We start from the raw sequence: 70,667 nt of genomic DNA, 5'->3' as shown, positions 1-70,667 counted from the left end.
ACGATGATGGAGTTGACAGTTTGATATTCACTCCCATCATATCTCCTCCTATAAATGCAAATAGCCCGTCAGGCTTCTCGCAGCCCTGCCTGCTTCTCCGGCTGACACGGTCCTGCTGGGAGCACACGGAGCATCCGCACCTCGGGAGTCTGGAAAGCAGCACTGCTGAGACTCTAATCAAGGGGAGAGGTCAGCGACAGGAGCCCTCCACAACCTCACGCGCTACCCGAAACCCCTGCATCGGGGCCAGGGGGTAGCGGCAGGGCAGGCGTGACCAGAGCCAGGTGTCCTGGCGGACAAGTGCTGGCTTTGGTGCTGCTGGAGGGGGATGTCACAGACCCACCCGGTTGTGGGTCCCCAGGGCCCCACCCTCGAGCGCTCACTGTGGTCTTGGCACACACCAGTGAGGACTGGAGCAGGGAAAAAAAAGGATATCCTGGCTGCCAGACTGCAGGCTTGCGCTCTCGACAGTGCCCGTGACTTTATTTAGGAGGGATGTGGCAGAGGTGAGCCCACCTGCAACCGTGCGGCAGCTCCTCTCGCCTTCGCTGGCGTGACCCTGCCCAGAGCAGCTCCGCTGCCTGTTGCAGCACACTCAGCAAGGCAAGGTTCAGTTAAATGTCAGCTGCGATTTGGTATTTTATCTCTAAGTGGGGGTGGGTGACCCTTCTGGCTGCGGCCGGTACACGTTCCTGGCCCCGCGGAGGCAGGCGCAGGTGGCTGGGGGAGGAGGCACCAGGCCGCGCACTGATTTTTGGCAGGAACAACATTTTATTTTTTGCCATTTGCTGTTTCTTTGCCGCCCTTGAGTCATTGTTAAATTTGTCAAGAGTGATTTACAACTGTGTCAACAAGTGGGATGCGAGCTGCTGGTCCACACCGCGGGGAGGAGGGGGAATAGCTCCTGAGACACAATACAAATCGGAAGGCTTGAAGAGAAAAGCGCAGCTACTCTCTTAAGCCACGGGCTGTCCTCGTCAGGTGTTGCTGTAACTGGTCTGCATTTCCCAGGGTCCGACATCACCCCTGGACATTTCTCTTGACATTCAAATGCAGCCGAGTCTGTTTGGCAGGGCTGGAATTCAGACTATGGTTCATGGGGGTTCAGTATCTTCAGCTTGTTTCTAAAGCGTGCCAGGAAGCGACACGCTTGTTTCCCCAGAGGTGTCGTGGTCGTTCCCTTGCAGGGAAGGCTCTTCACCTCAAACCCCATAGTCGCTGACTTTTGCCGTTTGGTCCCTGGCGCAGGGCAGGGCTGTCGCCGGTACTAGACCCGGCCACAACCACCTTAGTAGCCTTTGGTTTCTCCATGTCTCTCCTGAACTGGAGGCGGGGACCCAAACTGGGCTCTATTTCTGAGATGCCAGAGCTGGTCACCGACCACAGCGTCACCCACCATGGAGCAAGCGCTCTGCCTTGCAGCGGATGGAGCTGGATCAACGCACGAAGGAGATGACCGAGCTTCTGCGTCACCCCGATCAATTCAAACACTCTCTCCTTCGCAAAGCCAAGGCAAGGAAAGACACAATTCACTTCTATTTAACATCACACGTCCGTGCCTGCAGAGCCCTTCTGCTCCACTGGAAGTGTCGTGAAGCCCTTCAGCTGGGACCAGGCGCTGCCTTCTCACGGCAACGGGCCCCGCTCCTCAAATCCTGTGCTGCAGAGGATGTGGCAACTCCTGCTTGCAAATCCCTTCTGTAACGTTTTTGTCTGAGGTCAGGTGGGGAAGGACACATCGTCACTCCCTGGAGACCTTCCTAAGCATTATTGGGGATGCATGACATTTTCCTTCTGCTTTATCACTGGAGCAATCTGGACAGATAGCAGTTGTCTGTTGGAGCAAAACACCACTGCCGCCACATAGTTGCATGTAGCTGATGTTTATTTCTCAATGAAGTAACTACTGACAGACCTATAATCATCCATAAAAAGCAGCAATGGAAGCAACCACATACTCTAGCAATGCACCCCATTGCAGTGAAATGTATCCATCAAAACAGCCATTCCCTCTCCTTTATCTTCAATCAGTAAATAAAATTGCCATGTATTTGTACTGCAGGGTCTCAGGCCCAGCTGCGTCATCTTAGTATCCAAATGGCCTGGGGAACCTGTTGTGACAGGTCTAAGGTGATGGAAAAATCCTTTTTCTATTTCCCTGTAAAATTTCCCTGTGATGGGGGGGTTCTGCTCCTCATTAGGGGGTATTCACATGTGAGTCAACTGTGGTTGAGCTAATTTAAATGTATCATCCTTATAATAAAATCCGCTGTTAAAAGAAAAAAAAAATACCTTAATGAGAAATCCTCAGAAGGGCTGGAGTGCTCGTCCTCACAGCTCTGCAGAAGAAACTTGCAGTGGAGCACGGGTGTCTGCAAGGCAAAGGAAGATGTTGGCTACAGCCGGGGGCTGCTGCACTGGGGAGGGGTTTGAAGCAGCAGGGAGAGCCTGCTTGCAGAGGAGGATCCCACTGCCATGCCCCCCTTTCACATGTGAAAGGGCTTATAAATAACCTGATTCCCACGGCTCAACAAATAGGATGCACTGGGGTTGCTCTGCAAAGGGCAATATCTGAGCAGGAGTTCCCTGTTCATCTCCCTTCCCTCGGCATTCTGCTCCTCCTGCTGCAAAGGCAGCCTGTTGCTGTTATTATTGTTATTGATGTTATTATTATTACATAGCACTTTTTAATTGCCTGGTAAATTTGCGATAACTTGGAAAAAAAAAAAACCCACACCACAAAGGAAAACATGTAATTTGAAATGCTAAAGAGAGCAAAGACAGGGAAAATGCAGAACATCTAGTAAGATTATTGAAGAGGTGATGAGGACATTCTTAACCTTAATTATTCCAAATCAACTCATTTTGTAGAGTGTGTAGGTTTATGAATCAGATGAAATGTAAATTGATTCATAATTTCTTTAATTTTCTGCTCTTTGGATAATTTAAATCCATATTAACATAACCTATACGAGCCAGTTACTAAGAGACAGAAGAAAATCAGCACGGGCGAAGCTGGAAGACTGGCATTTGAACACGCTTGAGCCCATCTGCTGCGTGGAGCTTGTGATCGGGACTCGTCAGCGCGGGGGTGTCCCCGGCCCCCCCGGTCCCCGGCTGCCGCTGCCTCCCCTGGGACCCCCGGACGGGGGGCACATTCAGAGCTTGCTCCTGCTGCTCCATGGTAATAAAAGCAACTCAAGAACAGGAGAAAAGTTAATATTATCCGTCACAGAGATGGAGATCGGCTGCCCGGTCCCCTCCGGGCAGCATCAACTTGCTTTTTTTGCAAGTATTTTTCCTTCCAGTGCCGTTCATTTTTGTGATGTTCCCCTCATCATTTGCTCTCTCAAAATTATCTTTCTGGTGCCTGTTTTCTGCTACACAAATTCGCACATTAAGGGAAATGTACGAGTCAATCGTGTTGTGCAGCGCTGGAAAAAAAGAGTCTTGCTGTAAGTCCCGGTACATAGGGGCTGCACTGGCCTTCCGAATTCTTCTCAGAAAATATTTCCCCCTGCATGTCCCTGCTGGCAGGTTTTGCATGCTGTGGTTAGAAAGCCTTGAAGGGCAGTTCAGGGGGAGAGGCCCCGTGCTCTGCTGCGGGCGTCCCCTGCCCGTGGGTGACGCGGAGCGAGCCCGTGTCCCCCGGGTCCCCGCTCCCCGCCGTGGCAGGCTGCACAGGGGATGTGCCCGCTCCGAAGCACTGTGTGAAGGGAACACCGGCATTTGCCATTTCTGGTTTTAAAGAGAAAGCTTTCTTTTAGGAAATAAGCAAATACAAGAATTTCCAGCTACGGGGAAAAAAAAAAAAAATCAGGATTATTGGCCTGCAACAATAAGGATGTTTATAAGCAAAATTGCTTTCTTGCTCTTTTTATTTGTAGCAGTCCTGTGCTGTAGGTGTTTCCTTTGCTGTGCAGCTGGAGGCTGAGGAGGGATGTGGACGAGGTTTGGGGACAGTACGTTTGTGCCCTTCCTCAGCGCAAGGCTCCAGCAAGCTGCGCTGCGGCTGGGCGGGCTGACCTTGCTTGCGAGTCCTCCTGGGCAGGGACAAACGGCTTCCTTCGGGGACTGCTCTTATTTCAGGCTGGACGGAAACCAAATGTAAAAAGCCCACGAGGCAGCTGGCCGTGTGGGAAGCTGGCTCTGAGCGCTCTTGCTCGGCGACGGGAACACTTAATTTCCATCCTCACTTGTCCTGCACATTGTCCCCGCTGAGTCAGCCGTCCTGATGTGCCTTGGGCAGCTCGGGCTCCTCTGCCATTGCCGGCACTGGCCATGGCCGGCGCATGGGGCTCGGCAGGGATGCATGTGGCCACCTGCACAAGTCACACGCAGCCCTTCGCTTGGCCACCGTGCTGGGTCCTGCAGCCGGCGGCGGGCATGGGGAGAGATGGGGAGGCAGCAGCAAAGTCGCTCCCATCCTGGGCAGGTGTTGGCAAAGCAAAACACAACCCAAGCAGAAATATTTCAAAGTGGCATTTACTGTTTGCGCTTCCAGCTGCACTCTCGTTGCTGTTCCCAGCAGGCAGGGATTATTATTTCCTTACAAGAGTGCCAAGGCAGGGGATGCACGTGTCCCATGTGGGAAATGCAGTTTGTGGCGGGAGACCTGTGTGAGTACATTCTTGCTGGTGTATTAAACATGCTGAGTAAAACAGTGTTCATGATAATATTAATCCAATATAGCAAAATCAATAGCGGAATTCAGTTCAGGAGGGAGGGATTTCACGTCTGCCTCTCGCAAGTGCAAACACACATTATGTCATCAGCAGAGCGGTAAATCAGCATTTCTGAGACCAGCTGCCCAATTACCAAGGCAGTTAGATGACGGGAACTGTAAATTGGATGTATGCAAATACATAGCATGAGACAGTAAAGTAAACACCTCCAAGAATTACTGAGAAATCTCTGGACCGAGTTGCCAACCGGGCGGCTAGCCAGGTGTGAAGGCTCACGGGGCACGGAGCAGAAAATGTGTCTGGATGCCCTCGGTGCTCATGCACCTTTCGCAGGGCCCTGCCAGGCCAGGTTAGAGACCTGCAAGCTCCCCAGGACTTGCAAGACCCCATGGCCTCACCACTACGGGTGGCAGGAGCACTGAGTGCCTGGCACTGCTTGGGCTGTCTCGCAGAATGCGTCTTCTCCTGCTTGAGTGTTGCTTTACATCTCCTTCAGGGTCCTTATGTGTCATGGGCCTCTGGATTTCCACAAAGCTAGGAGCTGCAAGATGTGGCCAGGTCCTGAAGGTGAGGCAGCCATCACGTATTTCCACGTCCTTGCACTGAAGAGCATCTTCCCTGAGCACACACTGTGCTAAGAAATTATGTCAATTTTGTCTTTTCAACAACTTCACAAAAAATGAACATTTTTAATTGCTTTCCTCCATGTACAATTTCTTTCCTCTATCTTACTTACAGAGATAAGGTAAAGCTGTGATTCAGAGTGAAGCTGAAGAATTTGAAGCGACGCTGATGGGAGAACTCAGAGTAGGTTTGTGCCCACAGACACGACGAGGAAAAGCAATTAGTTCTGTGCTGGAGCACGCTGTGAGAGCGTGCCTGGAGCACACCTTCTCCTGTGCCTTTTTTTTTAAAGGACTTCTCCTCAACTTCTTTCTCTAGTTTTGGTTCCTTTATATCAATTACCTTTACTCCCAGGTTCTCCTCCTTCTCCATGCGCTGCTTCCTTTCTCTGAGGGTCTGTCCATCCACCACCCCCAGCTTGGGACAGCCCTTCTCCTGCACTGCTCTGCATACTTGCAGATCACGATGTAAATCTGCTCATTTGAGCACCTGCATGAGGCCAAACGCGGGGGTTTCCTGGCTCATCTGCAGAGGACACCAACAATTCGTGGGTGACCCGACTCCAAGTGACGCTGAGCCCACCAGGTCTCTTGGTAATCCGCTAGACAGGCAACTGCTCTTACAAGCAAAGTGCTCATTGCATTTTCAGCTTGAAAATTGCTGAATTTTCAGTGTTGGACATTGTGTCTTCATCAGCTACTGCAAAGACCTGTTTAAATATTGTACATCATCTCCCTGCACAAGTGCTTAAAGACTGTGGTCAAGTTTCTTCTTTACTCAGCTTTTCAATAAGCTAAACCAATCGAGTTCCTTAAATCAGAGAGAGTTGAGGAGCTAATTACCTTGGAGGCAGGGCTCAGGACCCAAAGCAACCTGACCATGGCTCGGCAGAACCGACTTCTAGCCGGGCTTCCTCAGCAAAACAGCACTCACGCACCCGGGCTGTCTGCTATTGCTTGTCGGTCTGCCCGTCAGCCCCGTCCTCCTCATCTCAACCTGTTACAACCCTACTTGTCAGAGGGACGTGGTGCCACAGAGATGCACGCTGGAAGCCATCGCGGTGCAGGGACCTGGCAGTTGTATCCCTCCCGGTTGTAGCGGCAGGGAGGTGTCTTTGCACCCCAGCTTCGGTGGTTAGCCCTGGGTTTATTGTGTGCCTCTCACAGCGCTGACAAACCAAGGGCACCCTGCCAAGGGAGGTATCGATCGTGAATTAATAGCAGCTAGCCTGAGATGAGCACATCGTGGAGCACGATGAGCTGCCGGCCTTGGCTACCGAGAGCTCCGTGACAGAAAGATGAAGCCTCCCCAGCTTACCCCGGGGGGTCCCCGTGCCGAGGCCGGTAGCAGTCAGCAGCGGTGAGCAGAGCATGGCTCTGGGGTGAACCTCCTCCCCATTGCACCCCACGGCACCCACCAGGCTCTCAGCCCAACCAGAAGGACCCTGGATTTTGCTGCTGTCATGGCCCAAGAGCAGGGCTAGGTGCTCCAGCGGGACCGACAGCAGTGGGGAGGAGGAGATGCTTCACTCACCCTGCTGCACCAAGGATGCCTGTGGTTTGGTTGCAGTGGTGCAGCCTCGTCTCCGTTTGGCCTCTGGCCTGTAAATGGGTGAGGAAAGCTTCAGGGAAGTGGCGGGGATGAGGAGGAACCGCCTTGCTGCCTTCCCTTTGTGCTGCCCAAACCGCAATAGCTGAGGCAGCACAGAGGAGCAGCCTGGCTCAGAGCTCCTGCTTGCCCAGAGGGATGCTCACCTGCACACTTCTGCCACAGCACACGTGGGGCTGCAGCCAGCAAGAGCCTCTCTGCCATTTATCCATCTATCCAGCGGTCCCAATGGGATATTTCCAAGCTTAGCCTGGCGTTGTGACGCTGCAAAAATCTCCTGCCAAAGCGGAGAGTGGGTTAAAAATAACCCTGCATCCACAGGACTGAGACTCAAAACTGCTCCCAGGCAAAACACAGCCGTGCTACTGAGCGATGGAGCAGGAGACAGTGTGTGCCGGAGGCCAGGCGAGGTTTTGGAAGGGTTTTTTTAATTTGGCATCGTCAGTCCCTGGTGTCCAGATTCCAGCCCCTGACCCGGGGCTGGCAGGCTCTGTTCCTGCCGCAGGACATAGGTGCGTACCCATGGACGGAGCGGGCAGCGCTGGCTCGGCTGCTTGGGCAACACGTGCAAACAGAGCAGCACGGGTGTCCAGGGCAAGCTGCTGCTTCTGCTACTCCAGCCTCTGTTTCAATTTGTGTTTGTTTTAATTTTAACTATCCAAATCTATTTTAATTGTCAGCTGGTCAAGGTCAACCCACCACAGCCGGTTTCCAGTGAGAGCTGCCGTGCCTGGTCTGGTCCCTGCAAGCTGCTGGGGGACATGGGTGTGATGTGGGACAAGGCAACGGGCGCTGCAGTGCCAGGGGGAAAGGGCAGCTGCTAGCAGAGCCCGGTGTCGGCAGGACAAACGATGCTGCACTTCCGTCCCATTGCTGGAAATGTAAATATTTCGTTATGCATTTATTATAATTTAGTCTCAAGCCAGCCAAGTGCATAATGAGTTATATCAGCACCGGCACAGGGAAATGCAATTCCTGCCTGTTGCTGGCTGCTCACCCACCCCCGGTGTCCTCAGGTGCCAAGACTGCCCTTGACAAGGACATCTTGTTGCCCGGTCACCTCTTTAAGGACAGGGCCATTGGCTATCAGGGGCTGGCAGGGCTAGCACAGGGGTGTATGAGAAATTCTAGCTGTCCCTCAGGGCTTTGCTGCAAAACCAGCATCCCCCCGTGCCCATGCCTTGCTCCCCATGGCCAGCGCTGCTCCGAAAGCTCTCCAGAAGACATTTACTTCTCCTCTTTCCTCGTTGCGGGAAAAAAACCTTGGGAGTGGGATGGTATCTCAGACAGGGATGCTGCTCTTCATGCTGGGCTGCTCCAGAGCACGGGTTCTGCACCTGCCTCTGTGGTGCTGGGCTGGCAGGTCTCTCCCAGCGTCGTTTCATGCAGTGGTGAAGCCAGAGCCGCTGCCTGGCTGGTGCTGGTGTGCAGGAGCGGGGTGACACTCCCCACAGCTCCACGCTGCCCCTTGGATTTGGAGCATCCTCCACAAATCTAGTTTGGGGGCTGTCCTGCTCTCTTGCTTGGCTCATAGGCTTGGATTATTTTAATCCAGGCTTGATAATGCGATTAATTCTGATCTCTGATTCATGATGTCTGCTTTCTGAACCATAAGTGCTTTAATATTTCATTATTTGTTGCTTTCAGGGTTACATAGTTTATTCCACAAACAAGAGGCTGGAGTAGTCATTAGTGTGTGAAATCAGAAACGCATGCATCAGTAACTATGGCAACTCGGGAGAGAGTACCAGTTTCAAGTAAAATCAAGAATTAAGCTTACATGAAAAATGCTGAAGTAAGAAAGATCCTGTCTGCTGAGGGCTTAGTGCATATTTAAGAAAAAGTAAAGAAAGGTCTTAAATACTCAAGTAAACTGAGCCCACCCAAACCTGGGAGCGCAGGCGGTCCTGCAATCCAGCCACACTGGTGCATCCCCACAAGAGGGCAAACCTGCTGACATATGAAAAATAAATCCGTGTACCAGCCAAGACCCCAGCCTCATCCAAAGTCCCCTCGTGCTGCCCCTGCACCCCTCTGCTGATTCTGTGGCGTAGCTCAGGGAGCAGCGGGGCTCGAGCAGAGGGAACCTGCCGGGGGATGCTTGGAGCAGCATCCCTAAGTGATGCCGTAAAACCAGCACTGCCAGTTTGGGCCCCCTCACGATGTCAGGTGTCAGGTGCCAGTGCAGCTGCTTTCCATACAGTTTGTGGTTACAGCGGTTTGCCGCACTGTGTGAAGGCATCACAGAGCTCCCCCTAAATAATTCAGGCTATCCTTCTGACAGCTTCAGTACGTAAGGACTTTTCCTCACTGTGATGAAGAAAGTCTTTGCGTTATGCTCCCGAAAGCTTATTGCCTCCTCAATATTTCACTTACCCTTTATATAATTGAGAAAACATAAACAAAATAACAGCACTGGGGAGAAGTTCTTAGATGCTGTCCCCTCTGCAGAGCGATTACACCTACATAGTTGGACACATTAGACATATGATGGGTTGGTATTAATCTGCGAGCTATCAGGCACCAAACCTGGATGCTGCTTCACAGACAGCATCTGCTTGCACCAAGCAGGGATTTTAATTCTGCACTGAACAAGGCACTATAAATACCTCAGCAGCCCAGCAAAATGCAGGAATTAAAGGAAATGAAGTTTTTCAGAAGAGGCTTCTTTTTCAGAGCCTGATTTTGTGATGCTGATACCGCTACCTGTGATGATGTTTGCCCTATTCCCAGTTGCTTTTCCAGTGTAATCAGCCTCGAAGCGTTCAAATGGAAATCTGTCCCACTGCTTTCTGCTTTGCACTGATTTGAGAGCGGGAAGGAAAGAGCCACCAGCTGGGGGGGCCATGGGGAGATCAGAGGTGGTGTTTGGAGAGAGGGAGCTGAGCGGCGAAGGATGCAACGCCAGCAGCAGACGTGTCTTATGTCTTCCTTAAACACACCTATAGATGAAACAGAGAGCAGTTAAGAAGTGACCCTGCACGTTACAAGTGCACCAGAGATAATGCAGGTCGGTCCTGGCTGCAGCGGAGGACACGTCCACCAGCTTGTCTCTCTGATCCTGAAGACACCAGCTCCGCACGCAAGGGACTCTGCCAGCCAAAGCTTGTTGAGGAACACACGCTCCACCGTGCAGGGCAGTTAGTGTGGGGTTGCCCAGGCTGGACCAGCAAGCTCCTATGATAGCACGTGTACCGGCTTTGCAGCAACACGGATGTGGTCAGACCGCACGGTCTCCGTCTTCTGAAGCACCTGGAGCTTGTGAGCTGCCTTCTCAGTAAATGCCCCAACCACCATCGTCCTCAGATGTGTTTTCAGGTGTGGGCCCGCGGATGCTCTGGCACAATTTGCATAGTGGACATTCAGAAAGAAATCAGAGGGCTTATCAGAATGGCCTTCTGCCCCAAGAGATCAAGCTTTTAAAAGAACTCATACATTTCATCTGAAAAATCATCAGAACATTTTTTAATGTTGAAAACTATGAATTCCTTTGAACCCTTGAGATACAGACATTCCCGGCCCATTCATTGTGGTCATCTGAAAGATGGTACCATGTGCACGGGGTTGTGATTTGCAAAGGCACTTAGCATGAGCTTGAAACCCTGACCCAAATCCAAATTAAATACTTTTCTGGCAAAAGAGGTTTATTTTAGGTGAGTTTTTACCCTTACTGAGAGTACCTTGTCCTCTGCAAATTATGTGCAGGCTGGCAGTCTGTACATTTATTATACAGATAATAAAAGGAACTTTTCCAAACGGCAGGCAAATTCTTTCCCTATTTGTTTCTCTTAGACAGACATAATGCATTTCCTTTCCACCAAAATTTTGTGAGCATAAGCTGATATTCTCGAACATTGACAAATAAAAAGGGTCATAAAAACTGAAAAGGTAAACCAGCTCGGTTCATTTGCAATGATATTGCAGATGCATTCATTTTATTCACCTTGTTTGATGAGATTGAAGGCTCCTCAGGGCAGGTCGGATGAGAAGCATCTTGACTCCTGGCTTGCATGTCTTTGGTCTCACATCTGAGTTTTGTCCCAAGCAAATTTTTTGGTGGAACTAAATATGTCTGGCAGAGGGAGACAACTTCTCAGAAGCATCCCATAAATGCAGGTAAATGCTGGACGGGTGCAGGTCTCGGGCACTCGAGCCAGGGCAGCAGGATGGGGAGCAGCAGCAGGACATTGGCATCAGAAGCAGTGAAGCCAGACATCAGGAGTAATCCCCAGGGGGAAATGCTGTGGTTGGAAACGCCTCCTGATGGGACTGGTGGGAATCTTGCTGTTGCCTTTGGAAGGGCTGGGCGATGTACCGGACATCTGCTGCAGGAGCATCTACCACGGGCAGGAGCCTCCTGCCCCCTGGGCACAGCTGGAGCGGGCAGAACCACCCTGACTGCGCAAGATCTGCACTTTCTGGCATGGGGAAACCTCAAAGGTCCCTTATTTTTGTGGATTTGTACTCCTCCTCACACGTCCATGGCCCTGGGAGACATCCTTCCTCTCCTGATTCGCTCCGGCTGTGGCAGAGGTTGCCCCCACTTGCTTTGTGCCGCAGGCAGGGAGAGCCCAGTGCGGCAGGCAGGATGCTCTCCCTTGCAGGAGAAAGTGATAAAAAAATAAATCCTCTTTGGCCCCATGCCAAGCTGCCTTTGAAGGCTCCTTTCTCCTCTGCTGTGTCTCCTTTGATGTGGTTGCTTCGATTTGTGCTGCAGAGGCTCTATCAGCGCCCTTGCCCTTTTCCAGGCTGGAGGGACACAGGGTTTAGGGTAGCAGCAGTGTCGCAAAGCACAGCCCAACCTGCTCTCTGTCCTGCTGCAGCAGCCCACGAAGCAACGGATGCTGCTGGCAGTGGCTCATGAGGAATAAGCGTGGAGCTTCACGGAGCAGCTCCCAGCCCTGGGGGCGGCTGGGTCTCTGCCTCCTGCCTTCAGTGGGATCGTCCTGCTGTCTGTTTATTATTTAAAATTGTGTTCCTGCTCACTTTGAACTATCTCAGTAAGAAAACAATATAACAGAAGACTGGTACCTCTGGGGTGCCGCCAGAATTACCACCATGGGGTGATGGCTTTCCATTTCCAAGTACTTTGAGATCTGTGAGCCAATTTTCAGTCTCTAAACTGCACACATCTGTACTTCACACATGTATTAATCAAGCTGATGGGTGATACCATGGCAGGTGCCTATGTGTACTGTGAACACATTTGCTTTTATTGGTCAAACTTTTAACTAACTACATGAGAAAAAACAAAAACAAACCAAACAAACAAATAAACAAACAAACAAAAAACATGCAAGGCTTGACAGGATTCATTTTCCATTAAAGTGTACAGGCTGGAATTAATTTTCCATTAAAGGGTACAGACCGCCAGCCAGGGTGGTCTCACATGCTTTGCAAGCTGCTCTGCCCATCACTGGCATTCATCCTGCCATGGCTACTCGCTCCTTGCCAGTCCCTTGTCCCTGACTCCTGGGGAAGTCACTGTGAAAGCTGATTTTGCAGAAAAATGATCTGATTGTTCAGGCCTGTCAGGTGGAGAGGCTGTCATACAGCCGCTCTGCCTGATGGCAGCAGAAGGCACCTTTATCCCAGACGTCTTCCTTCATCATCCTCAGCTAGGGAAAGTAATTTGAAAAGTGACTGACACCTCTTAGGCAATGCTGGAAAGAAAACCCATTTGGAGATAATTCGGCTTCTGCTTCATGAGTTTGCTTAATTTTCCTGCATCCTCGCACGGTGTGTTAACATGGAGACAGAGTATTTGCTTTATACAGCTCATCAGCTCCGATTATTGACTATGCTCCTTGTGTCAGCACCCAAAGGAAGGATGTGGCAGCAGAGAACAGCCCCAAGCTACGAAACCCCACTTGTGGTCCATGCCCCATCAGCAGAGCTGCCACCTGGCTATGGGGAAAGGAACAGGCAGGGACGGAAGTGAAATAATTTGCAGGGTTTTTAACCTGCTCCCTGGTATGACTTGGGATCTCAGTGTGTCCCCTCAAAGCATGACAGTGAAGCTAGCGGAGGCAGCTTGCAAAAAGCAGGGGGCTTAGAGAAAGCACCCTGCCCACTAACTGCAGCCTATCTGAGGTGTGACTCACAGACAGTTTGGCCAGCCCTGGAGATGTTTAATGCAACACAGTGGTTATGAGTTAAAGGGGAGAAGCACCGGCCCAGGTAGCGGAGGGATGTGCAGTGCTGCTGGGAGCCGGTCCCCAGGCTGCCCGGTGGAGGACAAGCCAGTCTGTCGGTAGCATCTTTCCGACAGGGAGATGTACATCAGACCCTGAATTTCAGGAGGGTGTAGAGCTTGCAAGATTAAGGTTTAGCACCTAGGAAAACAGACGCTGGGGAGATAGTCTTTGCAAAGCCTGGAGGCTGAGCACCCCAGGCTTGCAGCTGGATTTCTGACAAGCAGACCCTGTATCCATCAGGGAGATGCTGGCGCTCGCGAGGAGAGAGAGGTGAGAGCCTGCAATGAGCACATCTAATGCGGAGTGAGAACAGACTACTCGGCAATCTCTCTGAGAACAACAGTGTGCTGGAGGCTGCCTGAAGAATAAAGCAGCTGAAATTTCACAGCTCTATTATCACGCTCTGAAAGGCAAGCAGGTCTCTGCTCTCCAAATGAGGACTGCTGGCCAGCCCTGCATGCTTTGATGGCCCAGAAAATCTCACCTGTAAGTGTAGGAGCAGCAGGAGCAGCCGAACTGGTGATCACCCTGAAGGAGAGCAGAACGATGCACTCCATAACTTACCAGAAATCAGAGAAAAGCCCTCCCTGGGAGGCAGCCTGGAGGTGAGCAAGGATGGGTTTGTGGCCAGCCTGTGGGGGCTGTGGCCTTCGCGGGGCCCCGCATGGATCCCACAGTTGTACAAACACCCCACAGTGACAGTGATAGATCCAGGGACCTGAACAGGCTCCAGAGCCTGCCATCCCTCCTTCCCTTCACAAGGAAAGCAAAGCAGCGGCCACCATGAGATGCCAGGGACCCGTCTGTCTGCATTTTCTTCATCATCATGACCTACACCCTCCAAAGGTTTTCCAGCACATCTCCAGTCCTGGCATTTAGTTGCAGGTGAAAGAAGTAACGCTGCTGCCCAGGATGACTTACTTAGTAGTGAAGCTGGATTGTTCCATGCTGGCAAAGCTTTGCAGAGCTCTGCTGTGAAACAACAGGAGAGCAGCCTCTGCCCAGCTACGGTGGGCTCCAGAGAGCTCCCAGGTGTGTCTTAGCTCCTTGTCACCTCCAGGAGGACATGAGGAGACCCACCACAGCCTGGGGGACTGGAGACTCTTTGCTAGCCCATGGGCTGATCCAGTATCTGAGCATCATAGCCCTGCTCAATCGCCCTGCACCCGCGGGGCTCGGGGAGAAAATGCCTCATCCTGACTGCTCCAGTGGTTGAGAGGTGCCTCAGGAACCCAGCCGCCCAGCTGGGAAATAGCATTTGGTAATTTCTTACTCCTTTGCATATGCAACTGCTCTCTTTCCTCTCCAAATTCAGGGGCATTTTGAAGAATTCTGATATTTTGGCTGTAAACTAAAATGAAGTTTTTTTTTCCCAAAATACTGATAGTTTTCCAAGAAGACATGTATCTCTAAGGAATCCCTGCCCTCTCCTATACCTCCAGTCTGAACCCTTTTAACCAGCGCTCTGGAGCCAGCCCTGCGCCGCCCCCGCTTCCCTCCACTTGCCTGCTTGCGCTGAGGAAGAGGAGGTGGATTTGGGCTGGATTCTGTGTTTCCACTGCCTGCTTCCCCCAGCTTTGCAGAAACACGAGTCCCTGAAAAACCCAGAAGACAGAACAGTGTAATTAAGGAAAAGAGGAGCTCCAGATGACACTAGCTCTAGAGAACGGTGCTTTCCCCTCCCTCTTGGTGCTTTCTCGTTGCATTGGTCTCTCGCCGGGGGCATGAGTCACATTGGTTCTGGTGATGGATGAAATTAGCTCCAATGTGAAACGCGAAATAAAAAGCCTTTCACTGACAAGACAGCTGCGCAGGCACGGGGCTCAGGGCAACGATCTGCTCTGCCTTTTTCTGCTCTCGCGCTTTTCACGAGCAGCTCCCTTTTAATTAGATGGGACGCAGCTCTAAGTCAACTATAAATGATATTATCAAACTAATAGAGTGTGATCATATCCTGGCTTTTATCAGTCTGGGAGCTGCTGCTGGCTGCCATGGGAACTGTGTATTTCACATAGCTCCTCAGCTCTGGTTCATATGAATCAAAAGGAGGGAAGGGAAGATGAAGAACCCCCAAATGACCTTGCTTTGCAAGGATTTGGTGAGTTGTTCTCCCCAGAGACCCATCCATTTGGACTTTGTCACCCCCTCTTTCTCAGCCAAGGCTGCTCTTCGGCGTTTCCCTTTGTGTCGCAGGAGGCTCCTGCCCCGCTGCCCATCAGCCCCTTGCTGCGGCTGGGCTGGGTGAAACCAGGGGTGATGGAGAAGGGAAGCAGGGAGAAAAGCGAGGACTCTCCTGGCGGTGCAGTGCCTCTGTGGGACATGAAAAGGAGAAGCTTCCTGAAAGTCATCTGAGCGGAGAGAGACAAGAAGGGCAAGGGAGGCATTGCCCAGGTCCTGCAATGTTCCCAAAGTGCAGGGCAGCAAGGAGGGGAGGGGAGAGGAGAGCAGGGGCTGCAGCCCGCACCCCCCTCAGCCTGCCCCAGCACAGAGGGTACAGGCCGGGCTGTATCTGCAAATACAATCTAGTGCAAAAGGAGAAAAGACAGAGAGAGAGGACCTGCTTCTGGCTGCTGTTAGTGTTTTAAGCTTGGCAGTTGATTGTGGGCTCCAGGTGCACCTGGGCTATAGTGCATCTCAGCTGGGTCCAGCCAGCCGGCTGGCTCCAGCTCAGAAAGCTGGCGATTAAACTGAGCCCAGGTGAGCTGACCCCCAGCCCGACTTCCCACACTGTGCACTACAGGGAGCAGCAATTAGCCTCATTTGCGCCTCATCAGCCCCTCCCCAGATCATCACAGCTTACAAGGTCAGAATTTGGTATGGGGGGGTAGGTGTCGGCTGGGCTGGGCTGGGCTGGGCTGGGCGGGGCTGGGCTGGGCGGGGCTGGGCGGGCAGGCAGCTGCAGGGACATGGGGTCTCGATTAGATGGGACTGGGTGAAAGTTTCTCTGCCAAGTGTGCTACCATCTTTCTGCAGCAAGAGACCAAAGTCCAGTTCAAAGCAGGGGCTGTGATGGTGCGTGGCTGTGGATGACCCAGGGGACAAGGGCTCTGAGTTCCACCAGCTGCTCAGCTGGGTCCTGCCTGCATCGCTGCTCCTGCTGCCCCGTAACGCTGCAGCTCTGGCTGCCGACGTGGCATCACCGCACCTGGCTAGCTGCTCTTCTCTTCTTCTAGAATTTGGGTTCTTCTGAAGAAAAAATACCTAAAGCAGGAGAGGTTGGTTATAATCACAAGGCTGAAAGGCTTCTTCCCCGCCTGCCTGAACCTGCTCCATGATGTTCCTTTGAAAAGATCTGTCCGTGAGCAAAGGCATTAAGCATGAAATCCCATGCCCCAGTTTAGATCTTCTCAAACCACCTCCTGCTGTATTGATTTTTCTTTTTTTGCATGGGACTAATATTTTAATCAGAGTGATGTAGGACATGATCAGAAGCAATTAAAGGCTGGCAGGCTAATTAATGTCAATCAACATGGTTTATGGCTATTGGCCTTGTCAATCAAACCTGATATTGTGTGTCAGTGAGATTGCTTTCGGTTCTCAAAGCTAATGCTCTACAGAGAGCTTTTCTTTCCTGAGATGCTCATTAAAATAGTACAAGTCCTTCAGGAGCTGGTTAAAGGACATATTTAAAAGTTCTTTAGGCACTGACAATTACAGATAGATCCTTTGCTGAATCCCACTTGGTGTTGCGGCAGGTTAAATGCCAAGCTTGCTGCGGTGCTGGGTGCACCTCACCCCTCGTGGGGCCAGCAGGCTGCTGGGAAAGCGCCCTGCGAAGGTCTGGGCTGGGGGAGATGAGTACGGCAAGCTGCTCAGCCCAGTAAAGCTGTGATTAAATGGGCACCACGACAAGGCTTAAGCAGGATGGTGGCAGGTACAGACTGGAAATCTGAAATGTCCCATTGCCCATGGGGTGGTTTGCAGAGGGATGTTTAGGAAAAACAGGAGGCAGAAGAAACCTGTTGTAAGCTTGATCCTGACAAAAGCAGAGAGTGCTTTGGAAAGGTTGGGTTTCTAAGCAGGGAGACCTGCTGCCGCGTGGCATTCCTGGCACAGCCGCTGATTCCCCCGCGAGGCCCCAGATATTAGCTAACTGCAGGCATCGGCAACCCTTCCAGCATCCCACCTGAACCCGTGGAAGAAGAACAGAGACAGCTATTAAAGGACATCCCTTCCTTTGCGAGTCCGCGTGCCCTGAGTCTGGCACTGCTCTCGCTGAAACAAAAATCAAAGTGCGTTTACAGTGCCTGCGTTGGGATGGCACAGGCATAGTTGCTACGAGCACTCGCCGCCTTTTAAACCCCACAGCGCTTGTGTTCTTTGCACATAATATTATGGATGTAATCTCCTACTTTTAAGAAAAATGAATAAAGGAAGAACTCCACCAAGCGGAGCCCCTGGCAAGTGCCTAGCAGTGGTGTGAGGCAGCTAAGACAGCATCTTGCAGGGCACAGCCAGCCATGAAAAGTGATGCTCAGAAGTCCCAACAACCCAAGCAAAGGGAGCACAGGCTGCAGGGTACCACTGGGCTGGTGGCATTGCCTTCCCAGCAGAAAACGCCTGGCCCATTGGCAGTGATGTGCTTGGGAGGTGTAAGACTCGCTGCCATCCATGCTTCATGGGCGCCGTAGTGCCAGCTCCTTCCTACTCAAAGCTGGAGAGGGCTGAAATGCTGGTCTCCATCCCACTGGCTTTTATGGGCCTCGCTGGGTCTGAGAAAGACTGGCATATTATTCAGCATCTTATCAAATATTACAGTACAGCCGGCAGGTCTCCAAGTGGTCACCGTGAAATTTATCTGTGTGATTGCTGGGGCTTGTATTATTAAACTTCGGAGCTGTATAATGTTATCCTTTCTGAGTGGCCCACAGTCCTTTGCCACAGCCTGTCTGAAGCACCACGGCAGGCTGAGCCGGGCAGCGCTGCCCAGCCCCGGCGTGCAGAGAGCTGCCGCCACGTGCCGGGAGCAGGGAGGGGAGGGATTCTTATGACACACTTATTTCCATGGTACAAAATCATTTTGTCATTATGGTGGAAGATCCTTTGCCTGGTTGTCACTTGAAGACATATTTTGTCTAAGCAAACGCTTAATTGCACCTCATTGGATGCTGGTTGTGGGACATTAGGCATCAGTAAAAGATGATTCTTAAAATATGGGCTGAATACTCTTTCCAGTGCAATGTGGTGGTTATGGTCGCAAAACAGATTTGCTTCACTGCGTTTTTATTTTTTCATTTGTTTTTCATTTGGGCAAGGTGGCTGATACCTCTGCCATAACCATGTCCCTGCTTCCCAGCCCCAGCCTTTGCCCTGCAACTTTCCTGATGCAAAATGCCCCATCCCTGAGCAGGGAGCACTGCGGACAGAGCCACACATTTTAATTCCTAGCTGACATGGGAAGAGCATGGTCCTCAGATAGAAGACGAGGCTGTGTGATGCTCAGCAAGAGCAGGGAGATGCTGGTTGCTCTAAGGACACGGATGCTGGAGGGAAGCATTAGTATTCCGGGCCACCACATCTCCCTGCCATCTGTTGCACCGAGGCAAAGGACATTGAAATAAACTTCAAAATCCCCTGCAAGGGAGAAAACTCTGGATGCTGCTTATACGACAAGCTGTTCAAGGCTTGCTCAGATCATGTTTCTCCTTTCCAAATGCAGCATTTCTGAGAGCTGTCCTGCCTCGGGGAGATGGGTTGGGTAGTTGTAAGGCTTCTAGGAGTGTGATGGTACATGCTGGAGTGCAGGCACGCTGCAGCACAGCCAGCCCAGTTTACTGCAAGCTGTCAGTCTTTGCAGAGCAGTTTGTTCCTGAGCTGGCAGCGTCACTTAAAGCTTTTGGACATTTCCTGAGATGTCTGATGGAAAGGAGGAGAGGTTTCCCCCAAAATGCCTGCAGACCGCTCAAGGCCCTTGTGCTGCCCTGTCTCCTTACAAAAGCCCTTCACCAAGGTTCCATCTCCTCCAAGTGCTGATGATGTCCCCCTCCCAGGAGGAAAATTTTATGAGGATTTATTCTTTAGCTGGTGTTTGGGACTCTCCCAAAGTAACACACTTACTGCCTATGGCCCATTCCCTTGTCTCCTAGGATGTGCAGGTAAAGATTTATGCTATCCCAGGTGTCAGCCTCACCAGAGAGATTAATGAGAGATCATTTCTTACAAAGAGGTTTATTGAGTTTTCCAAGTTCATTCACCAGCTGTGAAGTGAAACATCTGAAAACAGCGTTCGAATACTAAATTCTCCCTGGCACTAGTGCAAAAAAAAGGAAAACAGTGCCTTTTTCTGCTAGAGGTATTTGTTCTGCTGGGCAGAGCAGGCTCCATGTGCAAAGCCCTGGGAGCTGAGATGCTGGGTTATTGATGCTGCCAGCACGGCACACCCGGGGTGTGGGAGGACGTGCCTGGCATGCTCAAGGCACTGTGCTCTGCTTCTCAGCATCCTCAGCCCCGCAAGCTCCTGTGAGCAATGGGTTGTTATTTCGCGGCAGATTTGGAGAAACAAGGGAGCCCAGGAGACAAAGGCAAAGGTGATCACTCAGCTACGGCAACGTAAAGGCACTAGGAAATCGGGTTTTGGCTCCAGCACCCTGCAGAACCTCAGGTCTGCTGGCCTTATCACCCGCAGTGTTGGTCTGGTGTCATAGCAATATCTCTTCTGCTATGTTACGCTATAAGGCTGAAGGAAGAAGGTCCTTCCTTGACCTCAACCTCACCCAGTCCCCTCATTGCTCATGTCTTGTTGACCTGCTTCTCGGGACACCCTCCTACCCTCTGCCCTTCCCAAAAGCCCAGCAGGAGCCCAGCGCTGGCTCCTGCACCCTCATGCTGGGCTAGTGCAGAGGGTAGAGCCTAGACCAGCGTCACACAGCAAAATAACACGTGGTCGTGCTGTTAGAGGTGAGGCTGTCTTGCTGCAGCCAGTTTTCTTCCTTGGAACATGGGCTCCTCTGAACAGAGGTCACTGTTGCTTGGGTTGGAGGACTGAAATTGGTTGCAATTAGTAAAATGTCTTTCCGAAAACTCCTCCCATTAGTAATCAGGCAGGTGGCTGCACAGGGGCCTCTGGAAGGTGTGTCTGTATGCAAATATTTGCCATGAAGCACTGATTATCCTCCTCTCCTGTGTCGAGAGCATTCCTACCCCTACCAGTGGATCATTCTACTATTTTTTATATCCACTGCGTTTAGTGTACTATGCCCATAATGTGTTTGCATTTTCACATAGATGTTGAGGGTATGTTAGCCGGGAAGAGTCGATGGAGAAGCCCACAGCTGTAAAGCCACATTTGGGAAGATGATTTACCATTTCCCTCAATGTGTTACAGCGAGTCCCCAGTGAGCCATGGTCAGCCCGTGGGTTTTCCCTCTGGGATGCACCAGTGGGGAGGATCTGGGCATCTTCTTCACTTATTTATTTATTTACACTTTGATGTCCCTTCCTTAGGGGTGATTTTTCTGCAATCTGCAGCATTTTTCCTTCAATATCCCCCTCTTGGCAGCACTCCAGCTCCAGCAACAGGAACACCACTTCTTCACATCCCGATGAAGAATTTGCAGATATATCTTTGCAAATGCCTTTTGCACACATGAAATGCTGTAAAATCAGAGAAGCTCACATAAAAACAAACTACAGTACTAGCTCTTCCCTTTGACTGGTCTTTGTCTTCAAACAACTGTAAAAGAGGGCAATCAATATACCTTGCCAGGGTCTTTTTAATGCTTCCTGAGCCATAATGGTCATAATGTTTCTTCAGGCTGCCGTGTCAATACATTTGAGACACTAAACATGTCAAAAACACATAAAATCTTTATTAAGGTGAAATTAAATGAGCAAGCCCAAATCAGTAACTTAAATGGATATTATCCTTCAAGGATGCCAGACCTAAAAACCAGACACAGCTGAAAAATCCAAGGCATTCAAAGTTAGGATAAAATTAATGAGAAGCTCAAACTTTTGCCACAGAGCCTGGGCAGGAGGAATTTAGACAGACAGGAATTGCTGTTATGGTGCTCTGGACACTTGGCCTTTGTTTTTATTGCAGCCTTGGCCTGAGCTAAAGAAGTGCAGCGAACCTGGGACAGGCAGAAGGAAAGCAGTTATTGGTGTGAATGTTCAGCCTTCCTCTACTCAATAAATTAACCCAGACTGAACAACAGAAAACAAGCAAACAAAATATTTATTTGCATGTGGTCCAAGGTGTCAGTGCATAGGGCTGTGGGGAAGCCTGTGCTCCGGAAAGGAGCAGGGTGGGAGGAGTGATTAAACCCCAGGAAAAGGGAGCAGGTTCTGGGCTGGGAGAGCAGCCTGTCCCCAGGTACCCGCTCTTGCTGCGTGGTTTGCAGTCTCGCACTGCAGAGAGCCAGCCTGAGCACAGGGCCATCCTTGTGCTGCAATGACCCGGTGGGTGACTTTCCTCTCCTGGACGCTCCCGAGCACTTCTGGACCCTGCAAAGACACCAGTATTGTGGTCACACAGAGAATCTGGCTGCAGGAACGCAGGTTTTCGGCTCGGTGCCTGATGCCAGTCGCCCTTCTCCCAACCTTGCATAGGGGCTGCAGCATCAGATATTTTCACCTGCCAAAAGGAGACCATCAGAGGACAAGAAGGACATGTGAGAGCTGCCAGGACTCAATGAAAGAAAAGCTACAGCTCGTATCTCACTGGCCTCCCCGCTGCCCTTGGCTGTGGAGCACACAGGTCAACGCAGCGGCAAATGCATGAAGCTCCCAAGTAAAATTCAGCCCAAGATGGCAAGAAGAATGGAGGTATTTCAGGTACCCACGAGGCTGCTGGGACACAAAAGCTGGATCCCGGCTCTTCTCACAGACAGTGTCAGGCATGCAGCAGCTCAAGCCCATTGTTGCCTTCCATCCAAATGTTTGGCAGGGGGATGGGACACAGATAGATTTGCCTGGGCTCGATGCTTTGCAACAGCCTGCCATGGCTTGCTTTGCTTCACTTGTGAGCTCCTGTTCTGCAGTTCTCCAAGGCTTGGGAAGGGGATGGGTTCAGCCCAGCCCAGCCCTGCTGCCTGGGGAGCGATCACAGATCGTCTGTGGCTGTGCTGGGACAATTTGCTGCCCTTCAGGACCAGCCCGACAGGAAGGATCAGAGAAGTTTGGGTTTTGCATCTCCGGGGGGTGTCATTGCTCTGGTGGGAGCTACAGGGCAGACCTGGCTCCTCCAGGGGCTGTCGCTTGGTTTGGAAGGAGGTGTTCACCTCAGCGCTGCCCAGCGGGTCACTAACTGGTAGGACAGCGCTAGTTGGGTCCCCAAAGCACCATCAGCCTCTCTTCACCATGGGCAAGGGCTTCCTTGTGCCTGTGGCCTGTTTTCAAACAGCAGCTGGGGATGCTGCCCACATGGGTTTTCCACTAGAGGGCTGGGAATGTGCGTCCCTTCTTCTGCATTATTGTTGTGCTGCTTTCGCTTGAGCAGGTGGGAGTCTGTAGCTTGCCAGGAGGATTTCACATTTCACAAAGGAGCCTTTTGCCAACACACCATCTCAGCGGAAAGCTGAAATATTGCCTATTTAGTTTTAATTGTTTCCTTTAGCTCTTATTGCCCGCAGCAAAATATCCCCTTCCCCGAACACACAGCCAGGCTGGGAGCCAGTCGCCCTGCGCAGCCGCCGCCACCGTGCCGTCCCTCTTGCCCATCTCTCTTGCCTATCCCATGGCCCCCAGGGCTCTTGTCTCTGCTGGGCAGGGCTGGATTTTGGGGAGAAGGAGGCAGCAGCAGCTTGCATTGCCCTCAGCAAGCACCAGGCAAGGAACGGTGGCAGTGCTCCCATTGTTGGACCATCTCCGTGGTTCCGAGGTCTCTGCTGGCCGTGCTGGCTGCCCCCTCTGTCCCCAAATGCTCTCCATGCTGCCGTTCCCAGCTCACTCTCCTCTCTCCAGCTTCCCTGCCTACTGTGGAGGGGCCAGCTCGCAACACTTGCTTTCAGGATGGCTTTAAAAAGACAGGATTGTGTTGCCGAATAAGAAACATGAAGCACACAGAGCCCCAGGGGGATGTTGAACAGCAGAAGAGGAGAAAAGCATCTCCTCCCTCTCTCCAGCACAGAGCGAGCTTCAAGCATCGGAGAGCTCAGGTACCTCATGGGCGCGATGCTGTGCACAGCATCCCAGGGGAGCATCGCCTCCAGGACCTCTCCTCCTGCTCCTGCTGCTAACGCCGGGGCTCGGGCAGCCCGCACAGATGACAGCCCCATGTCAGCAGCGGACAGCAGGGCCTTGCAGCCTCGGGGAAAAGGCTGTGGGGACTCCTAAGCCTGCTGGGAGGTTATGGCACCAGGACGATAAAGCACTATTCCCTTTCCATGCAGGCTCTATCCCCCCAAGCAACCTTAGCAACAGATCAAGCTCAAGGTAATATTTACTTATTCCGATACTAAGGCATGGCTGGAGAGCTAGATATCAGGCTGAGACAGAACAAAAATACACGCAGCAACCTCTGAGAGTAACCCCTGGGTAATTTATTTTATCCCCAGGATAAAATACCGCTGTGGGTACAGCCTCACGCTGGGCGCTGCCCGGGCTGCGTGGTGCCGGAGCCGGCAGCACCGCGGTGCCAGCGCCCGCGGGGTTCCCTCCGCTCAGCTCTGGAGAAGAGCTGTAAAACAAAGGCTCATAAATTAATTACCTAGAAGAGTGGCAGGATGTTATTAGATACTTGGGAGTTAATTGTAGTGATGTTAATCGCATGTATTTTAATGTCATCAGTAGAGATGTAATATGTAATTCCATAGGTATTCCAGAATAATTTAGCAATTTAATTAATTTCTGCTAATACCTTTTAAATCACCTGCCCTCTTCCTCTCATGTTCTCTGAGGGAAAGGAGAAAGAAAATTTTCCAGTTGGCTAAATCTATTGCAAACTCACTTTTGTTGGCAAAGACATCCTTTTATTTCTCAGCATATTTATTCCCAGTAGAGAAAATCCACAGAGTCGCGCCTGGGTGACAGGGTGGCCAAGCAGGGCAGTGATCGCCTGGTCCTAAATTTGGAAGGCTGGATCAGGGCTGGGTGAAATGTTTTGGACAGATCACAATGGGCTGAAAAGATGGAGACTAAAATGGTTTTGTGGATTTAGGTCAAATTTGGTGAGCGGAGACGGTAGAAAATGAGGAACAGAAACATAAACAGCATCAGGCATTTTATTCCCGTGTCCTCAAAATGAAATGTTTGGTTTAGAAAAAGCAAAAATATCCCATTTCAGCATGTTCGAGATGCAGTTTTTCTGCTTGTCTCCCCTGTGGCTCCCCCCCAGGCAGCTGAGATGTGCCCAAACCCCAGGGGCAGCCTTTGAGCCGGAAAACGATTCACTTGCAGGGCACAGCACCTCGGGACAGCACGTGGGGGTCCAGGCGAGGTGGATATAGGAGGAGACAAGTGATTTGGGCCATGCGGGAGCTGCGCCCGTCCCTCCCCACACTGGCAGAAAAGAGACCACGAGAAGCCATTGCTCTCAAGGGGCTTTTATTGTCCAGCTGGCGCTTGCCTCCCGCTGCCCATGGTCGGCTAAGCCCCTCGGCACCGCACACACCAGCGGGGGAGACCCCGCCAGCCCTGAGCCCGGCCACCTGCCGGGGCAGCGCGTCCTTCCCGGCTCTTTTGTGGGTCATTTGTTGGTTCTTTTTTTTTTTTTTTTTTTTTTTTCTCTTTTTTAATATTTTATTTTAAAAATATAGTAGCTGTGGAAAGCAGCCCTCTTTATAAACACTCGATGCCGGAGTGAAGTGCATCGTTGCCATCCTTACGCCTAAGCTGCCCCGGGTGTCCGTGCCCGCGGGGGCCGCTCCGGCGGCTGCAGGCGGGGAGAGAGCGAGAGAGACCCTTCTAAAAATAGAAATATTGTGCTGAGTCGTTTGAAGTGAACGAAATACGTAAAACACCAGCATTTGATTAGCTTTAGCTTGTCAAATATTGCTCCCAGCAGAGTTGGCGCGGTGCGCTGGTGGGGGTGCGGTCCCCCTCCCGTCCTGGGGTCCCCGCTCCCCGCTGCAGGGCTTGCTGCTCCCATCCGCTGCAAGGACACCGGCCCCCAGGGCAGCCCAGGAGCCCCTGCGAGCTGATATAAATAGGAAACTGTAAACACAACCATTGGAGATAAGAGACATCTACAATCACAGGGTTTACTGGTTCAAACCTCCCACCCTCCCCCTCAACCCGTGCACCCCTGTCCCCACTCCATAAAAAGGTCTCCAGTAACAAAATCTTCATTCCAGGCTTGGAGTAAAGGCGAGGTGCTCGAGGAGTAAAAAGGGACATTGCAACCATAGTGGTCTTTGCTCGGGAGGGGAGAAGGTGGCGGGAAAGAGGGAGAAGGTTAGCTGGTTCAGGTCCTTTGCAAGTTAATTTGGTTTGTCTGGAGGACTCCTAGGGTTATACCTGAGATGAAGACGTCTAGGGGACACTCCATAGCTCAATTAAAACATGGTTGGTGTTTTGTGCCTGGAAGAGCCCTCGCTGCCGGGATTTGTCCGTCGCACTCGCCCCACGCAGCAAGAGAGCAGCATCCCTGCGGCGCTCGGCACGGGGCTGTCGGAACCAACGCCGGCTGGGGGTCACCCCTCAGGTGTCCAGGACCTCGCTGGTGGGCGACGGCTCGTGGGGGATGCCCTGTGCGCTGTGGATGGTCTGGTTGTGGGAGAGGGAGTTCTGCTGGAGCTCCAGGGCGATGGCGTTCTGGGGGAACTCCTTCACCTGCCTCTTGTACTCGAGGAAGGTGCACGCCTTGGTGGCGATTGCGACGATGTTTTTGCCAATAAAGATGGTGGAGACCCTGCTGTCCTGGAACAAGATCATGTTGACGGCCCGGATGAAGATGGTGACGATGTTAATGGTGACCAGGCTGAGGACGGGGTAGAGCATCATTTTTTGCGGGGCAATGTGCTCCCCTTGCATGCTGATCTCACTGAGGGACACGCAAGGCAGGATCAGGAGGAGAATGTAGCAGTAGAAGAACATGAGCCCCTCTGCCCAGATGGGCAGCCCGGTCCTGTGCGGCTCCCAGAGGTTGGCCTGGATGTCCAAGATATCCAGCAGGTCGAGGGCCACCCAGAAGAGGCGTCCCCGCAAGTCCTCTTTCTTCCGAAAGGTCCGTATGTACTCCATGCTGTCCAAGGCCACCAGCACCAGGTAGAGCCCCGGCACGCAGATGGACAGGAGCAGGGTCAGGGCTTTCCTGGCCACCGTCTCCAGGTTCTTCTTGTCCGCTTTGTAATTCTGGAAGATGAAATACAGCTTGATCTCCAGCACAAAGATGTAGAGGAACCACAGGATCATGGCGTAGCCCCGCTTGGCCGTCTTCACCTCCGCCCCCACCCACACCGCCACGTAGCGCAGCACGATGAGGAAGCAGACGTCCCCCACCAGCACGATGATGCAGACACCGATTTTGCGGGGACCCTGGTTCTGCTCCACCAGGTAGGCGTCCATGAAGGCCATGCTGGTCATGATGACAATGGTGGTCAGACAGACGTGGCGCTTGTCGGGCGGCGGCAGCACCATGGTGAGACGAGCGCCCCTCCCTTCGTGCCGGCACTAGGAGAGCAGTCCTGCCAGCGGGGGACAAGGGGACATCCGCAGCAAGCCTGGGGACCAAGGCTGCCCCAGGAAGAGGTCCCCGGAGGGGCCGCCCCCAGCTCTTGGCCCTCTGCCGGCTGTGCCTGCAGGCACCACGGCTCTGCCACCAGCACCCAGGGTTCACAGAGGTGCACGGCCTCCTCGAGGGATGTCCCTCCTCCGTGGCGGGTCCCCCATCGCCGTCAGGCTCTCCAGCGATCCTACAGCACTAATGCACCTTTGGGCTCTGAGCCCCAAATCCTGGCACAGATCTCTGGAAAGGCGGGAGGCAACCGGGCAGCAGGAGGGGAGTTCTCCTCTCCCCAGTGACACCCCACGTTCCTCCAGGGTCCACACGAAGAACCCCCTTCACACCTATCCCCACAGGGCTGTGCTGTGCTCCTTCTGCTCCCAGCTGCACAAGCATCCCTCCATCCCTGGAAAAGAGAGCAGAGAACCAGCATCAGACATTGAAAACCCGCTCTACTTTGCACGGGGAAGTGTATTGCAGCTGCTTATGTTTATGGGACCTCATTTAAATAAAAGATGGATTCTCTCCTGCTTCGGGGAGAGAAGAACAAAGAAGAAAAAGTGGGAAGCCAGATTACTGGGAGCCAGATCTGACATGTGCCTGAGCAGGTGAACACCAGGGATGAGGGCACCTGTGCCCTGGTTCCCAAAGGACGTGGCGGGTGAGACATGGTGCTCAGCAAACCTTAGCAGGACGCTTAAAACCTGCTGCCGGGACCCCCACGTTGCTCTTCTGAGCCCACTGCTAGACTCAGGCACAGCTGGGAAAACTGGCATGTTAAAATAATTTCTCGGGCAGGAATTGCTCAGAAAGAAACCAAAAAGCCCAAGGGGATTCGGGAGGACCCCTAAACGGTGCTACCCCGGCAAGGCACTCAGCACAGCCCTGCTCTCACCATGCTTTCTATCTGCCATTTAGCACTTCAATTTGTTCTTTCTTGAGGTTTTGGATAAAAATATACAGTCTTTGCTGTAACTGCTTTTAAACTTGTGCCAAGTTTTACAGGGGATTTATAGCCAAGGATGGATAATTCCAGATAAATTAGGTCTTTCAGGAGGGAATGGTGTTCTTTTTTCTTTCCCTCTGAAGTATTTATGCCTTCAAAAGACAGCGATTATTTAAAGGGCAGTGGGTGCATCACAGCACGTTAAGGTTAGGAAGCGGCTTGCTGGTAAATCATGTCCCTCTCTCCCTCTGCATTACATGTGTGGTCTGGGAAGCCGGGGAAGGCAGACGCTCCCAGCCCAAGCTGAACTCACACCTACATGAAAACACACAGAAAAACCCCACCCTGCCTCTCAGTGCCTACCCAGGGCACCGGGCAATATGAATTCACGCTGTTTACAGCAGCAGCAAACAAGCCTTTCACCACCAGCGCTGAGCAGACTGTTTTCTGCAAAAACCAGGCTCAAACGGTGGATTCTTCCCTCTTGTCCGCTCCTGAACGACTCGCAGCAGCTTGGGATGGGTTTGATAAACATGTGCATTTGTTACAGGGACCTTTCGGAGCAGAGGAACAGGATCGCGGGGCAGAGCTGAATCACAGGGCTCAAGCGCTGCTTATCTCTCAGGTTAAATCCTATATTACCCAGGGCAAGCACTTCTCTTGCCTTTTGCAAATAGTTTCCAAGCATTTGCTGCAGTGCAAGATCTTACTATTTTTGATCCGTGCAACAGCTGGTAGTTTCTCCACCTCTTGCAGCCCCAGTGCTATTTAGAAATACGGAGGTCTCTGCCTATCTGTGGAGCAGAGCTTGGCAGCTGGAGTGATGTGTGACCACCCTTCCACGGATGGGGGACACAAAACTCTCATCAGAGGACTATTTAAAAAAACAGGTAGTTTTTAAACAACCTTTACCCTGGGAAATCCTGGTTCATAATTTTTAAATGACTGTGTTTGACAGTACATTCAGAAACCACTTGAGAAACTTGCTGGATAAACAAGAAAATGAGCATGTCAGATAGCCACAAGAGCATATCTGAGGCAAATATTTGTTTAGACAAGTATTCACAAAATTTTTCTTTCTGCAGGAATTCTTATAAATAAAAGGCATCTCACCTGAACGTGATGAGCTCAGAGTGTTACAGATGCCAGCAAGCCAGACTGGAGCCTTCCTACGGGAAGCGATCTAGCAGGCTTTGCACCCTGCTCAGAGCCAGGGCTCCTATGAGCAGGTATTGCAGCGATGCTTCAGTCTTGGCTACTATGGGCCTCCTCACCAAGACAAAATTCTATCCATAACCGTATATTGTCATCTATCACTGTCCTATGCAAACAGCTCTGTTTGGAGTGAGCCAGCCCCTGCTCTTATTACTCTGGTGCCTCGGCTCTGGCTGTGGAGTTATTTCTTGGTCTTTCATCTGTTTTTCCCAGCCCTCCCAGCTGATACAAAGCACCTGTGGTTACCTGAGGACGTGCGGTCACAGCCTTTGCTACACCAGGCAGTTTGGAAGAAAATTAAAGTGTGTTCTTGACCGTGACGCCGGTGGCTCATTGCAGCGTGATTAATTGCCGCTAGCTCTGCCGTTACCGGTGTCTGCAACCCGCAGCCACCCATGGCCAGTGCCCTCCCGCATCCTCTCCCGCCTCCAGCATCCCCTGGATGGCACCGGACACCGCAGGGAGCTGCTGGCATCCCCCACACCCGCACAAACCCCATCTCCCGGGTGTGGGGAGCAAGTGGCTGCAGGCAAACCTGGAGGGTTTCTGGAGCCACTGTCAAAACACAGCCTTATTAATGCCAACAGGCGCTTCTGAACCCCGGCTCTAACTGGCAAATTAGTTTAAATTATTTAAGTGATTTGAATTCTGTCTATAAATAAAAGAGGGAGTGAACAAGGCAAAAGTATACACAACGCGCTTCCCAGGTAGTTAGGATGCCGTGCTGCTTAAAGCTTCATTTGCACTTTAATTGCTTTGATTTATTCCAGCTTTGCTGGGTGTAAATCCATAGCTCCCCTTCGCTTAGTCCTTCAGCCCTCTGAAGAGCTGCTGCTGCACAAAGCCCTTTCCCCAGCTGGCAGCGCCTGCCCTGTGTCACGGCACCGTCCCCAGCGTGGGGCAGGACATGGCGATGCGCACGGCCACCTTTTGTGGGGACCGAAAGCCGGCTGTGGCAGAGCCACCCGGGCGATGGCATCGCTCCCCGGCAGCCAGCTGCGCCTCAGGGAGCAACCCAACAGCAGCCAGGGACCTGCTCTCGGCAGAGGTCGGGGCTGGGACGCGGCTGTTAATTGCTGACGCTTTTTATGACCCACTGAATCATTTGTGAGCTCTGTGCACCATGTAAGGATGGGGTTTACAAGGAGAGCAAATTCTCCTCTGACTGAGGAACTATAAATCATGTCATCGCCATGCCATGGCGTGTTCCTGCGTCACCTTGCTGAAAATCGATGCCGGTGGGTGTCTCGTTCAGCCTCCACTGACCTACAGGCTGGGATTTCACCTGCCCCCCAAGCGCGGTCCCTGGGCACTGAGGGAGGGGGGGCACTGCCGAGGGGATGCTCACACCCTGGGGACTGGGGAAGGTGCTTCTGCGCCCTCCTGCTTGCTCCAAGGCAGTACCGGCATCTCAAGTGCATCCTGTGAAGGAAATGAGATTGCGGAAGATTTTTCCGGACCCTGCCCACTAATTGTGTCTGAAGGAGGAAACAGCCCACTTGCTAATGATTACAGATCATTTACTATGTAGGCATGGCAAAACAGGGAAAGAGCTGCAAACTGTTCCCAGAGCCTGCCCAAAATAACCAGTGCAGCAGGGCTGGCAGGCGATACCAGCTCCTGCGTACACCCGTGAATGCATCCGCTGTGCTCCCACGCTGCAAACCCCGCAGTTCCCTCGGGGGGTTCATTTCTCCCCACTTTCCCAAAAAGAAACCCAAGCAGAAAGTATCAAACCTGTTGCCTGAGTAGGAAAAAAAATAAAACCACGCTGTCGATCACATCATTTTGTGATGGAGTGGGGAACTGCTGCTTGCCCAAGGCAGAGCCCTGCGCGGGGTGGATGGCCTTTGTGTTCGCAGCCCCGTCCCCTGCGGCCACCCTGCCAGGGCTCTGCTGCCGATGCAGCTGGCTGGAGCTGCCAGAACATCTCCCCATTCACAAACACGCCAAGTTCGATGATATTTGACAGACGTGTCAAAAAAAAAAAAAAAAAAAAAAAGAGGCTTTTCAGACATTTTGGGTGTTTAAACATAGTGTTTAGAGAAGTTAAATGATTCATTTTGACTTGTACATAAAATGTTAAAATTATAATGCTATGTTCTGACACTACCAGAATGATTTACGTTTTTCCCAGCAAAAAGTGCTGTTCCTTTAGAGGAACTGCTCCTCCTCTGCCCAAGCCCACCGGCATCCTCCCTGCCCCCTGCCCTCCCACCCTGGTGCCCCTGCACCCAGCACTGGCTCTCCCAGCCGTGATTTGACCTGCCTTTGCCAGGAGAATATGACCCAACTATACCCCTGCCTTTTTTTTTTTGGTATTTCAGGCTGTTTCTCCACTTTTGCAAGACCCTCTTGGAATCTGACTGTTTCCTCCAGCATGCTCCCACCCGCCCCACCTGCAATGTGCCGTCAGTAGATGTAACCAATTCCCTCACTGGTCCTCTAGCCCAGTCACCCATGACACTGCCAGTTCCCCAAGCAGGATCTGTCCCCTGTCTGGGAAAACGGTTTGTTTGTTTGTTTCTGAAGAAGCCAGGTCATCCCTGTGCTGGGGACAAAGCACATCACCGAGGTGACCAGGCACTCAGTGTGTGGGACCGCAGGCACCGCAGGACTGACAGTGCACCTGCAACTTGCATTTGCACAAGTCATCTAATTAAAATACACCAAAACACGACCAACTCGGACCTCTGCTAGCACCTTCCTAAATAGATAGGCCAAACCAAACCGGTCAACAAGTTTCACGTCCTAGCAAAGCCCCAGAGCTTCGTTTTTCTCTGTGCTACAAATAGACATAAATGCAAACACCAGGACCAACCCAGGCCAGGAGTGTAAAATTTGGATCTGATTTCAGTAGCATGAGGCTGTACTTCTGTGCGTGAATCACTGCTAGGTCCTCATATAACCTCATGTTATTGGTATTGAGGGAAAGGAAAATATGGAACCAGTGCACAGTCCTCACACGGACACTTTGCCCCACTGCCTGCTGGAAACCCCCACAGCTGGAAGATGGAAAAGCTTCCCAGTCTTGTTCATCCTTGTCCTCGCTCTCCCAGGGATGCACAAATTTTCCTGGGAGAGCTGGTCCCAGCACCCTCACCCAGGGCCCCGAGTGCTCCCAGTTCTGCGCTGGCAGCATCAGGTGCCCAAGAAGCTCTGGCTGCCCCTCACCTCATCCACATGTGATTGAGTGGAATCAGCTAATTAACTGAAAATGGAGGCTGGTGTGTGAAGCTATAAATAGGAGAGCGCTGGGAGTTTCCTGGTGCTAAAGGCTTGCATGGGAAGGAGCTGTTGAGGGCTCTGGGGCAGAATTCCAGAAATCTGCTAGGGAAGCCAGATCTGAGCTCTGTATGCATCTACTTAAAAAAAAAAAAAGTTGGTTTCCCTGACCTGGGGCCAGACTAGAGGCAGTAGGTGAGCGACCTGTCCTCTTAGCTCCTCCCTCACCTGCATGGCACAAGGAGAAGCTGTGGGTGACAAGAGGCTGATGCATACAAACCAGAGCAAGCTCAAAAGGTAAGAGCCGGAAGGACAGGAGAGTCTGACTGCTGCAGTCCTGGGGACCCCTGCTGCTTGGTGCTGAAGGCACTGAGCGCTTTCTGCACTCAATTGTTTTGGGGGGGTGCTGTGCCAGCTCTGTAGGAGGCTCTGTGCCAGGGTGGAAGGACAACACAAACGACTGTGTGTGTCCTGCTGCCAGGGGAAAGCTCCCCACTTGTCTCTCCATTTGAGGAAAGAGCTTCAGCATCGCGTAGGTGGGGAGGCACTTTGGGAGGGCAAGCAGCTCATCCGCCAGCCCCAAGAGACAGTTCCTGCAAAGCAAGGGTCATCTTGCCCTCCCTGGGACTTGCCTTGGGCTCGTCCCGGCTGCCAGGCTGTGGTGGCAGGTTACAGCTGGGCAGCAAGCAGAGAGAAAACCATGCCCCTGCTATTCCCTCTGTGTCCTGAGCACGGGGTTGGTGGCGGTGGATGAGCCAGGCAGTGTGCAGAGTGAGATGGGCAGTCTGCTGCCATCAGTCTGGCCTCGGAGTAAGAGTGATCGTTCTGCTGTTAATTAACACAAGGCAGCCGCTGGCCACTGGAGAGCCCAGTGATGGTGATAAAAGGAGAGCGTCTGCTGGCTCCTGCTGAGCCTGGCAAAGCTGCCCTTTCCTCACCGTGTACCGAGCTGCGTGCAACGCCGCCTCCAAACCTCGCTGAGGAACTCGCCCCTTCTTGTGATGCCAGGATTCAGCTGCTATTTGAAGCAGTGTCAGAGATGGGGGATCCGGTTAATCCCTAGGGTAATTTTGCTGCCGTCTGTTCTCCCAAACCACCCTGAGATGGTGTGGCTGACATTAGACGCGTGGCTGCCTCCCTCAGGGTTTATTCCTCATCTGCTCCTCAGAGGGCACCTTCCTGAGACAGAGCCTCTCCTGTGACAACAGGTCTCATCCTCTGGTGACACCTGGCACGCTGCTGCTCACCCAGGTCCAAGGCAGCCGCCTGCCCTGCCTGGGGACATGGGGTCCCCCAGGAATGGTGCGGAGCTGCTCAGCCTGTTGCACTTGCAGCTGAGCCAGTTAACCATGAGACAAGAAGGCATCTTGGCTACTTTCCTCCCTGAGACTTGTGAGCAGGCAGCACTGCATGCATGTACCCCAGTAACAGCTGCTCCAAGAACATAATGGGCTTTTTTGCTAAGTTCAAGTGCAGCAAAGCTCACCTCAAACCTCAGCAATGCAGGGTCGGCAAACAAGAACGAACTGGCGAGTGATCTGCAAAATCAAGGGACCTTTGCCTTGCCACACACTCGGCTGATTTATTTTGGCAGGGCTGGTCCAATGTTAATTATTGATGGCAATAGCTCACCGCCAGTCATCATGAAATCTTAGCAGGACGAGAACTCCCCGTGGCACATTCTCCAGCAGACAGCTATTAACTTGTCTGGTCTTAAATCGCGGGTGAGTCATGGTAGAGGGTTGTTGGTGCCACAGAGCTGGAGATGGGCCTCAGTGGACTCTGCCCTACATTTTCTCTCTATTATTGAAGTCCAAGCCACTGTCAGATCCTTCTGGAGCATGCGTTCTGCAGGACAGTGTGCCGTGACACTCGTTAGGCTCAGGAGGATGACAGGCAGATGCGGTTGTCCCCTCTGCATAGACACCAAGCTCAGGGTCACCCTCCCAGTGCTGTGCATGGCCCGGCCTCTGGGGTGGAGGCAATGCTGGCGGCTGCTGCTCTGACCTCACTTGGGAGGTAAACATTGCACCCATCCTGATGCAGTGCAAGAAAAATAATGCCAGCCCAGGGGTCGCCAGGGAGACATTTCTCTTCCTCTGGTTTCCAGCCTTCCTTCTACCAGCCATCTAATAAATCTAATAAAATCTGTCTTGCTGGTATCTAATTCAATTCCAGCATCCAGAGGCCAGGCTTCTTATATCACTCACAGACCTAACCAGCTACACCATTGGTGTATGAGCGGGGCCAAGGGGCTGCTGCAGGCTATTCCAGAAGAGAGCAATTACCTGGGATCAGAACTTGCTCTCCCAATCAATTATATGTTTACAGGTTTTCCTTGGGTCACACCTCATCAAATTATTTAGCTGCTTGAACACCATGGCCAGAGGCAGCTGATGACTTTCTAGACTGAAGTTTGGGCACTAGAAGAGGTGCCTTGTGTTTCACCTCGGAGACAACTCTCCACAGCACCTCTGTTTATACCCTCACGCAGCACTCACGAGTTTGCAGTGTGTTCAGCCTAATGCCATCTCCAGCCAGCAGCTGGGCTTTGACTCCTGCTCTAAAGGTGAAGGACTTCCGAGGTTGCATAGAGAGTTGTGGCCAAGCCTCGTTCCCCAAATTTGCTCCAGCACCTGGAAGCACAGGGGCAGGATGGTGGCTCTGCTCCGTGGAGCATCTTCTGGTCTGTGGCTGCAGGGTCACATCTCAGCAGAGCTTGGAGGCTCAGAGCCAGGGCTGAAAATGCCCTGATCCCAGCTTCCAGGAGCGTGTCTGATGAAGGCTTTGGGATTCGTGTTTCCACAGCGCTGCCCTCCCCAAGGTGCTCCTCCTGCCTCCCAGGCGGTGACACAGCGATGCCCCAAGCCACCGGGAGCCAGACCTGAGAGGTGCTGGGAGCTGCTGCAGCCAGGAAGGGGCTGGGGTGGCTGGACTGAGCATGTGCTGGGAGATCTGATGTAACAACCTGTATATCTCAGCCAGGATGTCTAGTACCCTCTCCTTTGCATCCATCCTGCAGCGTCAGCCAGCTGGGGATGCTCCCATGCACCTTGTGCAACTCAGACCGCCAGTGGCCCAACCAAACCCTGCGGGGAGCCCCTGGGGGTGTCTGAGCTGTCAGGCAGCACCCCACCGTGCAGGAGATGCAGGCTGCTTGTTTGGCCTGGGGCCCGTTTGGATTTAGCTGTTCATTTGCATGAGCTGTTGGTTTTTCAGGCTTGCTTTGCTAACGAAAACTCTTTCCCTCTGAAAAAAACCCTCTTTGTTAAAAAAAATAAAGGAAAAAAAAAAATCAAGTCATCGATCCTCGTTGTGGATCTGTGCTCACAAGAGCTGTGAGCTGGGAAGGGGGGCGGGCAGGAGCCCCAGCCCCAGCGATGGGGATGCTCCTGGAACTCTTGCTGCCCGGGCCCAGGGGAGGAAGGTGCTCAGCATGGAGACTGCATGGAAACCGGGAGGTGCTATGGCTCCCCTGTCCGACAGCACGAGCAAGCATCCTCTGCCCCAGGAGGATGTGACAATTTGCTTGCTGGAGCTCATTGCCGCGGAGATAAAATATTTATGGCTGCTCTCACTTGCTTCCCGTTTCAAGCCACGGTGACTTATTTGTTACAAATTTACATGCATGTCTAAAGACATCTTTACATTCCTTCTAAGTACAAAAGGTTTATTTCTCCATGTAGTGTTTTGCCAGTCAGAATCAGCCACCCGATGTACTCTGTGCCTGCATTTGTCCCCAGCCTCAGAGCTCCCTTTCCTCTTGGTAATGATTATCATTATACTAAGAAAAATGGGTCATTTAGAGTGGTTTCTCCCCAAATGAAAGGCTGTGGGATACAGGATATCATTAAAATTCTAAACCTGACTTCCAACCTCAAAAGCAGGCTCTTGCTATTTGGGTATCTCTGCGGAGGGAGGGGAGGGGGGTGCACGATGAATGTGCTTTGGCCACGAAATGACTGGCTGAGTCTGCCTGGCCTGTGCTGCCAGCATCTGCACCGGCATTAAACACCCCTGGGGCTGCGGCCGTCGCTTGCCCCGGGGCTGGAGGGCAGAGGCCACCCCCCCATGCCCTCCAACGCTGTGCCATCCATGCACTCGCTTCCCAGCCACATCCTGCATGGGACAGTGTAACCAGAGCCAGTGACAGGAGCTAATTCCCACCGTAAAAAGAGCAATTTAGCTCCTGCCAGGAGGGATGTGGCTGGGTCGGGTCCCCTGGAGAAGTGGGGGCTGGCAGGCTGAAAAGCCTGCGCTGGGGCAGGGGAAGAAAGCAGGGCGAAGCGCTCGGATGCAGCGTCCCTGGAGGCAGCGCTTGCCTTGCCCTTACGCATCGCTAGGGCTGAATTAACCCCCGTGTGAGAGTGTCAGTGCTGCCCCTCCCCAGCTGGGACCTGCCACGGTGCCCCTGACCCTGGCTGCCTGCGGATGGGGGGGATGCTTGCCCAAGGTCTCTCCCCAGCTCCTCAGCCCTGGTCCAGGCTCCACAATGACTCCTCACCTCCTCATTTCTGAGGACAGGTACGCATGCCCGACCCAAGTTCAGCGCTAGCTTCGTCTGTGACAGCAGATCTCCCACCTGCCTGCTGTTCTTCGGCATGCTGCTGCCCTCGAGTTCTCCTTTCTGTCTCCTAGTATTCCCAGAAGGGGCTTCAGGGGAAACGTTTTGCTTGGAAAGGCCATGCGACTTCTGTGCAAGCCTGAAAATTGTTGTGTGCAGAGCTGTAAGGCAAAGCTAATCCATTTTGCAGCTTAGCCAGCTGCTGAAAGACGCTCTTCAGGAGCGGGGAACTGCTAACTGTTTTTCTGCCCCCTGTGAAATGGGAGGGACAAGGGATATTCAGAGGATGAGAGACTGAGACCGACCCAAAATGGCTAATCTAAAAAGAACTTTTAAGAAGCAAGCCTTGCCCCAAATTGTCAACTCTTGAAGTTGTTTCTTTCTAACTGTGCTCAGAAAGGACTGATTTCTCATTCTCTTTTTTCACACTTTAAATCAAAATGCGCACGGGAAGCTCTCACTGCTGACCACAGCCAAGCAAATGCGCGGCGGCCAACGCCACGTCTCGCGGGCGGGATGCAGGAACGGCCGCGGCAGCCCGCTGCGGTGACTGCATTAGGCAGCTGCACACCGCAACATCAACCTCCCGCTGTCCCACCCGCGAATTAACATCGTGCATCCCTTCCAGGCTTGTCCCGCCCGGGCGTGCGGCTTTCGCCGTGCCACGCCGTCCCTGGGCACCCAAAAATTGTGGCAGCTGCATGCAGGGGAGCGCGGGCGGGATGGGGACGGCCCCAGGGCAGGACAGGGAGGGCAGGTCTCCTCCTTGGGTCCATGTCTCCGTGAGGTGTGTCTGAACGACATGCTAGTTTTGGTCCAGCAGACAGGCTGAAAATCCAATATAAATCATTTCTGTTTGACCACCATTTAATTATTTTCACTTGGGTTTTTGAGCAAAATAGAAAACTGGAAAGAATGAGTAGGAGTCAACCCGAGGTGCTTTGTTCAGCCCCAGAAAGATGTCCTTTCTCTCTGGGGTTATTTTATTCTTCTCCTTCTCCACCCCTCCCCTCCGCTGCTAACTTTAGATTGACTTTAAAGCAGCAAACTGTTTGGACTTTTCAGGAACAATAAAGAAGATAAACACCATGTTGTGCAATTTGCTAGAAAACACAGTTCCAGGAGAAGAGGATACAAACCCCATTCCCAAGTAATGTCAGACAAAGGTAAGAGCAATCAAACCTCTCTCTATCCACCAATGGCCACCGAGCCACCGCGCACCTTTGCTGCTTCCCCCTGGGTGGGAGGGAAGCTCATCCCTGAGAAAGTGGCAGTAAAGTGTGGATCAGAAATCTCCCAGTTTTTCAGGGAAAACATGAGATGTGGTAAATCCCTCTTTCTGGCAAGTATTTCTCACTGAATTCCCAACTCTAAGAGGCACCAGAAAATCAGTGATTGCAGAGCAGCACACAGGCATCCCTCCTGTTTAAAATGGGCGATGATGAAGACCTAAGAAAGCAATGAGACTGGGGGGTGCTGCAGCCTGGGTCACTGCTGAGCTGGCAGAAAGCTCGCCGGGCTGCAGAGGCACAGCGGGAGCACTTGCAATCAGCTTTCAATATTTTAATTTGCATTCTGAAACCTGCGCTGATTTTTGCACGACCATTTTCCCCCCTCCCACCCTTGCTCAGCCTTACCTTTCACCACCATCACCCTCCCACAAGGCTTCCCATGGCCACAGTCCCCCCTCCTGCCTGATTTGCCTCATTAGGCACCTGTTTCCCATTAGGATTGCTGGCAGCCCACCTCCCAGTGCAGGGGGATGTGGGGGGACCCTCCACCACCAGAACTCTGGGGGTGCTTGTCTGCTTCGTGGCCCCGTGCATTACAACAACGTTTCCCCATATTTACATATTTGCATGAAACGAGCTGTCTCCCGCTCTGAGCAGTTGATTCCTGGGTAGGCAGGTAGCAGCTAACACCTGCTGCAGCAGCAGCGCGAAGCTGCCACCACGCTCAGCTCCTGCCCGCAGGGATGTCCCCACATCCCGTGCAGCCACCGCTCCCCGGGCGTAGGCAGCCTGGAGGGGCTGGGTATGAGCACCGAGGCCAAACGCTGGACAGTAAATCACAAATGTCTGTCGTCCGAGGGATGCAGCAGAACGTGCAATCGAGAGGGCAGCCCTCGCACCCCCGGTCCTTGGCTGGTGCCCGCCTGGCCCCTCTCACCCTGGTGGAGCAGGCTTGGAGTCAGGGAGCAGGGCAGCAGGCAGCAGGCAAAGATTATCTCACCACAAACCCAGCTGCTGAACGTTCCCACCCTGAAAACGAGAGGACCCAGGTCTGTGCAGCTGGGGAATGGCTTTCAGACATAAAAAACACTGCAGCTGAGCTCTTCCAGAAGAAACAGCAGCAGCTCCTTATTCTTTCCAGGCATGGAATGGCTCCAGTCACCCTGGGGGCTGATTTCAACATGATTTCTGCTATTTCAGGGTTCGGTGAACCAAGAGAGCACAAAAAGCAAATGCTGCTGTGAGCAGCCAGGCCTGGGCTGTGTTTGCGCCTGCCGTGCACTGGGAAGGCACAGCGGCCTGGGGGCCGGTGGTGCTGGGGGGCCTGCCTCCCCCACCACGGCTGGCGCGTGGGTGGTCTGCCAAAGCGAACCGTGCTCCTGGGACGGAGCCGCCCCCAGCCACACTGCCCAGCCCCTCGGCCAAACAGCACCCGCCGCCAGCACACCCCTGTAGGACCTGGGGACAGGGGGACTCTCTTTTTACTTCGTGCTGTGTCCTGCGGAGCCCTGACCCCCTGCTGACGAGTGCGTGGCTTGAGTTGTTCATCACTTAGCTCAGCTTTCTGCTTACTCAACAGTGGCCTCCTGCCAGAGGAGAGAGTGGCCTCCCGGGCTGCGCGTGGCTGGTACCGCAGCACTCGTGCTCCTTCCCTGGGGACAGCCATCAGTGCCATGAGCTCCCTCCTGCGCTGCTGCTCTCCACGATGAGTGCTGGCCCAGGGAGGGGACAGAGCTCAGAGGAGCTCTTGGCCAGAAGGGATGCGTCCCTGCTTCTGCGAGATGCTCTTTGGGCTGTTTCCCCCAGCATCTTGCTTCAGCTCAATTTTAGGGGGGCTTCTTCCCACCTTGGCCCTTCCTTGACCTCCGTCCTTTCCATACCCCTCTTCCCAGCCCCCTTTGTGTGTCACAGCCACCACCCTGCTCCTGTGGGACGTGCTAGGGCTGGTGGCTGGCCATGCTCCCCACGGTGACAGCTGGGTGTTTCTAACCATGTGATGTTCTGCTGCAGGAATGGAGTGGACCAGCTCGGGTGGGACACACTGCCCACCTCCTCTACTTCTCTGCCCCCCAGAAATGAGGGAGCTCTAGCCTGCAGGGTGAGCTGGGGAGGCTGCAGCCCCCACAGCGCTCAGCTCTGCTTCCTGACTGGGGCGGTGGGTCCTCTGACCCTCCAAATCTCCCCTGGTCCCGAGACAGCTGGATGAGGAGCATGCTGATTCGAGTATTCTTACACGACTGCTGAGCAACCTATGGCTTTTTGGATGTGTCTTTGTGTTCCCTTCTCATTGAAAGATGATTTCTTTGTGCCGTACTCCAAAATAGCTCGAGTGTACTTGTAGGAGAGACTGTGGAGAGCTGGCTTTTCTTTCCTCTGAGCTGAAATATGAGTGCCATTCTGTGCGCTCCATCCTACAGGATACCCTGTATAAGCCTCTGGCCCTGAGCAGTGGCAGGACTGGGGGAAGCATAGCTAGATTCAGGCTTGCACTAATTTGACCTCAGGTCAGCTTTAAACTGAATAGAGCACACCCAGTGCAAACCCTGAATTAGTCCAGTTTACAGGTAAATAACCACTACACACAGCTTTCCACTGAATGAATTACATGTGCATAAATATTCTCCTTCTGTAAATTTAAGCAAGGTCTAGAGACACAACTAATCATTCATCATCATACAGATCTGCCACTGTCACATTGCTGCTAAAGCTGGGGTCCCCTTCTCTGCTGAGCCAGCAGTCATCCCTCCAGTTCACACACAGTTTGGTCTACAGCCGTTGGCTGAGCTTCTTCAGTAAAAAAACAGTGCAGATAAGAGGGAAGTAAAGAATGAACATCTGACAACAGAGGTCATCTGTCCCCTTTCTGCTAGCTGACAGACATGCTACACCAAACACCAGCTCCTAGGAAGTCATCACTTATCCCATGTCTTGCTAGACAGCATCTGCTCCAGGTGAAATTATAGATGGACTGTTAGAAGTGATAGGAGATGCTAATATCCCATTACAGGTGTCATTTTTTCTGTCAACATGTAGGGAGCTTGTATCTGCAACTTCTGTTTGGTGATGGTGAGCTCCCAGAGATGAGGAGGCCCCTCGGTGTCAAGTGATACCCATTTCCATGGGCTGGAGAGAACCCATAGTGGCAGCAAGTGTTTTGGGACTCTGCAGCGAGAAACAGCGTGACTCATTTTGGACAGCGCTCACCAGGAAAAGTCCCTGGGAAAGTCATTTTTTTGGTCATTATCCACTTGAAAATTCACCTAGTTTGGAGAAGAAAAAAAAAAAGGGGGCACAATGAAACACACACCTAAACAATCCATATTCAGATGCAAGCCCTGAATCTGAGCCTTGTGCTCCATCCCCAATTTAACTGGGAATGAGCTCATCGCCTGAGAGCGCCCAGCAGCCGATGGGGTTTTGCTGGCAGCTGCTGCCTTTGGCTCTCTATACCCCTGCATACTAATGCAAAGAAAAACGGGATGGATAATTTAATTCTACCCTGCTAGAAGCAAAGCAACACACAAGCCTGCTCATCCCCTCGTCTAAGTTTAGCCCAACAGCGTATTAAAAAGCTGCTACTGGATTCTCGCCAGCCCCTACTTAGCTAAACTACCTGACTCGGCAGAATAGCAGAAAATTCTCCATTCTGTGTCATTTCTGATCCTTGGGAGAAGGACCCACATCCACCAGGACACTCGACCCCCCGGGCCTGCGGGAAGCCAGTGTAATTTGGGAAAATGGGTAGAGCGATGAAGGTTTTCTTGTGACATTGGGCACAATTCCCGTGAACACGCTCCTGCCCGGAGCTGGGCTGCTGGAGCCTCCGCTCAGGGCTCCCTCCGTCCCTCTGCTGCAAGCCCATGAACAGTAATGAATAAATCTGTCCCTGCTCACTTATAAATGGTTTATAAAAGGTTCATAAATGATTTCTGGATGTTTTACTGAACAGGTAATCAATTGTTGCAGGGCCAAACAGGTCAGCAGATTGCTCGTAGCCAGCAATTACGATGTCTGCTGATGAGCTTATAAGCATCAGTAGGACTCCACTGATGTCTGCAATGGGTTTGTAGCATCTATAAAGAGTTAATAAATAATTAATAAATGATGTGAATGCTCTTAATTAAAAGCTGTAGAAGGCCATTGAAAAATGCATTCTTGGAAAGCTATGGGCAACACAGTAAGCAAACATCTGAACCTGGGCTTGAATCCCTGTCTCCAAGGAGCAAAGCTGGCAGAGAGGTGCCAGCCCAGCCTGGCAGGCAACCTGGCTGCCCAAAGGGCAGCAAATTTCCTTTGTTCAAGGCAATCCAGCTGATTCTAGAGAAATTTTGTGCCTGCCATGGGCTGGAGCAAGGCAGACCACCCCTGAGCCCCTCTTGGAGCCTGGCGGTGGGATGCAGCAGTGCAGAAGCATCCTCTGTGTGCTGGCTGCTGCAGGGAAGGCACTGGGAAGCCAGGAAATGTGGATGCTAGGGAAACCAAGAACATTTCCCCATTTTGTGGGGCTCTGGCCTGTGCCTCCGGACATCAAAGTGCTCTTTCCTCCTTGCCAAAAGGTGATCTGGGGTGAGGTGCTGCTCCCCCAGCCTCAGCATCCCCCTCTGCCAAACGGGGAGGGTGACACACAGAAATGCAGTACGGAGGAGTTGTGCACTACAGCACCATGAGGCAATAATGTATACGGTGTTTGGCCTCCTTAGCAGAATTGCTTTATTATCATTAAATGCTGAATATTTCTGGATGATAAAAGCAATTAAGTGTAAAAAAAAAAGGTAATGATCCATTCCATATTGCTTCCAAAAGATATGAAAATCCCTCATAAAATTATCACCCTAGCACAGAATTGGACCTAAATATCTTTATAATGTAAGATAGAGAACTTTGCTTATAGTCAGAACATTTATAAGGCATTCAATTAGCCACTGGAGGGTTTCTTAGTATTCCCCTATTCTCCATGAGCACAGAGGCAATTACACGAGATTCTAACTTTTAAAATTAAAGAAAAAAGACAGGAGAATTTGGATAAAACCTGTTCTCAGTTTCACCCTGGAACGTACATGTGGAGGAAATTTCATGCAGATCAGGCTTAATTTACTGCACAATTCAGTTCAGAGCCAGAGCAAGACTCTTCCTGCACATTTGCTGGAAGATCCTTCTGCGTGGGAAGGGGACCGGTACGTGATGTGCTGCTCCGTGAGCGGTTCCTAAGGATGCTCCCACAAGCGGCTGGGGCAGAGTGCCATTCCACATCCTCCCTCTGCTCCCCCTGCAGCCCTCACCACCCCTGCAATGTCCCTGAGCCCTTGGGTGGGGGTCCCAGCCCCCCTCGCAGGGCCACTCTGGGGGTGCCCGTCATGGGGGACTCCTGTCCCCCCTGTTCTGTCCTGTGGGTGCTGGTGTGGCCATACACGCACGGCAGCGTATGTCCATACCTGCAGCCCCTCCACGCTCCTCCATGAATCATTGTGCAGCCCAGCCATGCCCAGGGACTAATTCTGGCTGGAAATAAGGTATCTATTTGTAACAGGCAGTTAATGGTGAGGGTAATTAATCACAGCAGCAGATTAGCAAGGGACATGACGGATTTCCTGATTCTGACATCTTTAAATCACAGTTTCTGCTTCCAGACCTGCTCCAGCTGAGCCAGAAGCAACGGGCTCAGCGATGCATCACCAAGTCAAACGTCCCCACAAACTGGTGCTGTGCTGGGAACCTCCATCCTCACCCACCCCACCGTGGGGGAGAGGAGAGGGCAGCCGGAGGGAGGAGAACCTCTCCCCACACTGGGGGCTTTGATCGTGTCCTCCAGATTCATGTTTTGAGAGTATTTCAGTGGATCAAGATGTCAGATCTGTAGTGCTGCCAGGAAACACCATTTTCTCTTAGTAAGGAGACAGCAGCAGGTCATTTCATCTCCTGTACCTGCTCTGCGCCTCCAGCAGAGAGGTAGGACTGCACCTTCCCAGGGTGGCAGCACCTTTCAGCCCCTCTCTGGGTGGCCCTGGCAGACCTTTCCCCCTCACCAGGACCCCAGCACAGCCCCTTCCCCTATACATCACCATGGGCGTTCGCTTCTCCAGAGCTGCTCTGCACCACGATACAGCCTCGCACAAGCACTGGCAGCTGGTCTCAAGCACTTGGGCCTCCCACGACAGATTTTTCATGAGTGGCATCATGCTCATGGCAATATTTTGAAAAGTAATCTGCAGCCATGCATTTCGCTTTGCTTTCTGGCTCCTGAGCCTGCAAGCCTCGCTCGGCTCACACGTTCTCCAGCCACCAGTGCCAGACGCCTCATGCTGCCTTCCAGCGCCAGCCAAAAGCCTTCTGCAGCCACACCACAGCCTGCTGCCTTCCTGGGCAGTGAGGATGGCAAAGCCTTTAACACAACCATAGGGGTCCCCACCCCGCGCCCCAGCCTTCCCGATGCTGCGCGGGGCCTCGAAGGACCTGGACAAGCAGCAGCATTGTGGGGAGCAGCTGTGCAGCCCTGGGGTGGTTCTGGTCCGTGGAGTGTCACAGACTGAGATGAGCATCACCCTGTGGTTGGTGAGGAACAGGACGGACCTCTCCTGACCCCATCCCGCTGCTGCGCATCCAAACCGGCCCCGTAGAGCCAGCCCTGCTGGGGGATGCTGGGCTGTGCAGAGGGAAAAGCGTGCAGGGGAAGGAAACACCACCGTAAGGTGAAGTGAAAGTTAATGGAGCTGCATAAATGAACTCCGACACTCAGGGAGGATGCACGGAAGTGTAATGCAGAAAAGTACTTTTTTTTTTTTTTTTGCTGAAGAGCAAAGCTCTCTGCTACCTTTTCCAGAGCACTTAAAAACCTGAGCACATCCCGACTCCCTCGGGCCATTCCCTCAAAACCTCCGGCATTCCCCTAACGCTCTCCCTGGGTATCAGACAAAGGGCATGCGAACTGTTCAATCCCATGCTACCGCGCATTTTGACGCCGTTGCTGTGCCAGGGCTGAGATCACTCCGGCGGGGCCAGCTGCGGCCGGCGAGGGAGGCAGGGCTGCGGGCAGCATCCCCTGCCAGCGTCCCCAGGGCCTGACGCCTGTCAGCATTCCGTTTCACCCAGCGTGACGTGTTGATCCCAGCAAATGCTGGAAGTCAGCATTAAAGCCATGCTGTGGCATTTCCCAGCTGCTGCTGCCCAAAGGAATAACGCTAACTGCACGTTAACACGGCAGGGCTGGGCGCCCACCCTGCCTTCTGTGCCCAGGCGAGAAAGAGGATTGCTAGCGTGCAGAGAGATTCCTCACAGAGAGAGTAAGTGCTGGTTCTTGGGGAACTTACATTCAGAAAAAAAATAGGTTAAAAAGAGCGTGTTTACAAATATATATTTTTTTTTAATAGGCATATCTATATGCATATATATGTATTTATATATATATGCATAACTACATGCATGTCATTATGCTAAGTCATGGTGAGACAAAGTGGATCAGCTACAGTCTTGACATTCTAAAATTAGGTTTTATGTAAAATAAGTATTTGCTTCATGTAGGGCAGTTGGTATTAAGATTCATTTTCATCCTGACTTGTGTTACTGCTTGATATGATTGGGTAAAGCCCAGGGCACATGCATATCGTTGCCATTCATAACATATACATGGATTCATGACCGTACTAGCAAGCTGAACTGCCTTGCAATCTTTTTTCCACTGCAGAAAGCTTAATAAGCATATAAGTCTTTGAGCAAAAAAGAGAACCTATGTATTTGCTCTGCAAGAAGAGCCCTTGAATGGAGTTGTAGTAGCTGGAGAAAGCATAGTACCAGCTGCCTAGCACTCGTTACCCACATGGGCTCGTTTCTAAGAGCAGGGCCCGTCGTGTCCGTGGGACTAACAGTAGGCAACAGGGCTGCAAATGTTAGTGGAGCCCATCACTTCTCTTTCCCCAGAAAAAATTCCCAGAGTGTTTATTTACTTCAGCTCTTTAACCAAATGCTTTTGGCAAAGGCACTTTACTGTTATTAAGAAAGCATAAATTGAACGCTTACAAACATCCACGTGTGAACTCCCATGCTCCTGCAGGAATAGAAATATGGTTACCATCAACAAGCAGAAATAATGGTTTTAATAATGACTTTTATGTCCCCTGGGGTTTTCCTGACAAAGTGAGGAGCGTGTCCCCGCTGCAGCTCAGGTGCAGGGCTGGGAGCAGCTACCCGAGCCCACACGTGGCTGTCACAGGGATACAGCAGACAGAAAAGCCACAGCTAGCTAAGGAGAAGGAAGATTTGGGTTTATAGAAAAACTTTCCCCATGGGAAAAGAGAGATCCTTCAAGGACAGGCTTAAAAATCTTGGGTTTCTAGGGTCAAGGCTGAGATATGACACCCTGAGGGAAAGAAACAACCTGATGCAAACAAGAAGATGGAGATGTATCCACTGAGAGAAAGAGCCTGACCAGCTGTATGGAGAAATTAGGATCATTGGCACCAGCTGAGAGACCAGGTAGTTTTAGAATAAAAGGCACACGGTGAGGGTTTGCTGTATGCCTCCCTGGAGTCGTTTTGGAGCAATGCTGCTGGGGCTGACACTGTTTAGTGAGAGGCTGCTCTCCAGGTAGAGCTTGAGGCACAGATGCTCAAACTTACTCTGCTTGAATGTGGCTGGAGCAGGCTTTTTACCTGCCAGTTATAGAAGTGATGTGAAGATATGTTGCTTTTGTTCGCTCTGTAAGTAGAAAGAGCGTTATAAAAGAGCCAGCTATAGAAACTAAGCCTGGAGTGAGTAATCACCACTGGCTTTGGTACAATTAAACAGAAAGGTATGAAAAACAGGCTGATAAATAAGGGCTTCATCCCGAGGAAGAGAAACTGGTTGAAGGCATCTCTAGCCTCCTGCATGTGGGTACTTTGGGGCTTTTTGGCAGCAGGCATGAAGCTGGCTGGGGCTGCTGAGCCACCGTGCCGCGCTGCATGGGGTGCGCACCCGCACAAACCCCCTGGCCAGGCAGGAGCAGCACTGCTGGGCTCGGCAGGGCCATAAGCACCAGCGAGGGAGCACGGCTATTTAAGCCAAAGGACGGTGCTGACACAAGAACAGATGAGGATAAATTAGCCATGGATAAACTCAGCCTGGAAGAAGGATGGAGCTTTGGGCCAGCCATGGTGCAGAAGATGCAGAGAATGGGAGTTGGGTTCTAGTCCCAGCTTCTCCAAGGAGATGGCAGGATGCGGCACCAGGGCTCTACAACCCCAAAAGTCCTTAACCCACAGACCTGCTGCCACCTGCCATGTCCCCTTCCCCCCCATCCCGCTGTTGTGGGGCTGGGGCTCCCTGCAGGACACTGCACGCTTGTCTCCCAGCTCCACTGGAATGTGTTACCCTGCTTTATTTCATACATGTTGTTGTTGTTGGGTTTTTTTTAAACATATGTGGCATTTCTCTACAACTGTCAGCACTGACCTTCGTAGCTGCCGTGGTGATGAGCACCACAGAGAAGCCTATAAATAACACGAATGTGCCACATGCTGGCCCTTTTATGGGCCCTACTCTTTTTGATTTACTTATATGCAAGATATTTTACCGGACAACCCAATTAAGCTTGACAGCTGTCTGACGATGAATTCCTGCCCAGTGACGGCTTGCAGACGCTTTATATTAAACCAGACAACGTGATGCAGAAGACCAACGGAAGCTACTGGTGGGATTTTGCATTTGTACCCGCTGATACGGCTGCAGAGTCACCTACAATCTGTAGAGCAGCAGCCCCTGAAGGATCCCCACGCTGCAGGAGACAGCAGAGCTCAGCCTGAGCAGCAGCACAGCACCGGGCTGTGAGTTTTAGGAGGAACTCAACTTTCCTCGCTGCGTGCATCCGTCAAGCATTCAGTTACATGGTCCCACTGGGTTTCTGGGATGCCACAATAACATGCATGCTGGATTGCATACATTTTGGGTACAACTCTATCTGCGCAGGTCGCTCTGCCGTGAACGTAATGCAAAAAGTGTGGTCAGCCACCCTGAGCTTTACAGCGGCTACGAACTTCATAGGAGGCTACTGCGGAACCAAAAGCCCTTGGTCAGGGGTGCCTTGGTGGCATCGGCACCCAGCCCCTCCGCCTGCAGCCGGGCTGCTCACCCAGGTTTGCACCGCATCTTCCACGACGGGGACTCCTCACACCAGCGTCCACCGTAAGTAACGTCTCACGGGACAGATTTCAGCTAGGACCTCTGAATTCTAGCAGGAACTCCTATATTGCAGAGGAGCGAGGCAGAAATGAAACAGCAGACCCGGGGCTTGCAAGGCATGTTTCTCTCAGCCCTCGATAAATCGTAGCTATTGTGAAAAAGCCTCTTCCACTCTCTGGACCCGCTTCCACCTTTTCTCCCAACCAAATTAGAGGCCACGATACACAACCCTCATCCCAGAGCTGCTTGAGCCATCATTCATCCTTCTCAGCTTGATGGCGTCTTTCTTGTGCTCTCCCTGCACATTCCTGTCCTGTCGAGCCAGGGAGAGCATCCCCAGCAGAGACGGCTGAAAAATTAGGTTATTCAGAGCGGAAATAATCAAAGTTGCTTTCTACGTTGCTCTCCAGGAAGGCAGCGCCTGGCTCCTGCCCCACCTCTTTGGGGAGGCAGGAGGTGATGCCCTCATAGCACATGGGGAACAATACAGATTCCTCACTTACAAATAAACGCAACAGCGTTTTTCCAGCTTTTCTGGCTGAAGCCCAAATCTGGATTTCAGGCCCAAATATCCGTTTTCAGATTTTTGATCTTGAAGGATTTAACAGTATTGAGGAAGGCAGGCACTTCATAAAATCACATTCATTCACTTGAAAACCCAATTTTCCAGCAATTTTTCAAACTGCGGAAGTTTGGATTGGCTACGGTTTAATGTTGAGCTGATACCTGAACCCGGGTGGCTGGCAGGTTAACGAAGAGCAATGAGTCCCAATAATGTGACCTAAACTACCCAAGCTCTATGATTATTTCCGTTCAGGTTTATAAATCCCCTGCAAATTCACATTAAGGGTGCCAGTTCTCCCCTCTCCTTCAGCATTTTCTCCCATGATGTCTGCCAGCTGCTGCATTTTCTTTACTCTTTCTCCCCTCTTCCCTGGGTGGTTTTATTTTGCTTTTGCCAAGGAAATAGAGTGCAGCACAGCTTTGCAAAGTTCTTTTGCAACTATAAATTTCCTATACTTCCCCTGCTAGACTTGGGTGCAAAGAGGGAGTTCAAAGCAACACTCCTCTCCTCCTGTGAATTTGAGATAAGATCCCTATGGGACTGTGAGGCTTCATTGCCAAACAGGAGGGCAGGGGAGAATTAATTAAGAGGTGATTTAGCCCCACCACGACCTTCATGCCGAGCCAGGGAAGCACAAGTACTGCCCAAAGTCTAAGGGCACATGATGCTACACGAGATGAAAAGTTGTTCTGGCTACTAGGTGGGATGAGTTGTGTAGCTGCAGAAAACATGGGAAGATTAGAAAAGCTAAGAAATCAAAGGAGAAACCAAAGAAAAAAAATTAAATTGATTTCTATTAGAGGAATAAGGACTGAACAAACCTGTGATTCTATTACTGTAGCTGCAGGAGGGACAGGGAGGAGGGGAGGGAAGAGGCTCCCCTTCCCTGGGTCGCTCACCGTTGTGCTGCACGCTGAAAACCACCGAAATTTAAGCTACATCAGGGGAATTCAAACAAAAGCAAACCAAAAGCTGGATATTTTGCAAAGGGATTAAAGGAAAGCTTTACAATCGGAGCCAAGGGCTCCACAGGTAAATTAATTATGTGGAAGCTGCCCAGAAGAAGGGAGTGGGGCGGCAACGAAAGCTTTGTTAGCACCACTGGTGTGCACTGCCCACAGCTTGGGAAGCCAGTGTGCGGGCAGGTTCTCCTGGAAATGCAGAAAACCAGGGAAGCTGTTGCCAGCCAGCATGTTGCTCGCAGAGATAAACTGCTGCAGGAGCTTAAAATCCAGAGAGAACGGCACAGCAGGGAGCAGGTGCCTGGACTAGATGACCTTTGAAGGTCCCTTCCAACCCAAACTATTCTATGATGCTTCTATGCAGAACTTGTCCAGCCTTAGCACGAGGGAATTGCTGCCGTGCTGCCAGCAGATCTACAGGGACTTCTTGAGCCTTTTAAATGCAAGCATACAACTCCAGAGGGTTCAACTCAAGCTGTCCTAACTTCAGTAATGCAACAACTCCTGATTTTTAATAATAAACTTCCTATCAAACTACACTTTAACCTCACAATGTAAATGATGTGCCAGGGCAAGGGATGGCTACAGAAAAGCTAACCTAAATCACCTGACTCTGCTGCTGTTGCAGAAATGAAGCCGCAGGGAAGCGAAAAGCCACCCCAGGGCAGCGGCAGCTGGCAGCCTGACCTCTCTGCTAATTGCTGTGGACAACCAGGGACCTGCAATTTGTTTGCTATCCTGCTCGGTCTTGTGTGTGGGAAGCGCGAGGGCACGTTTGCACGCTGCGTGGTTTGCAAACAGCACGGAGGGAGAAAGTTCAGCTGAAATGCTTGAGTTGGGAAAAAGCAGCCACATACAAGGATTAATAATAGCGGCTTTCTTCTTGACTGGAGTTACTAGCAAGACTGTAGAGATGTGCTTGCCTAGGCAGGTAATGCTATGGACCGTTTAATGGGGCTAGCCCAAAAATGACTAGCCAGAGCTCCCAACATGCCAGGTAGTGCAGCAGCTCCTACAACTTTCATTTTGGGGGGCTGCAGTTTTTCTCTGCCCCTCCCTGCCCTGAGACCGTGGGAGGTTTGGAGGGAGCATGTTTCCAAGGTGCTCACCTGTTTGCTCCCTCCAGCCTCACAACCTGAGGAAGAACCCCTCGGCCCTGGGGGACCCGAGGACTTGTCCCCTCCACAGATGCAGGGACCTGGATCCGCTCCCAGGTGCTTCCTCTGGGAGAAAGGAAAGGTGTGATGGCCTCGTGGGAAGGGATGAAGGTGGGTCTCGGTGGATGCTCTGCGCAGCTGGGCTCTCACACAGGTTTATCTGCAGAGCTGTCACAGTCCAAGCTTCTGCTTTACAGCCAGGTTTTTATATTCTGTGCTGATTTCCCAAGGGTCTTCATTTGGGCTCATCATCCCCACAGGAATAAATAGGACTGCAGCTGCCATCCTAGCATCTGCAGCCAGCTTTGCCGAGCAGCAGCGTGGTCTGCTGGGTAAAGCAGGGGCTGGGAGCCAGGAGCACAGGACGCCAGCCCAGCTCCTGCCAGGAGCCTCTGCTGAGGGCTCGCTCCAGCCCATCAGTGTCTTCACAGGCACTCGAGGCATGTCCCAGCCGGGCATTAGTTAACACTGGTGACCTCGTGTCCACACGATGCTCAGGGCTCAGGCAGCACCGGGGATGGTGCCTGTGGAAAGGACCACGGAGCTCTGCGGCTCCTGCAGGCAGTGGCTCCCTCCCCTTCGCAGATGGCTCTGACCTGTGAAGCTGAAAGGCCACAGCATCCGTGGCCAGGATCAAGCGAGCAGAACGTAATTAAAATAGCCGGTGTCATCCTAGATCGGGGAGGTGGCCGGAGACACCTCCTCTGCCTCAGCTCTGCGCCGGGGTAGCGCCGGGGAGAAGCCATCCTGTGGAGGGGTCTGGTGCTGGCGGCAGAGCCGAGCGCTGCTCGCTAGCGGAGCCTTCCCGATCTCCCCGAGCGCTTCTGGCCCTCGCCAAACTCTTCTTCCTAAAAACCCTGTGGAATTACAGGTCCAACAGCAGACTGTAACCGACACACCAGAGACGAGTAGCCATCTAAGACAATGTGGAAAATGTACCCATAAGAGCGGGTTAAAACCTTGTATAGGCTCAGCTGCATTTCCTTCCATGGGGATACTGTGATCTGTAACTGATGCACGCTTTGTGTTTCGACACCACCTCCCAAATATCTGTATTAATGCCAGGTATAACCTGGCAATATTAATTAATAACCTTCCTTCACTCTTTGCTCCGTGATCGCTGTGCTTGGATGTGCAACGCAGGCATTGCCCAGCACAGGGATCCAAGTCTGATTAGCAGCAGCAAAAGCTCTGCTAATATAACTATATAACGATGCCCTCCCAGCCCATCTGACCAGAGGAGTAAGATCCATAGGGAAACACGCTTGTCCCCCAGCCACTCTACCGAGCCACGTACTTAACAGCATCGGGCCTGATCTAGCAGCACATTTCCCTGCGACGTGTTCCTTCAGCTGTAATAAAGCTCCAGGGGAAAAATTAAGGCTGCAGCTTGTCAGGTGTCTTTATATGCAGTGATGGATTCTGCATCTAGTTATTAACCTCTTGCAAAAGCTCAGTGTTATCTTGTATGGAAGTAATATTAGGTTAAACAGCTGTTGATAACTTATCTCCCATTATTAGCGACTTCATTCAGGGCCAGTATTTACTCACATCCAAGAAGCGTCGCTGTATTCCCAATGGCATACTTTATGGAGTCAAATGAGAGCAGCTTTTAATAGATCCTAGGTACTTAGCAGGCCCGTGCTACCCAAGCACCTCCTAATCTTGCATACATGGCACAAGAAAACTCCCGGCGGGGACAAAGCCTGGACACGGCACACAACATGCGGAGGAAACCTAACCTGGGGAGCATCTCCTACAGCCAGAAAGGTACTGACCCAAATTCCCCACCTGCTGCCTCCTGCACCGACCGTTCATGCTGCTGCTCCTTCCCATCTCTCCTTCCTCCCTCGGAAGGTAGGTCAGCCATGAACTAGCGGGTCCCGACAGGTCCCAGCCACTGTGTGACCCTTTCTATCCCCTTCTTCATCCTCTAACGACAGCCCTTCAACCGAGGGCTCAGAAGATACATCCCCCGCCACTCCGCTCCATCACTCAGACCTAGCGTAGGTAGGTCTCTAGCAGAAAAATCAGTCTTTGCGTTCTCGCTGTGGATACTGTCAAGAGCATGTCAGTGGTTTGCTTCATGGCATTTTTCCAGGGAGTCCATCCTCTTCTTTATTACTTTTGCTGATGCTATCACAGTATTGCAAAGCCTTAGGCAGAGACTGAGACCCCGCTGTGCTGGACACAGTAGAAGCAGAGATCAGAGGGAAGAACTTGCATCCAAAAAAAAAAACTTGAGATCCCTGCAGTCTAACTTCTCCCACCAGTATTTATGGGGCACGACCCTGCACGTCAGGCCTGGGATGGGGACGAGGGGTTCTGGTTCAGATCCCAGGTGTTTCCCATCAGCACAGGAGCCTGAAGCCCCCACCCTGTGCACACACGCGGCACCGTTTGGTGGTCGTGGTGGATCAGCGGTGGCACGGGCTGTCCCTGCACGCCGCAGAGCTCCTGCTTCCCTTTCCCAAAGGCAGCGGGTGTGAAGGTGGTTTCCACAGCCTCTCGTCTTCTCCACGCCACCGCCAGTCCGCACTGCACGGAGAAATTACACCTCGGCGACTGCTGGGCTGTTTTATTACGCCGTTGCAGTTGGTGGAGTTGGTCGACCTGAACCCCTGGCCGGTCAGCAAGCGGCAGCCCTAGGAACGGCCAAGGGCCGGCGAGACCGTCGTCAATGCTCAGTCTAAGCTGCAAGTGGCAGGTACATTGTAAGTGTGTCCCCTGACTCAGTACCCAACTGCAGTGAGTTTATAGCCTTCAATATTGTTACATTAATCATAAGGAATCTCCCAGTTCCTTGGAAATACAGCCACAAGCTCCCCAGGGCTGGCTTCAGTAGTTTTATTCCTAGGTAATAGCCCTCTCCCTCATTTATAGCTATGTCTAGACACAAAGTGAGCAAGGTGCTATAAACACTTGATGTAAAAACCCTGTCTACCTCCTAACTCCTGCATTTTCACATCCCCGCCGTGCATGGGCACAAAGCCTGTGCTCAGACGCCTTCCCACGACCGCAGCTTGCTGTCCCCAGCGCCGGAGCGTGGCGGGTCCCCGGGGCAGCCTGGAGGGCACCCCGGCCCGGGAGGCTGTTTGCTCAAGTCCTGCAATCTGCCTCGAGATTATGGGCAAGTGGGAAGGAAAGGGGCAAGGTGTGCTGCAGATCTGCTCGGGAAGACGCAGTAGGAGCAGCTCTGCTCCTGATGGCATTTCTCAGCACGGTGTTTCCAGGCACCCTCTGTCCACAGAGGATGGCGTGAAAAGGAAGAAATCAAACTCACTGATAAACAAGAGGAAAGAGAGGAGCTATGTAATCCTTTTTGGGGGGATGCTAATTCATTACTGATGAAAACCAACACAATTAACAGAAGTGGGATGGAATCCTAAAACGTTCAAGGCCTCTATAGATATAAAAAAATCATTTACTAAGTTTAAATATTGTGTTTAATGTACCTCAGTTATAGCTCTCTACCTACTTTAAGTCTCGCCAGGGCACTTGAAATAACTAAAGGCCTCTGAGGCAGACAGAGGAGGCTGAGAGTGGAGGATAGATGCTGAAGCCTGGGCATGACCCAGCGTCACCGAGACTGGGCACATCACGGGGAAGGAGAATTAAATCATGATGCTATGAGAGATGACGGTGATGCTGCCCGGGACCAAGGGTGTGAGGGGAGGGGCTGATTGGCACTCTCACGCCTCGGCCACGCCGCGCCAGCTCAGGACCACAGGTCCTCATGGAAGTGTCACACAACTGTGGCATCTAAAACTTTGCCCTGGGATCTTACAGAATAGCTTGGCGGAGCCAGCTCACACGGGTGACAAATCCAGCAAGCAGAGGCAGCCGGGGGCGGACGGAGGGTGAGTCTGCGGCGACCCTGCTGCCGGCAAAGGTGATGACTTCAGCTCATGACGCTGGTTGTCGGCAATTACTTTCCAGCTCTCGTGTGTATTCATGCACTGCATGGCACTTTGGAGCCTTCAAGATGAAAGGTACTTTCACCAGCACTTCAGTGATTTGTTTCCTATTATAGGTCTGGTTTTGACGCTCCTCCACCCTCTTATCTAACTTTCTCTACAAAGCTCTTCTCACTTTTTCATCTTTCTTCTGTGGTCTCTAGCCAGGGGAAAAAAAAAAAAAAGAGGAAAACCAAAAAACATATTTATTTCCTTTTTTGAAAGCTTAAGATTAATCAGACACAGTGGTCTAGGGATAGGAGACTTTCACAAAGGTGATTCTTTAACAAAGAAGTCTGCATACTTTTCTGTAAACTCCTCTCTTCAAAATGGCTTGGTGCTTAAGGAAAAAAGGCTTTGTTTTTCCCTTTTAATGAGCCTAGTGGATGTTTTAATTAAGCTGGGTAGGAATTTTGAGTTACTTGATGTGAAAATGTGAGCCTATAAGGGCTGCCTTTGATGCTTGAGTTATGTTTTAAACACTTGACGAGTCCTGCAGAGCTGTTAATCCTTTTAGCATAGCTAATAGCTATTGCTAGAGTGCTCATGAAATCCTGTTTTGTTTATGTCTCTGCTGAGCTGGAGCCTTCCTCCCAAATGGCAACAATCCACCCTGGAGCTGTTTGCAGACCAGCAAACCCAGCAGCCCCCCAAACCACTGGGGCTGGGGAGCAGAGGACACCTGGGGACCCCAGGGCAGGTATCTGTTGGACATGAGCCACGGGGATCTCCCAGCACATCTCACCAGCACGATGCAGGACCGCCCAGCGCATCCACTGGCAGAAGCACATCGGGGCGGCATCCCGCAGCTGTGCTAGCACGAGCTCAGAGGCACGCGTGAGCTCCCTGTCCACCTCCCGAATGCGTCACCCGCATGTGGTGGCCTGGTGGGAGCTCAGGAGTGGTCCCCGTCCCTACGCTCAATAGCAGTGCGCACCGCAGCCTGTGTGTGCAATCCTCTGCCATGTCCAGAGTTGCTACCTTAAAATAAGAACTTTCCTTCTCAGATATTTTTACTTCACCTCTCTCCAGATCCAGAGAGCCACCCCTCACCTTGTGAAAAGGCTTTCCTCTGCTTTACAGCTCTGGATGTGCTTGAGGGACAGGTAGGGAGGAACAGACTTTGGGGAAATGTGAATGCCTTCCACAAAGGATGCTGCAGGGAGAGATGAAAGCCAACTCCATTTGCATTAGTTCCGTAACTCTGGATGTTTTCCCTCTCCCGTTCAGACTGGAGTTAACACACACGCACACATTTTTGCCACAGAGCTATTCCATTGCCAGCTGCTCCTCCCAGGAGTTTTGAAGAAATCCCCCGTTTACACACGACACTACTTGTCAGAGCACCGGCAGCAAACAGGGAAGGCAGCGGGAGAGCCCAGGCAGCTGTGGCTCGGCAGAGCCCTGCTGCAGCGCTGGGGCCAGCATGAGCTCCCCGCTGTCCCCCTGGGTGGGGGGCAGGTGGCGGGACCTGCACCCCCCTCCTGCCACCGCCCCTGGGCAGCGTTACGGACCCATCAGCCAAATAAAAACCAGCAAGATGATGAGCTGCACCACAGTGCCTGAGCTGTGCTTCTACACGGCCCATAGCAAAATGTCAGCGGCAACCTATCTATTTGTTAAAGCAGAAGATCAGGCACAGGAAAACGTGCTCTCTCTGGATCTATGTGCTAAATAACCGAATAAGCAGGGCTGTCTCCCGGGTCGGCGTGTGCCTGTACATGGTGCTCCTGGGGAATATCCTGCTGCTGCCGGCGAGGTGACAGAAGGAGCCGGGGCCCAGATCCTCAGCTGGGCTTCCTCTGAATTGCTCCTCAGAGTGCCTGCAGCACACAGCGGGGCGCCCGGGGACGGACGGGGACACAGGGATGCGGCACCAGGGACGTCAGCTCCAGACTGGAGCTCCAACCACGACGCAGTGTCAAGCCATGCTCGCTTCCTCAGCTCACCGCTCTGAAACCTTCCTCCAACATTTTCACAGTATTTTGTATTTATTTCCCTTATTATTTTTTAAAGGGAGCAGGGGCATACCTCCCTGGCAGCAACCCTGGCCCTGCCAAGTCTAGGGGAGTTTAAGAATAGTTATGCTCAGGCAGTCTTTGAAGCCATGGAGGTAAATGGGCTGGGGCTGCTAGTGTCTTAACCAGAGGCAATTTTTTGTAAAACTGGCTTAAACAGGCAGCCGAACCTCTGTCTTAATTCTGACGGCAAAAGCTTTGCATTGGGAACCAGGGAAAAACCTGCTTTATATTCAGCCTGGTCTACTGTAGGTTGCAGCAAAACCTGTAGAGAGCCCTAAAATTGCGGGATCTGTGTTTATTTCATCTTATGTCGGTTATGCTCAGGAGACGAGAATTTCTGGAGGAGGATTTTGCATGCAGTCATCACACTCGCATCTGTTCTTGCACCCAACAGGCACCTGGGGGACAGGGCAAGTGACACTTGCGATGTGCGGCTGTGGGGTGGACGTCCCATAGGCTGAATGCAGCCTGGCACAGCGGCAGATCAAGGAGCTACTCGGGACCCACAGGGCTCAGCAGGCTTGGGAGATGTGGAGGGGATGGTACCGGGACCGAGAATTCCGATGGGCTCAGGTAAAGGCAGCTCACAGCTAAAGAGGCATCCAGATTCCTGGCGAAACGCCCTCGTGCCAGCTGCCTGACAGGACAGTGCCGCGTCCAGAGTGAGGAGTCTGGATCTGACCCCCCGCCTCCGGCTCAGCAGCATCAGATCAGGCTCCACAGGCGACACGCCGGGCTGAGCACAACTTCACACGGGCTCCGGCAGAGCTGCAGATCAATACCCCACACCCACGGCAAGTCACAGCTCGGCTGCACAGCCTGTCCGCCCAACGGATGGTGACAGTCTGCCACCGTGCAGGAAAAAGGGGGAAAAGGCTGCGAATCGGGATCTTCTGGGCACAGGAAAGCCCCCACAAGTAAAATACAGAGCCGACAGCGCCAGTGAGGCAGGACCCCCAACAGTATTCCTGTCGTCCCATGCACTTCAGGTCTGCGGGTGAGCAGCACCTCTGCTAGCAGGGTAGGAGCGGGGAAAGTCCCGCTCAGAACACGTTCAGCATGCCCAGGGAGGGCCGAGCCAGTGTGTGGTGACCACCGGGCTGTGTCACCTCTCCCGCAGGTTGTGCCACCTCTCCCACAGTAGCTTTCTGAAGTCGACTGCAAAGGAGAAGGGTTTCCAGCGTGGAGACTTGGAGCATCCCTGCCCGCAAGGCGAGCCCCCCAGCACTCAGCCCCACTGCGAGGAGCACTGCAGGGAGTGCACATTCCCTGGGGAGGGCAGAGATCAAACACGGCTCTCGCATCCTCCGGCTGCGGCCTAGCCTGAAAGCCTCTCTGAGCGCGGGTCAGCCACCTGCCGAGGTGAGGCACCCAGCACCCCGAGCAGCAGGAGGCTCTGGGGGGTCCCCTTGGGGGATGCTCCCACCCCACGGCTCCCCACGCGGGGCTCCCGGGCTGTGGGCAGGTTTCCCGCAGCCAAGTTTGCTCCAAAAGCATCAGAGGCTTCCACCGCATTCGCCCAAGCACCTCTCTCTGCTCTCCCCCCGCGACCTGACCGCCGAGCTGGGGGGGCGCGGTGGCTGCAGCCCCCCGGCAGCCCCTCACTGCAGCCCCACGGTGCGCGGCGCTGCCCGAGCGGGACCCCGGCCCATGCTGCTCCCCGCGGGGGGCGCGGGGGCGCGGGGGCACAGCGGGGGGGGCGGGGGAGGGCGAGTGGCCGGCGGGGGAGCACAACCCGGAGCAGCCCCATCGCTGCAGCATCCGTTGGCGGAGCGGGGAGGGGGTGATGGAGGGAGACGGTGCCCGGCGGGACCGCAACGGGGGAAACTTGTGCCGCGTCCGGAGCCCGGCGTTGCGCTAACGCAAGGGGGGATGCTCGGAGCCGGAGCGCGGGGGCGGCAGTGCCGCCCGGAGCTGCCGGGGGTGCCTTACCTGCGGGGGCCGCTCCGGAGGCTGCAGTCCGCGCCGTAAATCCGGGTGCCGGGTGCGGCGCCGGGCGGGCGGGCGGGTGCCCCCCCCGCGGGGCCGCGGAGCCCCGGCCGCCCGCCGCTCAGCCCCGCGGCGCCCGCCGCCCCCGGCGCGCTGCCCGCCTCCGCGCCTCGCCGCCCGCCGCTCCGCCCCGCCGCATCGCCGCCGCTGCCGTCGGGGGCTGCGGGCCGCCCCGCCGCCGCTCGCCGCCCCGCGCCGCGCTCCGCCGCCCGCGGGAGGCGCGCTGGGGGCGGGCGGCGGGGCGGGGCGGCGGGAGGGGAGGGCGCCCCCATCGCCCCTCCGCCCCGCGCCGCCGGGGGCAGAGCGGCCGCCGCCGTGCGGCGGGCTGCGACACCCCATCTCCGAGGCTGCCAGCCTGTGTGCAGGAACCGGGAGCAGCCGTGTCCCCCGGACCCCCATTCCGGGAGCTGGGGTTTCCTCCGCCGCCATCCCGCGGCCGGGGACCCCCATCCCTGTTCCTGGCGCCCGAGAGCAAACCCGCCCCCCGGGATTCCGTGCCTGTGTCGCTGGGGGCTGGGACTGGTCCCAGACCTCGGGACAGCTGTCCCCGTCCTGGGGACCTAAGAGCAACATCAGAGTCCAGAATCCCTGTCTCGATCCTCACCCCTGGGGGCTGCAGTCAGTCCTAGAGTCCCGGAGTTCGCAGCCCCAGCCCCGGGAGCTGGTCTCAGTGCCAGGGCCCAGGACTCCCTGTCACCATCTTGGGGAGCTGTGGTCAGTCCCAGAGACCAGGACACTGTCCTTTAGCCCTTCTCTTGGCTGTGTCCTGGGGCTGGCTCAGCTGCTCTGCTGCAAAATGTGAAGGGGGCTGCCCAGTCTTTTCCTCCACCCTATAGCTTGTCCCCGCCACAGCAGAGGTCCTGCATCACCACATGGGAAGCTCAGGCCGAGCATGTGCCCTGTCTCAGTAGCACTTTTCAAGTGTTCCTCCTGCCCCTGCTATGCCCGCTTGCCTCCCCCAGCCCTGCCCAGCCACAGGTACAATGCTTCACTAGGAGCATTGCTGTGGCAGCTTTGAACTCAGCAGTACTGAGGGCACTCTGCCCTAGGTGGGCATTCCTGGCGGGCAGCAGGCGCAGGAACTGATTCCATGGGAAATCTCTGAATTCCACAGACCTTAGTTTTTGACAGCAGTGGTTGAATAGTGCTGAGTCTTGTCCTAGACATCCAGCCCCAATTTGAGTGTTTCCTGGGGTGCAGAAGCAGTGACCCAGGAGAAGTGTCTCCTTGGTTAGCTGTCTTCATGAGCGAGGACGTGCAGCACTGAAGGGTTGAGGGCAGAGGGATGCCAGCCTTCAGCTCTGCTCACACCTCTCCTACCTGCAGGCTTTCAGCACTATGCAAAGGGAGAACCATTGCACCTTCATTCTTTGCAAAGGAAATCACCGTCCCTTGGTAGCATAAATGGAGAACCCTTGTAAGATGCAGAATTGGCTGGCCCAGATCCTCCCACTGCCTCTCAAGCAGCGGGTACCCCAGAGGCAGCTGACTGGCTCAGCTTCCTGATGTGGCTACAGTTCCTCTGCACTGAGAAGCTAACTACTGGAAAAGTATCCAAATCGGAGACAACAGTTTCTTGGGGTAGAGGCTGGAGGCTGCTCTGTAGCAGGTGGCCAGGGTGGTTGAGCACGCATCCCTGGGGAGGCTGTGAGTGGCAGCAGCGGGAGGTGCCTTCACAGCCTTTTGCCTGCAGCCAAAGCCGCTCCAAATGAACCCACCCTCTGCAGTTATGGATGAGACTGTGTGGGAAGGGGGCCCTCTCGGGCAACTGAATGAAAGGAGATTAAGGCAGCAAGTGTATTTATACGGATATGAGCTTAATCCACTAACCAGATCAATCAAAACTGCAGGCGATGCTTTCCCCCTGGAGTGTCTTGCTAGTCCTGTGCTTACCCCTACATTGATGCAGGAAAAGAAGTTCCACCTGGTGTCTACAGCAGCCGTCCCCCTGTGTCTGGACCCACTTGATCTATGCAGGCCAGCCACGACTCTAATTTCCTACCACATTAATGAGCAATACTGCAGATTGGTATGAGGGACCTGTGGCCATGCCAGGTATGGCAGGAAGACCTCACTTCTGAGTTGGAGCAGAAATACAGTTGGGATGTGAAATCTTGCAAAGCAGGGCGATTTAGAGAGCTCTCTGTGTACTCCTGGTCACTTATCACACTTATGCTGAATTATGCTTCACTTACACAACCTCTAAGGTTGCTACTCCAGTGAGGCAAAGCCAGCTCTTATGCTAATGTGACTATTTGTTAGTCTAACAACTCTTACTTGCATTTACTGTGCAGCTTAATATTTTCAACACTCCTTAATTGTGGTGGGAGAGTGCTTTTATAGTGAATTATAACAGTAGAGGTTAATTTGCAGAAATGCGGCTTTCCAACAGGCCCATACCCACGGAGTTTATAGCTGGAGAGATTTGTACACCACCACCATAGCCATGGATTTATAGCCAGAAAGATTTGTAAGCCATTGCTTACCCAGTTACCTCTGCACCGGACCTTGTGTTTGCCTTGGCCGTATCTACTGGTTTCTTCAGCGTGGAGCACATTTGTGTTTCCAGGTCACCCGTGGGCCCTGCTGAAGCTCCTGAGATCGTGTCTCTCTGTGTCCCGTGCATGCAGGTCCATGCTGTCTTACCTCCCAGGTCTGCTGGGTGGCAGGAGACATTGCAGAGCAGGCAGTGTACAGGACATGAGCTCTGGGAGTTTAACTGTGAATCAAAGCGCTGGGTCATTTAAGCCAGTTCAGAACAAGGTTTAAGGACTTCAAGGGTTCCTGTTTGGAAATTTAAGTTAGTTGGTTGTCTGTGTTGTAAATCTCCTCATTTATCCTGCTGGAGCCGGATGAATAATTGAACAGAGGTTTGTGGCTAATTGATTTGCTGATCAGTGGAAAGAAATAATGAATAATTTATCAGACGAATATTATTCAACCATCCGTAAAGCTGGTCAGTTACTGAAAATAATTAGTTGCAAACACTGAATTTTTCAGCCGATGGCTTCGTCTGTTGGCAAGCGCAGCTCACACTTCTCACTCTCCAGCAGGGATCCCTGCGGATCTCTCCTGGGCTCGGTGCAGAGGCTGCTCTTTAAAACAGCTTGAGCACTTCACCACAGCTCTTCTGCTACATCCACCACTTCATGTGCCACTGGCGGGAGCTTTTTTCTGCTTCATCCTCACATTGCAAAGCTTTCCCTTCCTTCCCATGTCCTTGCAAGTACAGGCCCTCTGGGTTGCACTGAACTGTTAAGTAGGATTCAGCAAACATCCTCCATGTGGGATCAAGGTGTTTAGCAGCTTTGCTGGTGGAAGGAGAAAATGCAAGTGCATGTGTGCGTGACACCATCTGCTCCTGGATCTTTCCAAGTGGCAGCTTTGCTATGTTGGTTTAGTTCCATAAAAGTACCTGTGCATCCAGCCTCCAGGGCAGAGATGCTGCCCCTTGCCTGCACCGTTGTGCTGGTAAAGGGACAGAGCAAGGGCTGGGGTGAGCACAGCAGAGGAGGAATAGCCCACACCGGGTTCTGGACACACCATGGCAGAACCAGGCTCCGATTCCATATTTAAGTTTAAACCTTTAAGCAGACCACATAAGCCTGTGATTTTTCCTGCATCTGTGTGACTCCTGGTCCTCCCTTTGCAGGCATCCCTTGCAGCACCTAGCGCAGTGAGCAGGCAAGACCTGCGCAGCCACCTCTTCTGGGTTGCAAAAAAAGAGGAAATAAAGAGACTTTGGGGTTTCTCTAGGATTGCTATTTATTTTCCAGTTCTTGCATGTTAAGATTTCTGAGAAAACAAACGATCTCTGGAGGCTGGCTGATGTTATTTGCCTTCAAGCAGAAATCCTGCCAGATTCTCCTGCGGTTCCCATCTGACAGGGGCAGCTCCCCTCCCTTCTCCTTTTCCACCCCCAAGCAAAACGCAGGCACCCTCCCCGTTGAATTAACATCATCTTTCCCCTGCAGCATCCTCTCTGTGTGACTTCCTGGGCTCATAAGCAGTCACAAATTTGTTCTCTCCATGGCTGGGGATACCGAGCAGCGGGATCCAGGAGCTGCCTGGCGTGTGTGTGCTCCTGCACCAGGCTGCTCTCATTTGCGAATGGAAAAGGTCCTCTTCCAGCTGGGCCTGGGGCGATTCAGAAGTCTTGCTATTTTTAAGTTTAATGGAAATAGGACACTTGTCCGAGCACACGAGCTTGTTATCCCTGTTCGGGTGCAGACAGTTCCTTCACTGTGGGAATCCCACGAGTTTGTGCCAACATCCGCAAGCCTTGAGCAGTCTGAGGGAATTATTTTATGGAGATAAGAGGATGCCCAGGCTTTAGCACGGCCAGTGAACACCCCCGAAGGTGAGCTGGAGCTGCTGCTGTAGCGCCAGGGGCTGCCGCTGCCGTGGTCTGCGCTCGGCTGCTCTGCAGGAAGCTCACAGCCTGGGGCCGGGGGGCTAATTTCATTATGCGATGTTTGCAGCCGGAGTCAGGAGTTTAATTATGTCTTTCCTTTCCTTGCTGGCTCTCAGCAAAGCCACATCTGCTCTGCCCTGTGCGATGCTCGGCCATGCCTGTGAGAAAGTGGGCTTGTTTCACAGCAGGGAGGTGGGGATGGAGGCTGCAGATCTAAGGGTTTGCAGTCAAAGTCCCTGCTTTGGGTGCTTACCTCTGGCTGCTGGTCGCTGATACCAGGCTGGGAATTTGCGTGTGGTATTTATGGGACTCCAGCTGCCCCGGTGCCTCAGAGCATCCCCCCGTGCTGGGCGGCAGCTGCTCCATCGCTGTGTGCAGCCCGCGAGGGTCAAACGCAGCCCGGGACGGCAGCCCTTCCAGCCCACTCCCAGCTGGTGCCGGGGGACCAGCCAACACCCCTTCTCCTTCCCCCTGTCTCTCAGGGCTGTCTTCTGCCAGGACTCTGCACACTGCCAGGGACAGCTGACCCTGGCTGCTGGGGATCTGGGGTGCCAGGGCTGCTGCGCCACCTGAATTTTCGGTGCTTTCACTTATTCCTCCCTTCCCCTCACAGCAGATGCTCCGTGTAAATCAGCGCTGTAGATGAGCTGTGCTGCTCTACACCAGCTGGGACTTTTGGCCTTGGAAGACTTTGTTGTGGCCTCCAATAAACACCGGGAGGCATTAACCCGTGCGGAGCTGCCGGTCAGCCCACCCCACGGACCCTGGGGGGCTCCTGCAGCCGGTGCTGGGGCTGGGCGAGCCAGGATGGTCCTGAGAGGAGATGACTTGCATGTGCATATCTCTTTGCAGGGGGGAAAGGGCTGTGAGAGAGATGTCCTTGATACCCACCCTACCTTGATGCCTTTGTCTTTGCAGCCAGCTTTGGAGAGAGCCTGCCTGGAAGCAGAGGCAGTGATGCACGGGTATTTTTCACCTTCAGATTTGCTGTTGAGATTGTTTAGGTGGAGGATGGGCTTGATGGTCCAGGCTTAGTAGAAAGATGGGAGAAAGTTTGCTCAAGACAACCTAATTGATCTTAATGAGACAGGAAGGGCTTTGTGCTGCAAACACCAGTGTTTGTTTTGTGGGTTTAATGCGATTTCTGGCTGGTTTTGATTACTCTGGGGAAGTCCTCTGGCCTAATAAACACAGCCATAGGGAATTAGCACCGATAATTTCAGACGCTGCTCTCAGCCCAAAAAAGCACAGACGTCCAGGGTGGAAACAGAACTGGGGAGCTGGGGGGGTGGAGGGGTGGGTAATTGCAAATGCATTCAATTAGCTCCTGATTACCAAACAGTCTGGGCTGCTCTGGTGGATGGGTACCCAAGGAGAGGGCACACTGGGCCGTGTCCTCAAATGGGGCAACACCAAGCACCCTCGGACATCCAAGGAGGGCTGATGCTCCCAAAGAGCCTGGAAATTGTCTGTGAAAAGCCTTGTGGTTTTTTTTCTCCAGTTGGTAATGACGAAAGCAGTTGTTTTCAGGGAGAAAATTCTTTTTCAAACCATGCGCATTCAGATTGTGACTTTCCTAGAAAATGGTGTAATTCCTGCTTTCCTCTAAACTGAAAAATAGGACCACAGTGTGCTTTTGTGCTTGTTTTTTATTGGTATCGCCTTAAACAGAAGGGGAAAAAAATGACTGTGCATCTCACAGCTGCTGCTGAAAAAGTGGTTCTCCAGAGAGCAATGTTTCCACCGAGAGATTTCTTCATGCCTGCTGGCAGCTGCCTGTCCCCGTGGGCTCCCTGGGGTGCATTCCTGTCCAAACCTGCAAGGAGGCGGCCGAGCTTGTGCTGGTGATGCCCCTCGCTCCTGCAGCCATGGCTGAGAAATGTCCCTGAGATCTGGCACGCCTTGGGAAAATGAGCGCAGGGACAGTGCACCCTGGCGCTGCTGGTGCCAGGGGAAAGCAGGCACTGCCCACAGAGGGATCCCAACCATGCCAGTGAAGCGATGCCTTATTACAGCCAGGGGAAGGGGAGGCGGGGGGAAACATTTGGTGAAAACACAGCAGTTCCTTAGCACTTTCTTCCTAGACAAGGAAAACACAGAGACAAATCACCACAAGATCTCCTTTTTCCCATCAGTTGGAGGGAAAAGAAAATGCTCATTTGTCTTTTTTTTCCCCTCCTTTATACTTTTTTTCTTCCCTTTGCAAAACAGAAGTACTGAAAAAGAGTCTCCCTTCCTGAAATTCCTTCCCCCTCCTCCAAACCCTTCCCTGCATATGGCATATAGCCGGTACGTGGCTCTGCACAGCTGCAGGGACAGGGCAAAACCACCTCCCCATTGTCCCAGCCCATCCTCGCCGCTCGGCCACGCGCCAGAGCGGTGCCAGCACCCCGGGGACGGGCAGAGTCGCAGTGGCAGGGGCTGAGCAGCGCCGCGGGGCTGAGTCACCGGGAAGCCGTCCCTCTGCATCCCGGGGAACGTCACGGGAAGAGCACAGAGGGAGAGAAAGATTATTTATAGCTGCAGGAGCAATTACACGGAGCTGGTGTAGAGGAGCTGGGAGGCTGCCGGCTGTGCAGGACTGGTCGCCCCCGGGAGGCAGTGGGACGGGGGGCCGGGAGCTTGTGGGGGTTCTGGGGGGCAAGGCTGCTCCTGCCGGGCCGGGGCATGCTGGAGTGCTTGGTTGGCTGCTCTCCATGGGAAAACCAGGACCAGCCACTGTCCACCTCTGCCTTTTCTGTATCCCATAGCACTGGGTTACAGTCCCCAGCTCCCCGTCGCTCGGCTTCCTTTGGAGCCTGGAAAATCCGCCTTGCTGTGTTCTCACCCCCTTGGACTAGGGATATGTTCTGCTCTTTTTTTTTTCCCAGAACTATCTGTTGTGTTTCACATTGATTGCTGTCTATTTTCCCATTCTGGCTGTTGCTTTTTATTGCTAGTTACTCTTCTTGCTCCTCTGTAGGGAAAATACTTCCCAGTTCATTTTAAACTGATGTTAAACAATATTTACTAGAAAGAAATATTTTAAAATCACTGGCTCTGAACAGTCTTGTGGTGGCTGCTTTGGCTTGTAGCTCTTGCCAGAGGCCAGTGATACCCTGAAATACTCTCTCATACCAAAAGCTGAAAGGAGGCCATGGTCTCACTGTGCAATTCATGGTTGGAGACCCAATGGCTGGAGACCATAAGGGCGAGACAGCAGCTCCCTGCAGAAAGCCAGGCTGCTGCAAAGTTGGGTTAGATTTAATTGCAAATGCCTTGAAGGTTCCTGTTTGATTTCTGGGAGGATTTCAGATTGAGAGCTAATAGAGGCAGAGTTGAGGTACGTCTAAGACTCTTTGCAGGGCGCTTGCTGAGCCTTTCAGGGGGAGCTGGGGTGATGCCGATGGTTTTTCTCAGGGAGAAGAAGAGGTCCCAGGCGGGAGGAAGGCCAGGGGACGGGTGGCTTGCACAGCCCGTCATGACTCCAGCACCATGCACATCCCCGGCACGCAGCTGGGGAACAGCCCAGAAACGCCTTTGGAGGCAACTGATGGCCTTTCAATGAGGTTTAGAAAGAGACAAATGGTTCGGGCCCAGAGCTGCAGAGGAGCAATTTGGATAACAGGAACTTCTGTCTGATGAGACAGATCTGTCAGCTGAGGTTTATTAATCCCAAACCCCGAGTGAAGCTGTCAAGGCAATCAAGGAGCAGAGCTGCCGGCCTCGCTCCTCGCCGGCTGGCGAGGTGAAGGCACGGGAAGGCTCTGCACGCCGTCCCTCCTTTACCCTTGGCTATATGAGGTTTTTAGCCATTGGGGAAAAAAAAGAGAAAAAAAAGAGTTTGGGAAATCTCACCAAATTCTCCATTAAACGGCTGCAAGCTCAAGCATCAGAAATTGAGCAAGGCTAGTTTTATGCTTGGTGGTGTGACCTTTGTTCTGCCCCCATTTACATTATGATGCAGTGTTTAGTTAAATGATCACTTATTCCTATCTCCTGGGGCTTTTCTCTCATTCCAGTGCACATGGAGCAAAATCAAAGTTGAGGAACTGCAAATCTGACTTTTCTGAACATGTGAGTACCTCACTTACTGCCTGAGCAAAGTTTGTTTGTTTGTTCATTTCTTTAACAGAGCTTTTTGTCCATGGTATCTTAAATAAGTTGGTACTAGTTCCATTCCCACAGAATTCGTGGGATAATTAGGTCTTGGTTATAAGTGAGCAGCGTATAGCGTCATGACCTTGCATCCCCTAATGCGAGGCTTTGCGTGTCACTGTGGTACGGTTTTTCTATTAAAGCAGACAGGTTGGTAAATGCCCCAAGAGGCTCTCTTGATTCACACACTGCCCACCAGCTTCTATATTAAAAACCCATTTAAAGTTCCCCAGCAAAATGTGTGAATTAGGAAAGTTAGATTGTATTAATTCTTTCTCGAATGTCCTAAGGATAAGCAAGCCCAGGCTGCTGCTCCCTCTTTCCATACGCTGCTCAGTGCTAATGTGCGTTAATTTTCCTGAGGAGATGGAGATATCGCTGTTGAGCAGTGCTCTTACAAATAGGTTACTGGAGCTTTGTGCAGGGAAAATGGGTTTATTTTCTGTCGAGAAGGTGGTGAATTTGCATCTCAATGAATACTTTTTCCTCGAAGGACTTTTCCATTATAGGAGTAATAAATTCTTCTCATGGGTAAACTGTTCCAGCCATCTCACCTGGGGGACATGTGTGTGTCCAGCCCTCGCAGCCTCATCGCACAGGTGCTGGCAGGGAAAGCCTGGCCTGGCCAAAGCTGCTGTTAAAAGGCAAGGAGTGAAGACAAGCCATCCCTGCTCTGTGCACTGGGTTTGCTGCACGAGCAGCTGGGCTGGAGACGATTGATATAATGGGCAAAGCTGCCTGGTGTCTACCTGAGGCTGAAAATGCCACAGCAGCTGGAGGATTTTGTATTTCTCCCCAAATCCCCCAGCAGCTGGAGCCGAGGAGGAGCCGTGGGGAGGGGGATCAGGAGTTGTAGCTGCATGGGAAGACACTGCTCTGGAAGGGAGCAGATAATCACGGTGGTGATGAACTGCATGAATCATTTAGAGGGATGTAATCTTGTGCCATATGTTATGTGTCAGTATGTGGAGAACGTGTCACATCCATTAGGATAATAATTGCACAGTTCATCTTCTTTTTTGGAAAAAGAATTAAAAAACCCCAACACACATTCCCTAGGCTCAGCAGCACTTGCAGGGCAGAGATGGCCTGCCTGTAGCACCACGTTTCTGTGGCAGAGCCTGGGTACCAAGGGCAGGCACCCAGGGAAGCATCAGGCTGCCTCAAAGGAGGGGAGAGGGGAACAGCTGGGTGGGAAGGGGGCTGCGGGAAGGAAATACTGCTTCAGTAGGCCAGGAGGGCTAAAGAAAACATGAGCTTTTCTGCGGGTGTCTGCAAGGAGGCCAGGATGGGTGCCAGGCTCCGGGTGTAGGAAAGCCAAAGGCTTTTGCACACGCTCACAGTTTCTTCATTTCCAGCCAGAAACGCTCCAGCCTCTGAACTCCGTTAAGCCTTTTCTGTGATATTAAAAGCCCCCCTGCTGCTAGAGATGCCCTCCTTGCAAGGGCAATGCGGTTGCGATTGCTGCCCCGCCACTCTGCAGCTCCCTAGCGGGCTGTGCCTGAGCAGCTTGCGGGGCAGGGCGGGTGACAATGGCACGGGGCGAGTGGCTGCTGTCCCCCAGAGACCCCAGGCGCTGCGGGGCGGTGTTGGGGCTGGCGGCAGCGCGGGCAGCGTGTGCAGAAGGGGTTGCTGTGCAGGCAGCCGAACCGCCCTCCCAAGGTGCGCCTGGTGCCGCGGCTCTGGGCAGAAATTAGTTTTCATTAGCAGTTTTCCAGGCTTTTAGGCAGCCAAGCAGCCATGCCTGAAAGACTCTGGGGTGAGCTGTCATTATTGCACAAAGGTGGCTAAGCTCCCAAATCCTATTAGTGGGAAGGGAAGAGATGCTGAGAATGGCCTGAGGCAAGACAGCATCCAAACTGTGACAGGCAGGGAAGGGCAGTGTCACCTTCCACACACCTCCCCTTGCCTCCCACCAGCAAGGCTGATGGGTTTTTCTCCCTCAGTTCAGCCAGCCCATGCTGCCTGCATCCTTCCAAAACTGCCTGACCTCCGTGGTACCCACCAGCCCTGCTGGCGACTGCCTATGCAGCCCACCTCCTTCCACCATCCACTCAGGCTCCTCTGCCCACTCCCCACTCCGTGAGGGCCTTTAAACATCAAGGAGCTAAAATCCAGCCGCCTGGCTCCCCCGTCGTGCAAAACTGCAGCTGTGGCTCTCCTGCCGTCTTACATTGTCTTGGCAGGTGAAGGGTACTGTGCAAATTAGCTATATTTAGCCTTCCAGGTTTTTGCAAGACACTTGAGTCAAGCATTACATGACATTTTGATTTAAAAAAAATACCACTGCCTAACATCAATAAAGTGTAAGTTAAGAGGCAGAAAAACTGGCCATGCTAGGAATTGCCATCAGCATGGAGTCATCAGCCCGGCCTCCCGCCGCCGACCCGGGGAGGCCGCCGGGGTGGCCCACGGCGTGGGCAGGGAGCGATGCCCGGGGGCGAGCGATGCCCGGGGGCAGCCAACGCCCGGGGGCAGCCCCGCGGGCACTCACGGACCCTTGCCCACATGCACATGGGTGCTAGAGAGGACTGGGTCACATCTTTGCTCTAAGGGACTGAAGGAGAGCTCTTGTGCACAGCCTGTCCCATCGCGGGATCCTCCTGCCCATGTTTGTGCAAGTCTTGCTAACAGCAGCCACCGAGGTGCTTCCAATTTCATGGCTCTAATTTATTGCCCCTGCTCCTCCTCCTCTCCAGCGGCACAAGCCCATCAGGCTTTTATTATAAAAGCGCATCAGTACTGAGAGACCTTCAAAGAGACACATGCCCTGCAGCGAGCGGGCACCGGCGCCTCCTCTTCCCAAAAGGCAGCAGCGAGGGATGCTGAATCCCTCCTGAAGTGAGAAGCCCCGTGGGGCAGAGCTGTGCCTGGGTGATCCCTGGGGAGCGGGATGGGGAACGCTGTGGCCCCAAAGATTTTCCGCTGCCTCCCCGATGTTGAGGAGAGCCAGCATCGCCCTGAGCCAGGGGTGCTGCTTCTTGGCTCACACCCCATCACCTTCCATTCTCCTGCATTGATTCTTAGGTCCAAAGGGCTGAAAATAATCACACGAGGGAATGGTGTGCTGACTTTTCTTTCCAAGCAATTTTTATCCTTCTCTGATTGCCTGGAGTGTCCTTTGGACATTTAAGTGATAAACTGACAAACAAAAAAGCCAGTGGTGTTTGCCATTTCTGCATCCTGCCTGATGGCAGAGAATTGCAAAGGGCTTAACAAGCCACCCCGCATGACGCGAGGGAACAGCGACTGTCCTGCTTCTCCAGGTCCCAAACTGGGAGGACTGGGAAAATTTTCATTCACCAGAAATTCCAGCTGAAATTTCAATAAGAAAACGCCATCACTCAGAAGGGACGATGGCCACACCTGTAGCTGTGGAGCGAGGACCAGCGAGGAGTTTGCCAAGGAAACGCACGTT

The 70,667-nt window shown here is 52.7% G+C and overlaps 1 protein-coding gene across 1 annotated transcript; it reads right to left on the bottom strand.

Moving 5' to 3' along the window:
- Nucleotides 1-25,328: 25,328 nt before the first annotated feature.
- Nucleotides 25,329-58,712, bottom strand: TMEM121 (transmembrane protein 121). Its single transcript, XM_065649116.1, has 2 exons — nucleotides 58,642-58,712; nucleotides 25,329-27,123 (listed from the first exon to the last, which is right to left on the bottom strand). The coding sequence occupies exon 2, from the start codon at nucleotides 26,630-26,632 to the stop codon at nucleotides 25,694-25,696; it is 939 nt and encodes a 312-aa protein (XP_065505188.1). The 5' UTR covers nucleotides 26,633-27,123; nucleotides 58,642-58,712; the 3' UTR covers nucleotides 25,329-25,693.
- Nucleotides 58,713-70,667: the final 11,955 nt, after the last annotated feature.

The sequence above is a fragment of the Caloenas nicobarica genome, chromosome 20, assembly GCF_036013445.1.
Source record: "Caloenas nicobarica isolate bCalNic1 chromosome 20, bCalNic1.hap1, whole genome shotgun sequence".
Taxonomy (NCBI): Eukaryota; Metazoa; Chordata; class Aves; order Columbiformes; family Columbidae; genus Caloenas; species Caloenas nicobarica.
The sequence above is the reverse complement of the archived record's forward strand: the minus strand, read 5'-3'. Positions and strand labels throughout refer to the sequence as shown.

Excerpts from the sequence above, each read along its gene's own strand:
- TMEM121 (XM_065649116.1), bottom strand. The coding sequence starts at position 26,632 with ATGGTGCTGCCGCCGCCCGACAAGCGCCACGTCTGTCTGACCACCATT.